Raw genomic sequence first — 72,089 nt, 5'->3', positions numbered from 1 at the left:
GGAATGTGAAGCGATCCCGCCGCCGTTCCACGCGCAGCGAGGCTCGAGTGACAGCGCGGCGGGTGGAGGCGGACGGTATGCTCGCGCCGCGAGGATGTCCCCTTGGATGCGCTTTGCTTCGGTGGCGAGCTCGTCTAAGTCTCGGTACCTACATCCCCTGAAGTAGGCCGCGAAAGTCGGGTGCGCTTGCCGTGTGACGCGCTCGACTTTATCGGCGTCGGTGGCGAGAGGACTTGCGAGACGATAAAGTTCGTCCATCGCTCGAACATACTCCAGCAGGGACTCGTCCGGATGCTGGGTACGCAACTCCAACTCTCTCCTCAAACGCCACTCGTAGTTGGCCGAAGAAATTCCTCGCGGAAGTTCGCGCGGAACTCTTCTACTGTGCGGGCTCTGTGTCCGGCCAGTCGGAACCAACGAGCCGCCTGTTCAGTCAGTGAAGCAGGGACCACGCGCGCGAGAAGTTCGGCGTCTGAAAGCCCTGTTGCTTGCTGATAATACTGCAGACGGCCGAGGTACTCGTTTGCACTAGTGCGATCGTGGTACCCACTATAGGTAGGCATGTCTACCTTAATTCGTGGTCGCTCGCTCTGCGACGGGGCCCGCATGGTGTTCTGCTGCAGCGCCCGGCTAAGCCCTGCATGACTTGCAGCGCATTCTGCAGCATTATTTCGCTTGACGGAATACTACCGCCCGAAGGTTCGGACGCATCCGCAGCTTGCGTCGAACTATTTAGAGGCATAGGTGGCTCTGAGTCCGCGGGACGACGCGGCGAGGTGTTAGGCGTGTTAGGCCTACTCTCAGGCCTAAACCCTGCCAACGTGGCGTTTCCGCGATCCCGACTGTTCCGCGTGAAACACTCAAAATCAAAGCTACCGGTTTGTTCGGAAGCTGCCGCCGCGTTAGCACTAGGCCTCTGATTATCTGCCGCGACCTCCGACAACATGAACAAATCTGGAAAGTCAGACAGCCCGTCGCCATTGTTTACTGCAACTTCATAGTCCCAGCTCCAAAAAACAGAAAAGAAAACTCGCCGTGTTGCCGAATTCGAACCACGTTGGTAGCGCCAAATGTGGGGGTCTTCCCAACCCGTAGCGCGTGTAATCGCAGCTACGTAGGGTTCGGGCGAATAAGGCAACCAGCGAGTCAACTCAACAACGTTTATTGCTGTCAGCAATAAAACACACTTGTAGAGGGAAGTCCGCTCTGTATAAAACTAATAAAATAGGCTTGCCTCGTCGCGTGTGGTAGTCACGCGAACGAGGTCACTCACGGCTTTCAGCAGGTAAAAATCCGTCCAGGCAGAAGGTCAAGCGAGGTCAGAGAGAGCGGGGTCTCTCGGTCGCGCTCTTTTATGCCTTTTTGCCTTTCCGCGAGGGGAGTGTCCTCCTCGCCAGCCGGATACTTTCCCTCTTCCCGCGCGGCACGCGCGTCGCGAGCGAGAACCGGGAGAGGGCAAAGTGCATTTCCCCGTGTTCGCCCGGCTCCCGCAGCGCGCGGTGTGCGCGCGCGAGATGTCCACCCGGCTGCTGTCGCGGGCGCTCCGTGCGCCGGCGACGGGCGAGCGCCCGCGGGAGAAGGTGGCAGCGTGTGCTCCCCACAATGGTCACGTGGGAGCAGCACATTGCGATGTTACGACACTCATTCCAGCTCATTCGGTCATCCGCTATACTCTTAATTGGCCTTCACGAGTAGCAGCACACGAGTCAACCGAGCTAGCTGGAGGCCCCAAGAGCATGTCACAACATTTGAAATGTCCGGCTCCCATGTGACCACATACTGTGTTATGACATCACGACACAGTGTCTTTCTAGAAAACAAAACCGAAACCGGCTCCAGAAAAGCTATTATAGTAAATTACTTACGGCACTCCGAGGCTTGTCATTTCTTCTAGAGCTTTCACAAAACAACAAAGAATAGTTCAAAAATCATGCCAGTACCTCGTTAATAGGAACTTTGCAGAAGATGTCCTACCTTAAATGTATTGGTGCTTTGAATATGCATGTATAGTCTCAGGAAGTGTTGTAAATGCCAAACAAAAGTGGAAGAGGGATAGCCCCGGGACACAGTTTTGTTGGTAAAGTACTTTATTTGAAAATCTGAGGGAGCTAAGTAACATTTTCTCGGTGCAAATATTAGCTTACATAGCTGTAAATGGCAGAGGAGTTGTTGAAGCTTGAAGCAGCATCGACTCTGTCATGGGCACTCAAGCAGTAGGCCTTCCTTCTCTGGACAAAGACCTAGAGGGGTAACTATTGTCACTGTCCAGCATGAACGAAAGGATCATACTATACATTATGCACAAACATATGGCACCTGTAAACAATAAATTTGCACACCATCATGACATACAGAAATGCCTGCTGGTGCATACATACATGGCTGCCTTATCTATATGATACTTATCACATAAGCGCATGGAACCACCTGAAATACACTCTGCAGCCATCTGGCCTTGCTGAGGTATGCACTATTGCAACAGCAATGCACATGTTGGCAAACTGTATGACAAAATCTAAGCAAATAAAAGGGGAGGCTATTGCTTTTTGTCAAAATAACCTGACTTGGTGCAACGCCAGTGGAATTTATATCTTGGTGTTTCAACCCAAAATACACCCCGTTTACACACTGCACTTCTGCCCACATTAACTATCACACTACTGCACTAAACATTTTTTCCCCCCATTGTTGGGTCACCTAATTAACAACCTTTTTGCAAAGCCAAAACTGCACACGTTCAGCTTATCCAAGCCACACATCCCGATTTGCTCACGAGGAACAAATTTTGTTCCACTTATTTCAGGCTTTAAGGTCGAGATTGCACAGTTATGCAATTTTGGAGCTGTTTATAATGGTTTGAGTAATGTGCGGTTAGGCAGTTTTATTTTAACCTTGTGTTAAAAGGAAATCCTTCTTTTTTTGGCACAAAATATAATTTTCACTCTTTTCTTGCATTCATGGGTGGGTGGGTGGGTAAACTTACTGATTCATGAGAGAATCATGTGAGGGGGGAGGGGAGAAATGGAAGCAGGACGACGATGGGCTCCTCGGGCCACTTTATATGACCGGGCACATTTGTGCTTTGGCGACCCCTCTGGCCCAGCCCAGTGTCCGAAGCTGTAACTCCGGATTGCGAGCTGCGCAGAGCAGGCTCCCATCGCTCCTGGTGTTCTGACCCTCGCCACAGGGGCTTGGGCTTGTTCGGGCAATTTAGAAAGATGTGGTCAAAGTGCTAGGACACAAGTGGCAGTGAGGAGAGGTTTCACCGTGGGTAATAATGGACAGAAGAAAAGGGGTCGTAACTGTGGCCGTTTGAAGTCTGCGCCACAAAGCCTGGTCACTTCTGGGAAGAGATTTATGCGGTGGGGGGTAGATTAGGCGGGAATTTCTGTAAAACAGGGTGAGGTCATGGTAGCTGAGGAGTTGATCTCTGGCACTGCGAGACGAAGGCGGGTCGCTCTCAGCCCGGTTGACGAGTGCTCGGGCCTGGGTGTGAGCGGCCATGCTGCCTGGGTGTTCGCTGTGCGCAGGGACCCCAAGGAGGGTGATAAGGCAATTTGGAGGGGGAGTTGATTCGAGTTGCGTTCAGGGGGTTTGAGTTATTTCCCGCAATATTTCTGCATTCGAGTGCATGATTCTGCCTTTCCAAGCTGCCAGGTGACTTCGCTTCATCCTTGTGCCCTTCTTGACGCATTCGGTATGATGTCTGTCCGTTTGATCGCACACTAAAATGCACACTCTCCTTTGACTTTATCATTCTGCTTCTGGTGGCTGATCCTGAATGCTGCACCTTATCTCAAACAATCCTTGTCTCGTTTTTCCACGAACTTCATTTTTTCCACCTTCGTTTCGCTTTTTTGTCTTCGTGACACATGTGTAACACCTCTTTAGCAGTGGTGTCCGATAGATGGATTATCAGTCCCAGTTAAAGGACAGCTGTGGGTGTCTTCAGGGCAGAGACAGTACCCACTGATCGACACGGCACAGCAGACCAACTGACAGAGAACAAATTCCACGTTGTAAAAGGGCTCTTGTAGCACAATTATTCAGATTTGTCTCTGGATTTCAGGGCTTTTGGAGCTAGGACTGTTGCCTCTGCCATGCATGTTTGCTGTGACAATATCACTACTCAAGTAAGAATTTCTTGCAGCGTTTTTTAGACTGAGTTTCTTAGCTTCGTCATTATCAATGGGCATCCACTCATCATGTGAATAAACCCTGCTCAGTGACCTACTTATTAAAGTCCCTGTTGGCATAGCACATATATACAGTGCTTCTTGTCTAATTTGGCCAATCAAACCTCAAGCTTCGCTTAAGCGCAGCAGATGTCCAATTCAAGGTATTCACAAGCCTCTACGTCACTCTAGTTGACTAAATAAATAGTGTTATGAATCTGGTGGTCTAGTTCGTTCAACTCCTGTCGCATTAATTCCATATGTAAGCCAACTCATTTAAACTTACCAACAATTAGTGACATAGATGAAAGTTCTTTATCACTTTTCTTCGTGACTTCTTTGATGTCAGCATGCAAGAACATTCACATAACTCTCAGCTGCTCAATGTCCTGCATTTCAGCCTTTTCTGTCCCTAGGGCACCCGTGAGTCCACAGCCAAGGATGCTACATAGTTCATTTGCAAAAATCAGTAATCGTCATGGTTCCTCTCATCTGTAATACTGCTGTGACAGCACTGGCTGCTCAAAGGGCAAAGCTTCCGAAATTCAGATGGGAACACCTCAGCGCAGCGTTCTAGCCTCGCAAACCTTGGAGTGGCCATCAGGCTGAAGGACTAGAATATCGGCAGGCACACAGACGGTGATTTCAAGGGCTAGGCCTACACGATCAGGCTTCGGACAAGACTCACTATCCCTGCCTTGCAAGCTATGGAGCAGTCATCATTGTGATGGCAAGATAAGTCTGCATTATATGTGCTGTTCACTTTGAAGGCTAGGCCAACAGGATGGATGTCAATGAAGGAATTCATCGTCCAAGCCTTGCAAGCTTCGAAGTGGTCATTGCAGTTGTCCTTCACATCGATAGGCAGGCCATCAGGGCTGGGCCGACAGGTTGTGTCATTCATCTCCGGGGCATCCCAGCCTTGCGAGCTCGTCATGCTGAAGGGCAAGGTCAGACAGTAGCTGAAGCAAGCAGAATGTGCTCCCGCCTCCTCGAACCTGAGGATGACGCCTGCCGCTGTAGTAGGAGTCCTGGGTATTACGGCACCAAATGTAAGGAACCAAGACAGATGCTATGGCTATCCCAATCTTCCTCCTTTAATGGAACTCTAATGAGAACCATGATGATAGGCGAGAGATGTTACCTTCTTCTTTTGCAACAGGCACAAGGGCATGCAAGGCAAGAAAACAGGAAAATTAAGGAACCTAGCTATTATGTACCTTTTAAGTAAGGGACCTATCACTGTGGACCATTGACCTCAGAAGAGACTGATCGCTGGGGACCACGAAGTCCCGGAAAAGATTAAGGGGACAGTTGGAACATGGAGGAAAGCCACGTAGGAAGGAGGTCGCCCAGCGACATGTGCTGAAGACATTTCGTCAGTTTTTGGAACCAAGCTGCCGAGACTTCACTGGACCATGGCAACCAGTCAAGGCCTGGCCAACACATAGCTACAAGAGTACGCTTTGAAACTTCACCAGGCCACAGAGTTCTAACACAATGCCTGTAAGCACCTGTTTCTGTGGCCAGAACACAAGCTAGCTTAGGGTCTGAACTTACAGACAGCTGCCGGGCCAGGACACCTCCTCCGGGTGTTCCTGTTTAAGGTTCCAGATATGGCCCCCATTTCTTTGGCCAAGTGTGGACATTACATTTGTGATGTCTTGGACCCTTCGGTCAAGCCTGTAGCTGCTGGGTTGAGCACATCGCTGCTTTCCTCATCTCACCTTGCCAGTCATGCAACGGTGAACTACTTTCTTTGGCTGAACTATGTTTTTCTAATTTGCTTTGTCTTGTACCACCACTTTATTTGTTGTAGTCTGCTGTTAATTTACGTCAAGATGCCATCTTACTCTCAGCTGCTTAAGTCTATACTATGTACTTTCCCTTCCATGTGTGCATTAAATGTTTTGTTGGACGTATGCAAATGGCTTTATGTTGTTTTGGGTGCTCTGAGGTTTTGCTTAAGTAACCCATTCCAAATATAAAGAACCTGCATCACAGCTACTGATTATGGGTAGCCATGTGAAAAGCAGATAAAAGCAGTGAACATGTGCTTGGTTAAAAAATCCCTCCACATGGTTAGATGGTCTGTTGAGATTTTTAGGCCTGCCAACCTTTAAATTAAGAAAACACGACAGTGGAAGCTAAAAAATACTTAAATTTAGTGAAAATACTATACATTATTCGATTACTCAATATGCTCACTGTTTATTAAGTAAGACTTGCAGATTTTGTTCTGTAATGGTGCTGTGAACAGCCATGCAGCCCAATATTGTCGCAGCAGCAATGGGTCTCTGCCGTAGACAGGCAGAAATGTTGAAGTTTATTAATGAAATATTCGTGTAACATTCGTCAAGGACTCCGTTGCCATATACAATGGTTCTATCAGCTGATGTCGCAGCAGTGCGGGAAGGTCCGCATAATCAATGGGTTAAAAAAATTGGGTTATAAAAAATCACTTAGCGACTCTTGCGCTCTTGTCTTCTTTAAAATTGATTTTGTCCGAACAACACACGAATGAAAAATCATCAAATATTTCTGTCAATATGACAAACATAAGTGAAAGGCAAAGTGACAAGACGATGAGGAGATAACAAAGCAAGAAAGCGATTGCGCTTGGTTCAAAACCTGACAGCAGCTTCAAAGCATAACCAGAAGGTTGGCCCAGGAAGCAAGACAGTAGATGTATGTTGGAAAGAGTTTGAGGGCATTGTGGTCAGCTCCATGCTTGATGTATAATCCTATCTGCAATGTGTGTGCCAACAATTGGCCTCCTGAAAGCCGTTTCCTGTGTAAGCATGGTTGTATATGTTGCAGCTCAAGAACTGAAGTTTTAGTTAACCGCTTCTGTGCCTGACTTGACAGATGAGCACGCTTATGTATTCGTACAAGTAAATCAGGATGTGTCGATAGTGTACTGAGTAGGTGTATGTTAACAGGCTAGGATTTTCTTTGTTTTCAGTTATTATTCAATTCTTTATTTTACTTGTTGCACAATGTAGACCAATAAAAGGACAAGCACAAAAGGTGAAAACGTAAATGCATACATGACTGTTTTTCATCACAAAATTAATGTTTTCTGCTTTGATGTCATAATACTGTTACGCGCTGTGCCGAGCATCGAAGAATGCGCCAGAAAGACGGTGAAGACGACGATCTGGGCAGTGCTCGTGTTCTGCCATCTTGCCTGCAGCCGTCTCTCTCAGTATATATCTTGTAAATATAATTTCCCTATCCCTTTTTGCTACTCTCATCCCCGTGGCAATACATACCTGCCAAATTTTGCAATTTATTACAAAATGTCAGATTTATAGCGGTTGCTTACGATTGTTGTATTGACACCAATAATTTGAGGATTTTTTCATTGCATCCTATTAAGGGCAAAACTGATCTCAATAGAATGCAAATATAGTCATTGGGCAATTTTTAGAGCTGGACTATCCAGACCTTCTCAGTTATTTGGACTTACTGGCAGCAGTGCAACGGCTGGGGAAATTTTGGCTGACGTTACATGAATATTTTGCGAATAAATACCACAAACGTTTGTTTTTCTGTGACACAGCTTATGTTTGCTGCGAACATAGAGCAGCATGCCTTTTCATAGTGCCTCTAGACTGAATTCAGGTAAGCGTCCAAAAAGCATTGCATAATTCGGTTTCCTAAAGTCAGCTTCACTGCAATACAGTTGTGTTAAACTGTGAAGCATATTAAGAGTGGAAAGGGGCCACTGTCACACGACATATAATAGGTGTTCCTTAATTATGCACGCGCACACCCACCGTCACCTGCCAGTAAAAGCACCAGGACACCTATTAGTGTAGTAGCAGGCCTTCTGAGCTACTTCGGACGTGGCTGTGGCAATTTGAGCATTTGTTTCGACCACCTTGCAAGGATGTAGCTAATATTCTAGAAATAATTAACACATCAAAAAACATGAACAGCATGAACTTCAGCTTGATAAACAAAATATTACTTTCTTATAGCTAGGGCCTCACTTTTCACCCCCAGAACATGGAACTTAAATCGTCACAAAGACAGCTTTGAATGGCTGCCAGTACAGTTATTACATGTCTCGATATTCGTAATGCGACAGGAGATGGCAGGTGCGCGCGTGTAAGGAACACACACATCCTGTGACAAAGGCCCCTTTTCACTTTTCATATGCTTCACCGCGTAACACGACTGTAGCGTGGGGAAACTGACTTTAGTGAACAGAACTATGCAATACTTCTTAGAGCCTTGCCCAAAGCCAACCAATTGTTTTTAAATAAACAATGCAAGTCTTGCGCAAGAAACAATTTTCAGTATTTCTTACCAAATTTTAGTGTTTTCTGTCTTCAACAGTAGTATTTTATTGCATTTTAAGGTTGAAAATCTGTAATACACATAGTTGTATGGATTTGTGTGTAAATGTCCACTGGGGTATCTTAAGTGCCAAGTAGAACAAAAAAGCAAGAAGACATACAACATTAAAAACTGAAATTTGGGCTAGTCAGCACTAACTAGCACGAACTTTACTTCTTGTGTAAATATATTTTGACCACGAGTTGAAAATCCCGGTGTACCTAATGTTGAAGATAAAACCTACAAGAAAAAATATTGACGAAGCTTTATAGAATGAGAAATGGACAGGATAAGCTAATCAGAAAGTATGTGCTTTGTCGTTTTTATTTGAACATACTGCTAGCCTCACATTTGAGGCTGTTGCAGGAAAGGGGCAGGATACATATTTAAGAGAACACAGTTCAAGTAGGCGCGGCCATAGATAAGTTTAGGTGAACAAGGCAGTACATATGCACTGTATATTCCTTATACAAATGCTATAAAAGGAGGGCGGAAAAGTAGTAAACGCCATGTTGGAAGGTTTAGCACACAAAAGAAGAACAAAGAAAGAAAATGTAAATATATTGGATGTTCATTGAGCAAGAGACAAGAATCAGCAGGAACTGGGGAAGTCATAAGCAGCAATATATATATATATATATATATATATATATATATATATCAGGGCAGAAAACAAGACACTGCGAAGTGACTCAGAATGCCATTGTACGACACAGCGCAACTACATGCAGATCGTCGCTACAAAGCATTGTTTGATAACTTGGCGATAAAAGTTCCGAGTGATGTGCAGGTGACGTCATCAGGCAACATGTTCCATTCAAGGATTGCATGTGGAAAAAATGACTACCTGAATATGTCGTTGTGAAATCTGTATTCTGTTAAGTGCTTGGTGTGTTTTGTTCGAGAACTACGTGTATCTGTCTGTAGTAAGAAGTCACTCGCATTGATTTTCATACTGCCATTAAGAAGGAAAAGAAACTTAAGACGAAGTAGTCGGGCTCGATTTTGTATAGGGGGAAGTTCAGCTTGCCTTATTAGTTCTGTAGGGGAGTCAAGACGGCGATACTTATTAAAAATAAATCTAATCGCTTTTCTTTGTACGCTCTCCAATTTTGCTATGTACTGTTTACTGAAGGGTTCGGGTTCCGCGCAAGAGTTTAAATGTGGTTTGTAATGAGAGCCAATCCTGAATGCTGATAATCATAACAATGCTATCACATTACAGGCACTCAATGTGGATCTAGCTTTACTTCTTCCTCTGAGTTTAACGTCGGTGTCTCATCAAGTAGACGCAGCGGGGGTTCTCTCATGCAGCTGTACAACGAACAGGGAAAACATGAGCATTTACAGGACAAAGGACTCCTGCCAGATAGACTTAGCGGAAGGTCTCTGCACTTGCGTGATGGGGGTATTTAATAGCTCATGCAATTCAGAGATGTTCAAGCATTAAACACGTTTAATACTTCTTTGTACATACGCCTCTGCTCATAATGCTTCTGTCACAAAACATTGCATTAGCCTGCAAGTCATTATTGCAGCCACGTGATTTACCATGAAGCCTTGTGAATGTGCATTTAAGCAGAAAGGTTAAACAATTATACAAGTTGGAAATCAAAATGAAGCAGCTCCCATGCATTGTTATGGTTAACGTGAAGCGTTACCAGGCGGACCAACATGTTTGTGTACGATGAACAACAATGTGTGTAACGACAGCGACAAGACGGCAGTGACCACTATCGTGTGACACTGATGGCATGATTCGACGTGAGCTTACGACATGCTGATGGTTTGGTTCTACACATGTACTGGACGAGCATACGCAAGAGAAGCCTCGATTGTGAAGTCCTCAGTGACTGTGTGTTACACAATCGTATGTACCTATGGCTTCATGGGTTTCTCAGCTAAGAGCAGTTCTTCAGAAACGCATATGGGTTTCTCGGAAAGAAAGCTTCGTAGTAGAAAAAAAATTTCTCCTGGTCTGGGGATCGAACCTGGGACATTGTGCTAAAGTCAGGTTGATGACAATATTCCTTTTGTGAACGCTCCTTCACCTTGCGGGCTTCCACAGAAATGATTTGCCAATACCTGAGCTTAGGACCAGGCAAATGGTAGACAGCCCTGACTTTGACAGCCTCGATGCAGTGGGATAGGGTACAAGAGTTTATTAAGACGAAAGCCTTATATGTCTCATGATGAGGTCTCCGTTTCAAGGCAGTTTCAAAACCATGTAATCGACACGAAATGGTCCTCTTAGGATAAGAGGCGATAATGCGCACAAAACCGCGATTAAGGCTAGAAGAATTAATAAGCAAGTGAACTGAAGTGATAATGGGTATACAGAGGGGTGAATTAAAGGCGTTTAGTCGGGTGATAGGAGTCAAAGGAAAGGTGATGATGAGGTAAAGGGGGCTAAGATAATGAAGAGTAAATGAGAGTTAATTCAGAGTGAATGAAGGTGACTCAAGTGGTGATAGCGTGAATCAAGGGTGATGAAAATAGGAAATGTGGAGTAATAGAGCAAACCAAGTGTGATGGAAGTAAAACCGAGATGACAGAATGAATGAAAGTGAACCAAGCAGTGATAGGGTGAATCAAAAGAATGAATCAAGCGTGAGTTAAGAGTGAATCAAGCGGTTATGAAGTGGGGGAGTGACTTGCAAAAAGATATATGAGATATTATGGTGCAAGTGAGAGTGACTCAGCAAGAAAAGTGCCGAGTCGCGGTTCGAGTTTGGTGAATCATAGGAAGGGTGACTTGCAAAAAAATATTACTTGCATGAATGATGATAAATTGTGGTTTCAGAGTGATGATATCTCAGCGAAAAAAGTTCTGAGTCACGGTCCGAGTTTGCTGAATAAAGGATGACTTGCAAAAATGACTGCAAAATATAGGTTCAGAGTGACGATGACTCGGCAAAAAAAAAAAAGAAGTGCCGAGTCACAGTTTCAGTTTGGTGAAATAAGGACTTCAGTTAGCGGCGCAAGGGCTTTTGCCTTCAAGTCGTCTTAGTTGTAGCAGAAGGGACCCCTAGTAATTTTGGGCAACTTGACTGCTTCTAAGGCCACATGCTATTAAAATGAAATAAAATCTGGGTTTTACATGCCAAAACCACAATCGGATTATGGGGCATGCAGTAGAGCATTTTTACATTTCACCCCCATCGAAATGCGGCTGGGATTATCCTTGCAGTTAAAAGGATGTTTCACATTTGCCAACATGGCTGTAAGCAGTCCTGGTTAACACTCCCAGGGCTAATCTTGTACACATATGCAAATATACAAGAAAGTTGACAGGACGGTTGCTAAGGTAGCTTAATGGTAAAGCACATGCACGCACAATGTGGAAGATGTGGGTCCGACTCCAAGCTGTGGCACTTCAATTTTACTTATTATTTATACATTAAAATTAAACACAATTACTTTCTCCTATGCTCTCTGGCTTCATTGTCCATTTTCTTTTCATGCGGTTGTAACTAATAAAGAATTGAGCTCGATGGATCCCCTTATTGTTCTCGCTTCTTTTGACTAGCATGGAAAGGGGCACAGTACCCTACTGCTCACAATATCAGAAATGTTACACATTGTTTTGGGGCACAAACACAAACATACAAAGCATGGACACATACAAAGTGTCAACTACCAACTGACTTGTTGATTCAAAGGATGGAACATAGGGAGCAAATTTTGTGCACATGCAAGACACTGATATTGTGACAGTGCTAGTTTGTCTCGTAATGCTACAAATTGGCCTTAAACAAGTGCGCCTCTGTGAAATATAGGGTAATTAAAGTATTACTAACACGTGTAGTATCTTTCTGATAAAATATGCCTCCGTGAGCTCACGCACTGCCCAAGATCATAACACACAAGAAGCACGGTTCACATTAGCAGGCCTTGCAAAGTGTGCTAAGACCTGCACCATCAAATTAATTTGATTTGTTTGAGGGCTCCCCTAATATGGCCTTTCAAACACTAGTCCCTCTGACACACATAGGACTTGCCACAGCTGAAAGGTATCACGTAGGTAACCTCCACAGCACAACACACAAAGTGCTTGGCATGGTTCTTCGTGCATCCTTGTCTCTCAGTACTTGTGGTACAAAGACACAATGAGGCTAATCTGTTGGGTGTGGGAGAAATGACTGGAGCGCCATATCTAGCAGCCAAGTTCTTCAATTTGTGGCTAATTCTGTGCACACATGGCACAAACTCAGGTCTAGTGATGTATGTTCCTTTCACGTCTGAATGGCGAGTCCTAGTCAAGCTGCTCTTCACCTTTCAAAGAACGGATTTGGTCACAGCATGCATGAAAAATTGAGTGAAGCTGACTTTTAAATGCCTAATCATTTGATGAAATCACATCATTACCCCCAACAAGGAAAATGGCCAATAAACCATTGTATGCTATTTTAGGGTATCAAGGCAGCTGAAGTTGGGGCCCTCGAGCAGTTGCCTGCTCATGTTTTACATGACACCTGCAGTTAAAAGAATCTTCTACGTCTACTGCCATGGCTGTGAGTGGTACTGGCTAACTCCCAGGGCTGCTATTCTACACACAAATACTTAAAGCGAGGGCCACAGCAGCTGAATTGGTAAAGCACCCCATGCCTAAAGATGTGGATTCAGCTCCCACCTACAGGAAGTTGTGTTTTTGTCCACTTTCATTTCCTTTTTTCGTATTATTTATAAATTCCAAATAATCACAATTAATTTACCCTATGCTTTCTCCGAGTTAATTGTCTGTTTTAATCATCTGGTCAAAAGAATGATGGCTCAGCTTGATACAGGCTACTTCAGCTTGGAAGATAAGAACGGCTGAGGAGGCCGAAGGAAGTGACCTGCTGGACAATTTATTTATTTATGAGTACCTTACAGCGCCCTCGTGGGACATTGTGTAAGGGGGGCAATACAGCATGTACATAAGAGAAATACACATAGGTGAAATATTGATTATTACAAATGTAAGTGAACACACGAACAGAGAAACGCAAAATATACTAAAACAGCAAAGTGTAGTGTCTGAAGGCGTTACACAAAAGATAATATAAAGCAACTATTTAAACACCAACAGTTTAACAAGATATGATAACTGCCGAAAAAGTATTACGCAAATAACTGTACACAGACGATAAAATAAAAACAGGTGAAAAAAGCATCGCCAAAACTATAAAAGCAAAAAAAGAAAAAAAAAAAAACATACCGGTAACAGCATTGTAGGCACGGGTGAACGCGAAAACGGCATACATCAAATTTCGGTGCATAAATATTTTTTTAGGTTGCTTAAGAACTTTGCATGATCCCGCTCTGATGCGAGATCATCTGGTAGGTCATTCCACAAACGAATCGCTCGTGGAAGGGCCGAAAGGTTGAAAGCGTCGGTTTCACCGTACATGCGTGATAAGCTAAAGTTGTTATTTAGTCGGCGTGAAGTTCGATGAGCTAGATTAAGGTGAACAGATGGCATCATGCTGGTGTGGATGAGTTTGTGGAAAAGTGATAAAAGGGAAATGTCACGGCGAATTTTTAGTGGCTCGAGTGCAAGGCCTTGTTTAATCTGTGTTATGCTAGATGGGTAGCTGTAATTACGCGTAATGAATCGACTGGCTCTGTTCTGGATAGATTCTAACTTGTTAATTAGGTATTTTTGGTGCGGTGACCAAATGGAGGGGGCGAACTCGAGTTACGGACGGATTAAAGCAAGATACGCGAGTTTACGTACATCGGAAGGAGAATTGTATAAATTACGGCGTAGAAAACCTAATGATTTTGATGCGTTAGCACAGATAGAAGTGATATGTGTGGACCAGGAAAGATTAGGAGTTAGGTTTATGCCTAGGTACTTATAATGCTGAGCGCGTTCCACAATGCTGTTACCAATTTTGTATAGGCCACTAAAGTTATGATGTTTTCGACTAAAAGTGATTAGTTTGCACTTGGAAACGTTTAATGTCATCTGCCAGGTATTGCACCACTCATCAATACGCTCTAGGTCTTGTTGAAGGGCAAGATGATCAGTACTGCTGCGGATGGGACGGTAAATAATGCTGTCATCAGCGAATATGCGCATACAAGATGATAAATTGTCCGGCAGGTCATTAATGTAGATGAGGAAAAGTAAGGGGCCGAGAACACTTCCTTGCGGAACACTAGATGAAACGTAACAAAGTGATGAAGAGTAATTGTTTGCGATAGTAAATTGCTGCCGGTTCGTTAGGAAGTTACGGAGCCATGTTAGTGTAAGCGAATCTAGTTTTAGCGATGCTAGTTTTAAAATCAAGCGGCCGTGAGCAACACGATCGAAGGCCTTTGCAAAGTCAAGGAATATGCAGTCTGTCTGTAGATTACTATTCATGTTAGAATGCAAGTCGGTAGTAAATTCGAAAAGTTGAGTCTCACAAGAAAGACCCTTTCGAAACCCATGCTGGTTAGAAAAGAAGAATTTGTTAGATTCTAAATGAGTGTAAATGTTAGAAGCTAAGATATGCTCAAGCATCTTACAAGAGATGCATGTTAAGGAAATGGGGCGATAATTCCCAGGTGAACTTTTATTCCCACTTTTATGGACTGGCACTACTTTCGCTATCTTGCAGTCAGTAGGCAACAATCCCGTATTTAGTGACTGCCGAAAAATGTGGAATAGGATTTTACTAGAGGAAGATATAGTGTTCTTTAAAATTTTAGAATTTATATCGTCAATACCAGAAGACGAAGACATTTTCAGATTTTGTATGATTTTAGAAATGCCTTCAATTGTGATATCGATGGGTGCCATGTATGAGTAATCTCGTTCGAGAATTTCGGGAAGATGGTCGTTTTCACTAGTAAAGACAGATGGAAAGAATGAGTTAAAAACATATGGACAATCAGTGTCGGCAAAAGGAGTGTCATTTTCATCATGCAAGGAAATGAAGTTATCGTCGTAATCAGGGCTTATTACTTTCCAGAACTTCTTCGGATTAGATTTAAGGAGTGATGGTAAGTCCTGGGAATAGTATTTATTTTTGGCAGTTGCAATTTCGTGGCAATATGTTTTTAGGCATTCCTCATACGTTTCCCAAGAAGACTGTGAACATGAATTTTTCGCTGACCTATAGAGCCGCTTCTTTCTGTTTCTGAGTCTGCGCAGAGACTTGTTGAACCATGGGTTCGTTTTATCGTTAGTAATCGTTATCAAAGGCATGTGTTTTCCTATTAGTGCCGAAATCTTATTTTTGAAAAGAACCCAGTTTTCTTCTACTGAGCGACTGTAAAAAGAAGGTAGTAACACGTTGTCAGAAAAGGAAGTAAGTTCCGTGTTAATGGCATGGTAGTTGGCTTTATTATAATCCCTAATTTTCTTAGATTCAGTTCCTGCAAATGGCGGCTGGATAGCAAGAGCTACTTGTAGCACTTTGTGGTCACTAAATCCATTCAAATAGTCTATGTGGTTAATTGTTTCAGGTGCAGTTGTCAGAATGAGGTCTAGCGTATTCGAACCGCGTGTTGGGTGAGTAATAACCTGAGCAAAATTAAAGTCTAAAGTTAAGTTAATGAAGTCAGCTGAGTGTTTACAAGAGGACGACAGCTCCTCCCAGTCAATAAAGGGTAGATTAAAATCGCCGAAGAGATACACAGTGCGAGCCTGGCAGACTTCAATGGCAGCACTAATGCTGCTGCGCAACTCATCTAAGAAGGAATGATGACAATCAGGAGCCCGATAACAGCTGCCGAGCAACACTTTTCTGGAATGAATTGTGCAACCTACCCAGACAATTTCAATCTTAGAATTTGAAGTGATGGCGTATGACGTGATGGATCTTTTAATGGCCAGAAGAACACCACCACCCCTTCTGTCTATACGATCACATCGATAGATGTTGTAGCTGTTGGCACAAGAAAAAATTTCGCTGTCATTGATGTCAGCGTTCAGCCACGTCTCGGTGAAGACAAGAATATCAGAAAGGCTATCATCGATGTAAGATGAGACCATGTCACGTTTGGAAAGGATACTTCTAATATTAGTGAATGATACTGTTAGTGATAGAGGAGTGCAAGGCTGATGCAGCTTTTGCTGGCTAGATGTTCGTGTGTTTACTTCTAGCTATCTGCGTGAACGTACAACGGTCTTAGTGATGGCATCGTAGACGTAGCTTACGTTTTCGATGCGCAGCTTGTCTACTAGAAGCTTAAATGGCTTATTTTGAGTTTTTGCGAATTCTATTAGCTTCCTGCGAATCTGTCGCGTTGCTAATGAAAAATCCTCGCGTATTGAAAACGCTGTTCCCTTCAGGTTACGTGCACGTGACAAGATTTGCTCCTTATCTTTAAAAAGGGTCAGTTTGGCAATGATCGGTCGACACTTTTCTTTATCATGTCTACCCAACCTGTGAACCAGTTCAAACTGTGTACCTGTTAGTGTAAGCTGTAACTTTTCAGAACAGAACTTAATAATTTTCTCTTCGGAAGCTGCCCAATCCTCATTAGCATGGTCTTCTAAACCGAAGAACAGGAGGTTGGATCGACGCATCCTGTTTTCCGCTTCATCACATCGCGAAGATATGGACATCTGCTGATCTGTCACTCCGCGCAGTGTGTCTGCAGGTGCGGCCGGAGCAGTGGCAGCTGCCGAAGCCCCTGCCTGCTCAAGTGACACCACCTTTGCATTTAAGCGCTTAATTTCATGTTCAGCAGATTTCAGTTGTTCAGACATATCGCGAAAAGCAGGTACTGCGCTGTCCCCGGCCGTAAGCCGGGCGGCATGATCCTTCTCCAACGCGTCGACCTTTAGCCTAAGTTGCTTCATTTCGTCGAGGACTGCATTATGCTGAGTTACTAAAGCAGCGTATCCATCTTTGAGCTCACGTACACTTTCCAGAGCCTGCGCAAATGTGTCAGCCTCAGACTTCGACATAGGCCCAGGGTTTAATTCAACGTCGCCAGCAAGCAATAACAAAAGGTCGAACAAAGTACAACATGCACTAGACAGGCAAGATGACATTGTGATGATTGTGCATGAGAGATGACAGATGACAGATGATGATTGTGCATACTGTTCAGAATCAGTTAAAAAAAATAGAAAGTTTTCAGCTAAATGCATAGCACAGACACTTGATTTGTTGTAAAGGTACCTAGGGTAAATACTCACTAGTGCACTAAACATGAACGTTATAGCTAAGTGTGCCCCAATTGCTGAAAATAATTGCAAGTATACATTCATGACATGTCGCAGCAGAAGCGCAACTATGGGACAGATGGCAAATAGGCACCCTGTCGGACAGCGCAGTTCACGGCTTTGAAAACAGTCGGGGCACAGCATGGTATTGGAGTGTTCAATAAAAGAATGAATCTTTTTGAAAGATGGGCGCTGACGCTTATGCTTCCCATTCTGCGTTGTGGTTCTTGTTAAGTCGTCGGTCCTCAAATCGACGGCGAGTATGTTTTCGGTGCCCGCATGTTCGCATTCCTAATGACATCGCTGGTCATTTGTGTTGTAGTCATTCGCGACATCCACGCGACGCTATAACTGGCACGCGTTTAAATGGCTAGTTTATAGCGCCACTCTTGAACACCATGTTATGCACCTGAAAGGCAAGTCTGTTGTCTCGTGAGAGAATAAAAAAGTTTAGTCTTTGTTTGGAACTCATTGCTCTTCACCCGCACTAGCAATCAACAGTGGTGACCCAACATGAAAACGCACAGCGACACAGGCGCGCCTACCGTGTCTGCAGTCGAATTGAAGCTGCCCCCTTTTGGCCACTGACTCCGAGCTCTGGTTTATTCAAGTCGAGGCGCAATTCGCCACCCGGCGCATCACAGCCGACCTCATGCGCTACCATCACAGCGTGAGTAGCTTGCCACCAGCTACAGCCAGCGAGGTCCGCGATTTGCTTCTCGCCCCACCTGCAGAGAACACCTACCAAACTTTGAAGGCGACACTCATTCGACGCCTCACACTATCCGAACCCGAACATTTACGGCAGCTCCTGAACGACACGATCCTTGGCGACCGCACACCATCTCAACTACTGCGCCACATGCAGCGTCTTGTGGGAAGCGTTATAGATCTTAACAGCACGTCGCTGTGCAAGATATTTCTTCAGAGTCTCCCCGGCAACGTGTGCGTGGTGCTTGCTACGGTGGCTGAAAAGGATCTCGGCAAGATGGCCACCATCGCTGACACCATCATGGCAGCGGCAAACCCCTCCGCCTCCGTCGCTAACGTGCAAGTGGCGAGTGCTTCCGCCCCCTCTTCCAACAAATTCCTCGAGCTTCGCGAAGAGATCGTGCGCCTCACCGAAACAGTGGCAGCTTTGCAGGCACGCACCTCGCGCCCTTTGGAGCAGCGCAGTGTACTGCCGCAGCAGCTGCGACTCCGTTGGTGCTGGTACCAGAGGAAACATAGCGATGCTGCACGCTGCCCTGTCACGCTGCCCTGTCAGATGCCCTGTCACGAAGTCATGTCAACGCCTTTAGCCTTTCCAAGGGAACTGATTTGACTCGGCTGGTGGCAGCTCAGCAAGCAGATCAAGAACTCGGTCAGTTGCTGACAACAACAACCGCGCTGAAGTTGAAATGGCTACATGTGTCCAGCTCAAAAGACCGAGTGTGCTGTGACTTAACAAGGGACAACCCTTGTCCTTTTGTTCCTTCTGGCCTTCGTCGTACCGTCTTCCAGTCGCTGCACAAGCTGGCGCATCCGGGTGTTCGGGCGACAGAAAAGCTAGTGACGGCAAGGTATGTCTGGCCATATATAAATCTAGATGTCTGGCAGTGGACACGAGAGTGCATCGCCTGCCAGCGCTCCAATGTCCAGTGCCACACCATGACACCATTGGCGAGGTTCCCAGTGCCAGATGAACGATTTGAGCATGTACACTGGGACATTGTCGGAACGCTACCACTTTTATTACTCACTTGCGTGGACAGATTTACACGCTGGGTTGAAGCTGTGCCTATCGCAGACATCACCGCTGACACAACTGCCCATGCTTTTTTTGTACCACTGGGTGGCTCACTTCGGCGCGCCGTCCACAGTTACGACTGACCGTGGCAGGCAGTTCGAGTCGGCTCTTTCGCCAGCATAACACGGCTGATCGGCACCTCTCGCATCTGAACTACTGCCTACCATCCTCAGAGCAACGGTATGGTAGAGCACTTCCACCACCAGTTGAAAGCGGCTCTCATGGCGACGGAAGGGCACAGTTGGACCGAAGCACTACCGCTCGTCCTTCTTAGTATCCGCACTACGCTGAAAGCCAACATTGGCTTTCATTGGTGCCGAGCTGGTGTATGGAACAGCACTGCGATTGCCTGGCGAATTTTTTACATGCTGTGGAGATGAAAGCCCTGTAGCTACTGGCGACTACGCCAGCCGGCTGCGCAACAACATGGGGAAGCTTCGCGCCACACCATGTTGTTGCGCAGCCGGCTGGCGTAGTCGCCAGTAGCTACAGGGCTTTCATCTCCATGGAAGGGTCGCGTCAGCCAGCGCCGCGACCCTTCCACATGCACCCAGAACTGTGATCCTGCTCCCATGTGTTTGTGCGGCATGACGCAGTGCAGCGACCTCTTCAACCACCGTACGACGGCCCTTTCAAAGTCCTCCATCGTACAAACAAGCAATTTACTGTGGACATTCGTGGTCGACGTGAGGTAGTCTCTACTGACCGTGTGAAACCGGCTCATATGAAGAACTCTGAAGGTCCCGCGGCTGTCGCGACTCTTGTCAGAGCAACGAAAGAACCAACTGCAACTTCCTCCCGAACAACAGTGCAGCACAAACGCAGTGGGATGCGAGCCACTGTTCCCGTTGTACTGGACCTGTAACGTTCGGCAGCTCACTGGGGAGGAAGTGGTGTAGTGAACTCCATCTGCCGCGCCGCTATAATTGGCGCGCGTTTAAATGGCTAGTTTATAGCACCACTCTTGAACACCATGTTGTGCACCTGAAAGGCAAGTCTGTTGGTGCACGCGCCTCCCAGTGTCTCGTGAGAGAATAAAAAAGTTTAGTCTTTGTTTGGAACTCATCGCTCACGGTCTCATTGCTCTTCGCCCGCGCTAGCAACCAACAGTGTCATTCTTCTGCCTGTCCATATAGAGGCTTGGTTAAGATGTCCTCTTCGTCATGCTAGGTCGAAAAAATTGTGTAATAAATTGAGATTAACATGAAATACATGTCTTCTTTAGATAGTTGCTCCGTCCGATTTGATGCCTCGCTCGATTCCCCTGCCGATGCTTCATAGGCTTCATTGCCTCTCTGCTCTCACACTGGTGGCCAGGGCAGGCTCCTGTTATTTCAGCATCCGGTGAAGGTATACGCCTCGGCGGTGTCTGGATAATTAGACTCATTCACTCTGATTTGGAACTCGAGACGAGTTAATTCCATTTGTATTTTTCAATTACGTTTGGATAGCGCGATTCCTGTCATGAACTTGCGATAGCGCTGCAATGCATAATACTAATGCACCAGAAGTCCACCGTGAGGCGGCCCTATCACAAAAATCTGGATTTATGTCTACCCTAACGCGCCCCTAAATCTTAGTTCTCCATTTCGCTTTTTTCAAACTGTGGCCGCAATAGCAGATCCAGCTTCATCATCACTGTGTGCATTAGCTCGAGAAGCGGCTAATCACTTTGAGCATGCTAATGTTAGCGAAAATTGAAGGCGCGCTAAAGCGTCAAAGCAGTGCCACGAATGAGCGAGCTACTCGAACACCAAGCTGAGTCATGCTAGCAGACTATTGAATTGCTATGTCAAAGCATAACTTCATGTGCGGTGTGGCAACATCCTAAAAAAAAAAACTTTTTGAGTGTTTCCATTGCTTCGAATGTGGCATTGTTCAGCAAAAAAGAAAAAAAAGAGACCTCTTCTTTCATGCTGAGAACGTGTGCAGCGGCATACAACATTTGTCATACGTGAAAGCGAATAATTTTGCTATTGGCTTTTCGCTCCATTTCTGTTCCTATAAGCAAGAGCATGCATGCAGGTTCAATGCTAGCACAATGCTGGCAGAACAGTTCGTCCATGCCAGTGTTGACTCAACTTGCTGCGCGAGGCACTGATAGTTCTTGCTCCGACACGCTGCCCCGGCAGTGTCAGGAACGTATATGCTATTATGAAGGCAAATTATTTTTGTGGGCTACTCTTAATGAATTGACACACGCTTATTTTTGTACAATGTCAAAACTAAGAAAAGTGAAGACATTTGTTCCCTCGGCCTAAGAAAATCCAAATTTCTGTAGGTAAAGTGACCAAAAAGGGATCACCTTGAACTATCTGTAGTAAGTGGGTGCTACAGTAACAGATGTCAATTTATCACTGATGAACAAAATGAGGCAGATCAGATGGACAGCCTTTTAAAAGCAGGTTTACCCTATAGATCATGCATGCCATGGCCGGATCCATTCATTGAAAGCTGCAGAGCAGCTTGACAAGGACTTGCCAATCAGATGTAACAGGTACAGACGCCACAAGACCTGAGGTTGCCATATTGCCACCAGCAGTAGTGGGTACAGTGCTAAAAGGCAGGCATGGACAAGAAGTGCGCGTGCTTCTCCGCCCGCTCGATAGCCAGCTCCCAGCACCGTGTTTTTCAGGAGCTGCTACCCTCAATAAACGTCACGTCGCCCGTTCTCTCACAAGGCACGTGACAATATGTACACAAATTTAGCCACAGATTTAAGGTCGTGTCTGCTAGGTACGATGTCCCAGTTGTTTTTTTATGCCCGTCAAATTAGCCCAAATGTGTTCTCGTACCACGAGACAAGGGTGTATGAAAAATCATGCCAACCATTTCGTGCACTGTGCTGTGGTCTATGAGATACCTCTCAGCTGTGGCAAGTTCTATGTGGGCTAAACGGGCCAATGCTTAAATGACTATCTGAGGGAGCATTCATTCAAACAATTTATTTGAAATAAACTGGGTGGTGCCACGTACGTTGCAAGGCCTGCTCACGTGAGCCGTGCTTTCGCACATTATGATCCTGGGCACAAGCAGCACCAAACCAGCACATGAGCTCATGAAGGCATACGTTATCAGAAAGATCCTGCACATGTTAGTAACACTTCAATTACCTTATATTCCCCAGAGATGCACTTGTTTAAGGCCGCTTTGTAGCATTACGAGACAAACTAGCACTGTCACAACATTCATGTCTTGTGTGTGCACAAAATTTGCACCGTATGTTCCATCCTTTGAATCATTAAATCAGTTGGTAGTTCGCACTTTCGTGTGCATGTGTTCTTCCTGTGTAAATATATTTTTGCACACAAGAACATTGTTTAGCAGACTTCACCAACTTGCCCAAGAGGAAGTCCTATCGAGTCTCAAAATTTTTCTTCACGGGCTTTTCTTTTCCGAGAGAAATTCTGTCACTGCACGGCACTCTGAACAAAGTCACGAGTGGTTGACAACTTTACTGATAAATATGGGAGAAAAGAAAGGTTATAGAGGCAAAAATTGTCACATTGTCACTCAGATAGATGTCCTAATGCGATGCCTAAAATGTTTTTGTTAGACAAGAGGATCAGGGTAAGGCTCAAGACTTATCAGCATTCTATTGTACAGATCAAGGCAATAACCAAACAAGCCCTGTGAAGTGCAGCAAAGTGCAGGAAGATTCATACAATGGAAACTTGCCATTTGCTTGAGAGTGACATGGGCCTGCAAACCTACACCGGTCATATTTGCATGCATATTACATCTACAACATAGTGCAGGTTCCTGCAATAAACCTACGCCGTGTTTGCATACAAGATGCGAGGTATATTTCTACAGGCATAGTACCTCGCATAGCACCAAAAGAAGTAATGCTAGATAGCAGCTTAGCAAGCTAGCTGGAATAAATCTAAGAAAATTTCTTGGTTTTCAAGGCAGCTAAACTTTACAGCAAAATTGGGCCCGAGTAGAACTATCAGCGGCTGGGCCACGTTCCCCAACATTTGTCTTTATCGCTTATATTCGGGTTACTCAATATGTGCTTTTTGAACTGTGGCGAGACTTGCTCAAGCAAGTCGTGATTCGCTAGCAAGCAAAATCCGAGATAAACAGGGAAACAGAACATGCAAGGCAAGCAACAGTAGAGGTAAATGCTACATCGAGTGCCATAAAGAAGTATGCAACAGCTCACTTACTCGCGCATTATCTGCAACGTACAAGTCTCACGAAGGAGGAAACGAAATTGTTTCCCGATCGATGCCAACCTAAGCGGCAACGGCAGCAACAAGCGTTTAAAACGAGTTTAAACCTTTACACCATCAGACAAAAAAGTGCTGCCTAGCTGGGAGCACACATGCGCCTAATTCACAACAGCAAATTCAACAAACAAGAGCAACAGTACTGAAAAACGGAATGCACAAGACCACGCGATACCAACCATAAACGCACTGCAAGGCGTAAAGAAACGAGCGGCTCCAGGGTTGCGCCCTTGTGTCGCTCGTGATCGCAAGCTCGGACACGATCCAGCTCTTCCAACGCAACTAGACAGAAGAATATTCTAGCACACATTACACTAAGAAACCATAAAATTGAAGCAGCTCCAGCAGCATGCACTGCATCGCGCGTAAAATTATAAACCGGAACACGCCATACTTGTTTAAACAACGTCACGATCACGTGGCCACAACTCTGACGTCACTTCCGTGCGTGGCAGCAGCGCTCTCCACTTGGACTTCGCTGGTGCCACGCGCGGGTCAGCAGCTATTGCCACGGCAAAACGCCGTGCAGCGCCAATGGTGGTAGGAATGTGAAACACAGACAGCTGCTCCGAGCCCCGCGGCAGCGACTAAACGTGTTTCAACGCGCGCGTGACGTTCAAAATGTTGTGTGTGTTGTTTTGCGGCCTTAAGCCGATAAGCTGTATTGAAAATTACTTTCGTGCGCCTATACTCGACAAAGGAGACAAGCTGTATGTGGCGGGCCACGTTTACGACGTGAAGGAGACCGACGGCGCCGACTTGAGGGCGCCGTCGGTCACTCTCAGTAAGGGAAACAAGTGTATGACGTTTCCTTGCAGGTAGGGAGAACATGCATGCATTTTATTGCGATAGCAATTATATGGACACTTCAACTGGATTTCTGCCGTCGGCGTCGCCGTAGCCGTCGGCGTCGCCGTGAGGTTCCGTATAGATAAAATCTTCACCGCGCGCCGTATGCCCGAGCTTCCGGGAAGCGTGCGGGGACGCGCGCTATCACGGAGAGCGAACGCACTCAATCTCCCTCGCGCAAGCAACGAAGCGGGAAGCCAGCGCCGGAGGGAGCGGGGGGAGGGGGGGGGGATTTCTACTCTGCCAACAAACGCGCTCGTCGCTCGACCGCGCCGTCTCTTATCTCTCCCACGCGCAAGCAAGGAAGCAGGAAGCCAGCGCCGGAGGGAGTGGGGGGCACTTATACTCTGCCAACAACCGCGCTCGCCGCTCGCCGCACCGTCTCTTATCTCCACACGGCTCTGGCCTTTATGCACTGTGCATTCGCCGCTCAGTTTCTGTTAAAGAGATAGACCGCACGTACCTTCGCCCGCTGCAGCGTACGGGCTTGCTGCCTGCGTTTTGTCAGTCGTCTGCAGTCATTCAGTGTGATCTATTCATGTTTGTTTGTGGGCGCTCACACCACGCTTGTTCATTCAGTTAGTAATAGTCGGGCCACATTTTCCAACGCACGCTACACATGTAATGCTGCCCGGATCGGCAGTGCAGTGCTACAGGTGTGTCCCTTCGCACGCGCGCTGCCCACGGGAAGCGCTTCTCATCAACACCACCGTTTCACACGCGCCTTTTCGTGGTCATCGAGTCTATCTTCATGTCGGTCTACTTGCGCCGCAGCACACCTGCTTACTTAATCAGCTCATGTTTACTACAATTCATATTGCAACCAAAGCCGCTCACCTTACTTCGTATGACATTGCTGTGTTGCTATCGCATTCATTGCTTCGCCCTTAGGGCGAAACTGTGACATTCTTTTATATCAGCAAGTGGTTTTGACGCATAAGCGTAAGCGCACGCGCTACCACGACTTATTGGAGGAAAATCTGCGGTGCTAGTCAAAAAGGCGAAGAACACACAAACGGGACGGGAGCTTGCGGCGCATTGCAACTAGCTCAAACCAAGATTATGCTACCGCGACGTTTTTTGAATGAGAACAGTCCCAAATCGACATTCGGTGATTACACGTCGTTTTTGCTACGTTGCCGGTGCGTGGTCACAGAAATGTCTAACTGCAGCTCTGCTATTTACAGTATTTCGTTCATTTCGTGGCCGACGTGCGCACAAACGCATTCTTGCAAATCTATAAATGAAGCGTTTCTAGGTGTTGATTTTTCCTTTATTGGCTACTCCGCCGTTCACGAAGTGTTTGGAGCAGATCCTGCTCGGTCTGCTTCGGCACCCACGGCGAGCCGTCATTCTCGCTGAACAAAAGAAAAGGAGCATGATTGCGAATACTACGCGCAATTCATACTGACGACACAGTGCCCTATGCATGCGGCCGCAAGCAAGAGCGCACATGCAGTAACCGAATGACTTCTTCACGAGACGGTAAACGAGGCAAACACGCCACAATGCGCTGACGAGAGAGAGCCGTCTCACGGCGGGCGCCACTTGGTGAAGGCATTTGAAGTTTAGATGTTACACGCATCATCACTGGCCCCAAAATCAACGCAAACCGAGTTTACTTTCTTCGCTGAAAGTATCACAGAAAAACCGGACTGCAAGCATGCAAGCAAATCAACAAAGATTCGCATGCAGCCTACAAGAGCATTTGAGGCGCAAATTCGCGCGTAAGCTTGCTGTGCAAAACGTGCTCCATAAACTTCCAACCGCGCTAAACACACAAATACAGTTGCAGAACCTCAAGCAGCTAGACCTGGCTAGACCTTAAAGCATATAGTCACATTGACACTAGGAAAACGCTGTTTTCAGAATTACTTAACTCTTCGAACAGCAACAATCCATCTTTTTCGTCGGTCTTGCTCCCACGGGCGACCAGGAAAGCGGTACAATTTCACGCCAGGCTGGCCTTCGTGGCTGTGGCAGTTTTTTACGCAGCAGTACTGGCACTTGTTCCTCTTCCTTTTCCGTACGCTTTCAGTCGATGGATTCGAATTAGTCGAGCTGAAGGATAACATTGTCTCAACGCCAGAAAAGACCGAACAGCACCATCGACGCCGCGCCTACGAATACCCCCGCGCGCTTGGCGCAGCAATCGCAGCAAACTTCACTGTACGGAGCCTATAGGGGGAGTATCATCGTGCAGTGCGCTCAAAGCGGATGTGCGCACCTGTTAATGGTGACGACTAGACAGCATGTACTATACATTCATGTATGCTTCGGCCATGCGCTCCACCGTTCGCGTTTCATTTGACGCCGATATTGCATACCATAGATCACTGCTGGACTTCATTGAACAAAACAAATTATACATGTGTTGCTCATAACATGCTTGGCTCAATATACGTCGCAAGGCAAACTTTAGAAAAAAGAATTAAGTGGGAGTACGGTTGATGGTACGCTCGAAGACAAAGACGAAGATGACTCGACCTCGTTCTTGGCAGCGCCTCGATCAGAATCATCGCAGGTGAGCACGGTCACTTCCTCATTTTAGCATCAGAGAGGCCCTAAGGGAATGACTCGACGATACAGGCTTCCTGTAGGCACTAAATGATGATTGCATTAACCGACGCGTCGTGCCCTGTAAGCGCTGCCATAGCAAGGAGATCCTCCGCGCAGGCAACCTTCCGAGGCCGTGGGGCTAACTGCAATGCTGGCGTGGGTTCAAGGCAGATATAGCGAAAAACTGGGCCAGATATCACAGACATTCACTGGCTACCCTTGCGTTTGCGTTACTCTGTGCCATTCTGCTATGTCTGGTACTTATTTTGACTGCTCGGGCATGCTGAAGTAGTCTGAATAACGTGTTTCAATGACTATGGAAAGCTTTAGTTAAGCTAATTACGGTCAGTAGCATGAAAAAAATGAATCGTAAATGCGAAAGTACCTAGGGCCAAATGTGCAACGTTTGAAGAAGTCTGCACCTACATCTCTGAGGAACCAGGTGGTGTAGCGTGTTTAAAAATTGTAAGGTATGTGACCGAGTTTTAACTATGTGTTATTTCATTTATTGTTTGGAGCAGTTTATTGAAATGAGCTTTTTGTTGCCCGACATTGCCCTTGTTCAGAGGGGTGGGTGTTGTTGTAGTGACAGCTTTGCTACAAATTGAGCTTTGGTTCACCGAAGTCGCGTAAGGCAGCTTCACAACAGAACAACAGCTTCATTCGCTGTTTCCCGTGATACTGAAATTGCGAATACAGTGCGGCTGTATACTGGAAGCGAACTGCTTCAACGTAGAAGCGAGGAGATGGTGGGTGAAGCTTTCTCCGCTTCGTCTGATATCGCTGCGCCGTGCTGACTTCACCCGCACATCTGGATTCATGAGGCGTCCGCTACTAGCCGGCGATGGAATGCCTTGGACATTCGCTACGTTCAGTCAGATACATAGCTTATTGTGTGGCGGTCCATTTAAGATCTGCGCAGTGTACTTGTCCACTAAACAACAAAGCTGGGTGCAGCCATATTTTGTTTTCATGGAAATATTTACTGAATAATGCCCGCACTTCTTACCGCAACAAATTGATACGAATTTAGCGGGTGCGATCATCACGTGGGCAATGTTTTCCCATCGTAATTAGAAAACTTTTTCAAGTTTTGATGCCTAATATGGGGAGTGCCAACATTAGGCGAGCGCGAGCATTCTGCGAGTAATTACGGTAGTACAGAACAGAGGGCAGCCCCATTGCAGCTACATTTACTTTTCATCGCTTTCTCAGCATTATCGGTGCTGATGGGTGCATGATCGGTGAAGAAGGCAGTACGTCCTTTTCATTAGGAACCTTTGTTTTGCTGTGGAAAATCTACCACCAGCCTAATTATTGCGCGCTTGGTAAATACGTTTGTCTGTCGTTTATTCTGCGTTGCCCATGTCGCACTCGACCCATGGCGCGGCAACTGAGCGGTTAGTGTGTCAAACACTTACACATGTTATATATTAGCCGAACACGGAGTCGGCGACAGCAACGCAAGCAAGGAATGCAGCGCAAACGTGCACAAACCCAGTTTCATAATATCACACGTTCACACTGCCATATCACAATGCGTGTCTATTGGTTTAAAGCAGCTTACGAAGAGCTCTTTTTATTTGCAGGTAGCGCTTCTTGGCCAAGTTCGTCATGCCAGTCGATTCACTAATTGTTCTCAGGTATGATTGGATTCCACAGTAGAGCACGCGAGTGCCGCGTTTTTTATGTGTACGCCGTGAAATTTAGCGGCTACTCAGTTTCAAGGTGTTTATTTAAGTTTATGCAAGTTATAACACATTTCTGTTACAAAACCTATATAGTACAGATGGAGGTTTCAAAGCAAAAACTTTCTCGGGGACGTCCTGCTAAGACATTATAAAATATAGAACACACCGTTAGCAACACATGTTTAAAACGGCGAAAAATACAAGGCAACATACTGGATGTAAATAAAAAAAAAATGTCACAGTTTCGCCCTAAGGGCGAAGCAATGAATGCGATAGCAACACAGCAATGTCATACGAAGTAAGGTGAGCGGCCTTGGTAGCAATATGAATTGTAGTAAACATGAGCTGATTAAGTAAGCAGGTGTGCTGCGGCGTAAGTAGACCGACATGAAGAGAGACTCGATGACCACGAGAAGGCGCGTGTGAAACGGTGGTGTTGATGAGAAGCGCTTACCGTGGGCAGCGCGTGCGAAGGGACACACCTGTAGTGCTGCACTGCCGATCTGGGCAGCATTGCATGTGTAGCGTGCGTTGGAAAATGTGGCCCGACTATTACTAACTGAATGAACAAGCGTGGTGTGAGCGCGCACAAACAAACATGAATAGATCACACTGAATGACTGCAGCCAACGACTGTCAAAACGCTGGCAGCGCAACGTACCTTCGCCCGCGCAGCGGGCGAAGGTACATACGTGCGGTCTATCAACGGAAACTGAGCGGCATAAAGGTCAGAGCCGTGTGGAGATAAGAGACGGTGCGGTCGAACGAACGACGAGCGCGGTTGTTGAAAGCGTAGAAGTGCGCCCCCCCCCCCCCCCCCCCATGCTTTCTCCGGCGCTGGCTTCCCGCTTCCTGGCTTGCGCGTGGGAGAGATAAGAGACTGTGCGGACGAGCGACGAGCGCGGTTGTTGGCAGAGAAGTGCCCCCCCCCCCTGCTCCCTCCGGCGCTGGCTTTCCGCTTCCTTGCTTGCGCGTGGGAGATTGAGTGCGTTCGCTCTCCGTGACAGCGCGCGTCCCCCCACGCTTCCGCTGGGGCATACGGCGCGCGGCGAAGATTTTATCTATACGGAACGTCACGGCGACGACGACGCCGACGGCAGAAATCCGGTTGAAGTGTCCATATAATTGCTATCGCAATAAAAAGTCGCAGCTTCACCTGAAAGGCGAAGCATCAATTGCGATAGCAAATTTGTAGAGAGCTATACGGAGTAATGATATTAGCTTTATCAGCTGTATAAACTTGGACATGCAGCAGCACCGGCCACACGCAGAACTGTTGTCGACGCCGTCGGCGTTTTGCCCGCGTTCGCTCAAAATGCGTGCGGCGTTGGTGACTTGCCGGAGCCTCTGATATAAATAGGCACTTGGTGCCGCAGCTAAACGTCGCCTCCCTTCCCTCCCCCACGGCCTCTCGCGCGTCGGAAGAAGGCGCGTTTGCTCTACATATATGGTGATTGTAAAGGAGGAAAGAGACGCCTACTTCTGCAGCCCTTAAGCGAGCACGGCGCAGAACGCGCGTTTGTTCTCCGCCGTGCGTTCACTCCCCGTGAAAGCGCGCGCCCCTCGCGCCCTTTCACTCGCACATACAGCGTTCGGCGCGCGGCGACGATTTCATCTCCATTGACGTCATACGGAACCTCACGGCGACGCCGACGGCAGAAATCTGCTTTTGACTGTCCATATAATTGCTATCGCAATAAAAATCAGGTAGTTCAAGGTAATACGCAGACAGGAGCAAAAATAATTTCATTTGTGAATGGTCAAGTAAGGTCAATTAGTAACTGCTGTAGCGCGGGTAACAACGACAGACGCAGTAGGTGCCAGCAATGGAATAGCGTTTACTGAAGATAGCGTGGCTGCTTTTATTCTCTGTGCATCAGCACGAGCATGCGCACTTCGGGTTGCGATAAACGGGCTTGCGTTGTCGCGATACGGCACTTCCTCCCCCTTAGAAGCCTAGCCTGTCGGGAGGCCTCCTTGTGCGCGTAGAACGCCTCGGAAGTTCTAAGCCCGCCGGTACACTGGAGGTTACTTCACTGGAAATCTGGGGTGTACCAAGTGATCCGTCTGAAGATGGTTCAGCGTCGTCCACTGCAGAGGGTTGATCACTCTCTGTGACTTGGTTGTCTCCGGGCCGTGTTGCGTCGAATTCTTGCTTTACGTCATCCGCAGCTAGTCGTGGCCGCACTTGGTCCACGTGACGGCGCTGCACCCCTCCTGTGGTGTCCACCGTGACCATACGCCTACCTCTTGTTGACGTCACCGTGCCGGGTAACCATCTCTGGCCAGCGTGATTATACTGCCGTGACCAAACAGGCGCTCCCGGTGAAAAGACTTGTGACAACGGTGCCGGGGGTCTGCTCACCGTGGGATCCCGTGCCACCTCTTCCTCTGGAAAATGTGCGCTTAGGCGGGTCCTGGGTTGAAAACCCAGCAACATCTCGGCGGGTGACTTGCCATCTCGAGTCGGTGTTGCCCTGTAGCGTAGCAAGAACTTGGAAATACGATTGAGCAGACTTCCATCCTTATTTTTCTTGATACCTTCCTTAATGGTGCGCACTGCCCGCTCCGCCAATCCATTTGACTGCGGATAGTATGGGGCGGAGGTTCACATGACACACATGGTTATCTTTGAAAAATCTTTCAGTCACTGAACTGTTAAATTGTGGCCCATTGTCGGAAACGACTGTATGGGGCAGACCAAAACGCGCGAAGATCCCTCGCAATACTTCGACTGTAGTTTCTGCACTTGCTGTTTTAAGGGGTACTGCCTCTATCCATTTCGTTTCCGCATCTACCACCACCAAGATCATGTGACCTTCCACAGGCCCTGCATAGTCGATATGCAGGCGAGACCATCGTTTGTTGGTTTTCGGCCAGCTTGAAGGGACCTGTTCCGCTGGCCTGGGCCAACATTGCACGCATTGCTGGCAGCTTTCTACCAGCTTCTCTATGTCGTGGTCCAATCCGGGGTACCAAAACATCGTACGGGCCAGGCGCTTCATTGCAGTCATGCCTGGGTGGGTGTCGTGAAGTTCTCTCAGAATAGGTACCCGCTCGGTCTCGGGCAGCACCACACGATGACCCCAGTATATTAGACCTTTACTCACAGTGAGTTCGTATCTGCGGGTGAAGTACGGCTGAAGGCACTGTTGCTCCGGCCCCAGCTGGTTTGGCCAACCACGAAGAATCCACGTCTTCACCTGTCGGAGAAGCATGTCCTCGCTCGTGCTGTCTGCCAACTGCTGTGCGCCAAGAGAAAAATCTGTCAAAGCTTGCGCATGTAGCACATATTCGACGGGATCATCTTTACCAGGGTGCCCTTGCTCCGGCAGCGGCAAACGGCTCAAAGCGTCGGCATTCGCGTTCAATGACCCTTTCCGGAATTCTATGTCATACTGATACGCTGATAAAAGGAGCGCCCAACGCTGTATCCTGGCCGCTGCCATCTGTGGAATTGGTTTCTCGGGATGGAACAGCCCTGTCAACGGTTTATGATCCGTTATCAAACAAAATTTATTACCGAAAAGATAGTCTCTGAACCTTGTCACACCGAAAACTAGGGCAAGTGCTTCCTTTTCTAGTTGCGAGTAATTGCGCTCCACCGGCGTCAAGGTTCTAGAGCGAAAAGCTATGGGATAGTCTTCGCCCTTGATGTGGTGGGACAGCACTGCGCCCAAACCGACCGATGATGCATCGCATTCCAGTCGAAGGGGTTTTCGCGGGTCATAGTGGACAAGAAATTTAGCCTTGCCTAAGGCACCCTTTGCTTCTTGAAATGCGCTGTCCTGCGATGGCCCCCATTGCCATAACACCCCCTTTGCCAGCAAGCAATATAAGGGAGCCAGCGTCGTTGACAAGTTGGGCAAGAATTTAGCATAATAAGTAACCAAGCCCAAGAAAGATTTCAGCTGGCTTACCGATGTTGGCTTAGGCGCGGCCAGTACCGCCTCGAGGTTATCTTGCAGAGGATGCAGACCTTTGGCATCAATGCGGTGCCCCAGAAACGACACTTGTGCTTCCCTAAACCGGCACTTGGCTTTGTTCAACTTCAAGTTGTGTTCACGAAGCCGCTGAAACACCTGCCGCAGTACAGATGTGTCGTTTTCCTTCTCCGCCACAATGATGTCGTCGAGGTACACTTGAACATTCGGCAAACCTTGCAAAATCGATTCCATGCGTCGCTGGAACAAGGCGGGGGCTGAAGCAATTCCAAATGCTAGGCGATTGTAGCAGTAAAGGCCCCGGTGTGTGTTGAGTACCGCGATCTTTCTAGCTTCGTCGTCCAGCGGCAGCTGATTGTACGCGTTGCGCAGGTCCAGAGTGCTGAAGACTTCGCCTCCAGAAAGCGCCGCAAATATGTCTTCAACTTTGGGCAGGGGATACTGTTCCAAGTGCGACGCCGGGTTGACTGTCAATTTGAAATCGCCGCACAATCGTATATCGCCGTTCTTTTTTGCTACCGGCACTACCGGTGTTGCCCAATCTGAAATGCTTATCGACGAAAGCACTCCGTCTTGTACAAGACGGTCGATCTCGGCTGAAACCTTGGAGCGCATGGCATAAGGCACTGTACGTGCCTTACAGAAACGTGGGCGGACTCCTTCTTTAAGGTGTAATTGAACAGGGGGGCCCTTGCAACAGCCAAGCTTGTTCTCGAAAAGATCGGAAAATTCATCGAGCAGAGGCGCCATCCTGTTATCACGAACAACATTTACACTCGAGGTGGTTCCAGTGTCCCAGAAGGACACACCCGCCTTACGGAAGGACTCTATCGTGTTCCGGCCGCAGAGCAGTGGTCCGTTACATGCCACCACCATTAGCGTGCTGGTCACAACCGTCGATCCAGACTGAACCCTCATGGTTATCTGGCCGACAACTGGCAATGGCCCGAGGAAGCATGTCAAGCGCAGCGATGTTTTTTTGCAGTGACGGCCACCATCTGCGATGTTTCTTAAATATGTTCTTCGGTATGACGCTGACCGGAGAACCCGTGTCCAGAATCATTCGCAATTTCCGGCCCTGCCATGTCAACTCCTCCTCGAGAGGCTTCAACGTAGCTCTGTCGGCGGAGCTGTGAGCGACAAGAGCCAGCAACATTTCTTCTCCGCTCTCACCTTCCATTTCCTCGACGGCAAAGGCACCACGTTCCCGAGAGCGGCCACTGCTGCAAACCATTGCCAGATGACCTTTCCTGCCGCAAAGGTGACACTTGGTGTTTCGATGGCGGCACGTGTGTGTCGCGTGGGGACCGCCACAACGCTCACATGAATGGTTGTTCTTTGCAGTGTTCCACTTCGTCCAGGGTCGTCGTCCTCGCTGCGACTGTACCACATTGATGCTGGTTCCCGTGGTCACTGGGTCTGCTTCTCGCATGTCACGGACGTCGCCTAGCGCCTTCTCTGAAGCTATGGCAAATTCTTCTGCCTCCTCAAAAGTTAGCTTCTTCCGTGTTAATAGGCAGCGTCGTGCGTCGTCGTCCCTGATTCCGCATACTATGCGGTCTCGCAGCATACGGTGCAGCGAGTTGCCGAAGTTGCAACTTTCCGCCAGTCTCCGAAGGTCGGCAATGTATTCCCGAACGCTCTCTCCATCCCGTTGCTTACGCATGAAGAATGAAAAACTCGCCGCAATTTCATTAACTTGAGGATTGTAGTGTTCCTCGAGGTATTCAACGACTTCATCGTAGGTCTGGCTGTTAACCGACACGGTTGAAAGGCGCCCTTGCAACATGCGCACGACATTATCGCTCAATGAAGACACCAGCAGAGCTCGGCATTTGGCCGCGTCAGTAATTCCATTGCCTTCAAAATAAGCTTCCAGCCGTATCCTGTACGTGCTCCAGCTGCTCACCGTCTCGTCGAAAACCGGTGGGCGAGATGCCATCATTTGATCCTGTCAGTCGCAGACCACGCTCACATGAAATCCCATCCTCGTCGCCACTGCTGTAGCGCGGGTAACAACGACAGACGCAGTAGGTGCCAGCAATGGAATAGCGTTTACTGAAGATAGCGTGGCTGCTTTTATTCTCTGTGCATCAGCACGAGCATGCGCACTTCGGGTTGCGATAAACGGGCTTGCGTTGTCGCGATACGGCAGTAACAGTAATTATTTCTTAGAAAGTTTTAGAATAGTGGCCCCGAACGTTTTGGGACCCCCGAAAATTAGCCTCGAAGTCACTGCGCATGCGCGATTCGCTAATTGCGTTTGGGTTTTGCGTCGGGCACGCTATTTCACAGCGAAGCCCCAAAAGCTTTGCGTCAACAAACATGGCAGCGCCCATCGAAGAGATGGCTCTAACCTATAGCACCAAACTGGGTTCGATTCATGGTAACGCTTGAAGTTCGTAAGCTAGGAGAAGTGACTGCGGTTATCACTTTCTGTCAGCTAACGTGCGTAATGAAGATTGGTTCATTAGACGCCGCTGATTCCGAATTCGATTGTCGATTTCATGGGTCGTAGGCCTAACACGGATTAACTTGGCGGGTTAAAGCACGTAAAGTTGGTTACTCAAAACGATGCGCAACAAATTGTTTGCTGCTAATAGAATAACCTCTAAATTGTAAATAAACGCGATAACACGAAAGTGAAGATAACTCTTATCATAAAATGATATATTTTACTTGAATATTTATAATAGCTTTTCTTTCATACCGTAGTGGCGCTGCAAGCGCAAGACGCTATCCGCAAACTGAAAGCCCTATTCTTAACTCTACACACCTCCATGCCTCAACGCTAACACCCGCAAAGCTCATTGGGGCCCCAAACTTCTGGGGCCCCTATTATAAAACTCTATATTAACATAATTGTTCTATAAAATCAAGAGTATACAAAAAAGCAATATAGAAAACCTTTATTGGCAAATAAACATTTATGAACCATAATTGCAAAAAACAAGGAAACACTATTGCGATAGGGATGATTTAATGTTTGATAGCAGAAAATTCCGAAGTTAAATGGCTGAAAAAAAGCCTGCGATATCGTAGTAGTTTGTGTTGACGCTTAGTAAAACGTTTTGTTGTGAAAAACGCTTTTTTTTCTTCTCGCATCTTAAATTGTTATAAAAGCTATTACGGAAGAGTAGAGAACCTGTAACAGACAGTTTGACTGCTTTTACGTTAGCTAAGGTACCGCTGGATCTGTACTCGTCAATAATGCTCTTCCGCCGTGCCGATTGCCCCGCGGCCATCAGGAAAAGCAAGGACACTTCACTCATCTCGGTGATCACTCATTACGGTGGCCCATAGAAATCCCCTGCCGGCAGCTTCGCCTAGTAATGGTGCGATACGTGTGTGCAGGCACCGTGGCTTCCACCACGACGCGCCGGCGCCCCAGCGCTGGTCGTGGGACATCATCGCCGCCGGTCTGCTCTCGGTGATGTTGCTCAGCCTGCTGCTCTACCACCTCGTCTCCGGCGGTGAGTATAGACCTTTTCACAAACCGACGTTTGAGTAGCGCCATTGCCCGATACGGGCGACGTCTAGCGTCAGATTATGCTATGCCGCCATTTTGGACTGTGGGCCTTGCGAGAGCAGGCTGGCCGCACTTCGGTTGTGTGATCTTCGCCGAGCATCATTTCGATTGTTTTCTTTCACTTCGCTTGTCTTCTGCTGCTTGACTTGTTACATGTTTCACGTGCTCGCGCTCAGTGTGAAGTGCAATGGCAATAGAAAGCCCAGCCAGTGTGCGACGTATGTGGAGTTTCGTCGGCGGTAGCCGCCGCAGCCGCGTCTGCTTCGTCGAGACCTGGCGTGCTAATCAGTGGTATTTTAAGGGCGAAACACGTTAGGGGCCCAGGGCTGTCGGCGTCCGTTGCGCGTAATGACGCCCGGGCTGTCGTCGTCGGCATCCGTCGCGCGTTTGAGTGCGAAGCACATCAGGGGCCCGGTCTGTGGGCGTCCGTCGCGCGTGATCACGTCCGGGCTCTAGCGCTACTTCAGCACCGGTGCATCACTGCTTCGCACTTTCCCAGGTTTCACGTCAGTGGAGCTGTATTCCTTACCCCGCTTTTTGCTGCTCTCGAATGTAATATATATTTTTGTAATTGTTATAGCTGGGCACACGTGACTGTAGTCTTCGATTGAATCTGATCACCATTACTTTTCGCGGTTGAAAGTTACCTCATTTAACGAAATCAGGCGCGTACGTAGCTGTCCGGCAATGCTTAGAATCAGGCGCCGGCGGCCAGCCGACGCGTGTCAGCGGTCGGTAGATATGCGGTGGTTACTCCATACGCTTCCGACGCTACTCAACGGCTCAGTCATGCAAAATTTATTGAATCTGGTGCAGCGCAGGGTGCTTCTAACCAAATGTCAAAGCAGAAGCGTAGCGCTCGAACTGTGCAGTACCTGCGGCGAACTGATACAGCCCAGGTGCTAGATTTCGAAATTACCTTTATGTGCAGGGCCGCGCGGGGAGCTTGTGAACGCAGAGACAATGTTTTTGCGGACACAGGGGCTGCATGCATGTTCCATAGGGCACGATTTTTTCTGATCGTTGCGAAGTGTATTTACCGACTAGTTCTCTTGCAGAATGCTTGAATTTGTCTTATACCGGTGTCACCCGGCCACTTTTGATCCCAATCTGGATCGGAATGTTCGACCACAATTGGCTCCCTTCTGCCGATTGAGCAAAGAAGCCAATCGCGCCCGAGAAATTCGATCCAGTTCGGTCTCGATCACGATCCAAAGTGCGCCGTCTGACCCCCGTATTAGGCACTGGAATGAAGTCGTGTTTAAAAGAATAACAAATGTAGCCTCTGCCACTACATACGAGAAATCGAAGAGCTGACAATTCTCGCAACCTATTGGGAAATATGCCGAGAAGGGTTTACCAAAATGCATTATTTTACTGATGTGTGCATTGGTTCACATTATACTGAAATGCCAAGTCCTCAGGTGATGCAGGAAACCGGTGAAGCGTCAGTTAACATACCACATCGGCAGTGGTCTCGCGGAGTGCTGTGTTGTGGACACACATAGTCCCCAAAATCGTTATATTCAGCTGGTTGTTCGTGCACCCATAAACTGCACAGTGCTGACCTGTAGCCTTTTGATGAATATATATGCCATTATTTACGAGCGTAAGTCATTCGTGACAAAAATAAACGGAAACATCGAAGGAAAGCTACCACTCCGCAATGCAAGCGCAAGGCAAGCTCACAGTCCAGACCTAACAGGCAACACTGACACATACTCTCCACGCCAGACCGTCGGAAGCGCCCTCGTGAAAACGTCTATATCGGTGCAGCGCGCCTCGTTAAATGTCTGCGGCATGTCGAAGGTTAGAGGCGATGCCATCCTTTGGCGCATCGTCATCGCAGGCTGACGAGAAAACGGTGCACGGTCATCGCACTAAAGGAGTGCTTGGGTTGTGGTCGAGGCAAGACATGCGAGCATAGCAGCAACGGAAAAAAAAGAAAAAAAAGGGAAAAATGCGAAACTGTAGCATGTTGCGCTGATTTTTGATGGCATACTTTTCACAATCTTAAACTATATCTTGTTGGTCGGGCTGTAATATATATCCTGTCGCTGCAACAGTAAAATGGGATGTTGGCAGCGCCGTGCGTCTGTTTCTTTGTTCCTTTCCATTTCTGTGGCGGTGCTTTTTATGATGTGCACACAACTATCACACTCGTGCATGCTTCTAAACAGGAAATATCATTGCGTGATTGCCACGTTGCTCATGCCAGTACCGGAATCTTCTATACAGCGTAAATTGATTTTCCTCGTCTCTGTTTTTCAGACACAAAGCGGCCGCCCAGTAAGTGGAAACGTGTAATGGACACTTAGCTATAGGGCGAGACGTCGCCTATACACAGCGCACTAGCTGGCATGGATCCTCCCTAAACGCATCACGAGAAGCATTATTCTAGGATTGTTGTATCGCGAAAGGTTGAGAAATGTCTTGCGATATGACTACAAACATCATAACTTGAAGTACACTTGGCGTTTAGCGTCAATTATGCCGTATTCAGCTTTAGCAGACGCAGTGCTGTCGAAGCAAACGATCACAGGGTAGGATTTATGGTATCTGATGCGGAGTAATGGCGGTCATACATGTAGCTAATGTTCCATTGCCAACTATTCTGTCCCTATCTACAGCCAGTCCTGGCAAGTGAAAGCCTGTCGTCTAAAAAAAAAAATGTTCGCTACGAAAATTGATTCGAAATATCAGGTTCGCATTGGCCGTCACAAAACAGGGTCATATTTTGTTGCCTGAGAGAGGCAAAGAAAAAGTGAGCTTTTAATCTGGATTTTTTAAAAGCGTAGAGCATAGGATCAAATAGGCTCAAGGACAGGTTTCTCGGTTAATTGGCAATATGAGCCCTTTTGCGTTTGCAGTGGTAGAATGTGGCACAATTGCTTGCACGTGCCCTACGTACTTTGTATTTTTACGCGAGCTTCAAGTGTGATCACGCAAGCGTTAAGGCACAAGACATCGGATAGTGCTGCAGAGTTTTCGTAATTTAATTGGTGAAAGTATATCTAAGTTGTCGACATAATTATAGCTGGTAAGCGTGTAATGTTATGATGATGCTGTACACGTATATTGGGCCAGAACTTAATCAAGTTTGACGTATAATATGGCGGGAGTAGAGTTCCTGTGCCTTGTTTACCGTCAGTAATAGGGACAATGTGGGCTGTTTCTTTCTTTCTGAAGCAGTCGAAACATGTTCTGTACATACCCGGGTCCGAAAAACAGTCCGTACCGTAAATATTATTGCAAGATATTCCATTGCGTTTCTATTCTCTTTCAGGCATTCCTATCCCTGAGACCTCTAGTAAGTATATACGGAAATTTTAACACAGTTACGCGACAAAGTGTACATTCTTCAAAAGCTGCTACTGAACACTTGCAAGTGTCGTTGTTCGCAGTTAACAAAGTGACTTTGAGGCGCGCAGTAGAAACAGTGAAAGCATGTATACAAAGTCGCATGTGAATAACTACGGAAAAAGTTATTCACAAAATTTCTGGGGTTTTTACAGGCCAAAAAACCACGATACGACTAAGACAGACAGTAGTCGGGGTCTCTGGGTTAACTTTGACCACCGAGGGTTCTTTAAAATGCACCAAAGTATAAGTAGAGGAAATGCGGCTGCTACGGCCGGGATATAACATGCCACTTCTAGCTCATTAATGCAGCGCTATAGTCATTATAGCCACCACGGTGGGTAATTTACATACATGTACGTTAAAGATTCACACGTAACTTCTGCTCGGTGGCCGAATTTCATTGGGGGCGAAGTGGGAAAACGCCCGTGTACTTTCTTTTCGGTGCACGTTAAAGGACCCCAAGTGGTCCAAATTATCCGGGAGTCCCCCACTACGGCATGCCTCATAATCAGATAGTGGTTCTGGCACGTAAAACCCCATAATTTAATTTGAAATTTTAAACGTAACTTGAGGTCAACGTGAGTGCATATACTTACATTTCGGGAGGGTAGGTGTTTAATTTGCATATAGTAACTATTTATTGAGCTGTTCAGAAATCACAGTGCGTGATTATTTGTTGAGCGTTTAACTGACAAAATAGGTAACATAGAAGGTTCTCCAATTTGTGTGCTCAATTTATGAAAGCGCCAACAGAGCGGACGATACTTAAAACAAAATTGGAGGTTGCGAAAATTGGTCTGTGCTCCTTTGCACTGGTGTTCATTGTCAGTTAGAATACGAACTATCGTAGAAACTTGCGACACTACCCCGTTGGCTGACGACAGTCGCTATAGCTCTGACTCTTGTTTTGGAGAAAGAAAAAAAAAAACTTCAATCCACGCTGTGAAGATGGTTGGCCAGCGAATATGTGTCATCACCTGCCTACTTGTCTGCTCCTTGTCTCCAACCACCGCACCGCGTCGCGCACCACACATATCACTCTCTCCTACCACCGCACCGTGTCGCGCACTACATATCACATAAGCCCCTTTTTGGGAAAAGTTTTTCCAGGGGAAAAACTGCTGGTCAGTGCGCGGCACTTTTTTTCACATACGCTCTAAACACCACACACATCGTGCGTTCACGATATTGCACTGTCAAGTGGCAGGCAAAGTTCACTGAGCATATCACGCATAACACTCACAAAAAAAACCACTTCAAATAATTCAAAGTTGCAGACCAAGTCCTGTATTCACAACAAATACGTTTCTGCCCAAGGTCGAAATCCTGAGAGGGAAACCGGCTATTCATCTTCTTAAGTTATCGCGTCCCAGATGAGACGAACCGCGCGTCTCTTCTGCGTTCGTGAGAACCGCACCGGGGTCACTTTCTTTCAGAACCCGTAAATGACCTGACTTAGGTGCTGAACTGATTGGGAAGTCATAAGCTGGGTCTCATTGGCACTAAACGAAATGTGCTCTGTATACGTGCAATCGGGCACAAATCTTGTAGGGAACACTTTAGCCACGCCGACATGTAGCTGGGACCCATCGCACAAACATGCACACGGCACCTCAGCGGAAATGCTTTTCGTTTCTGCTGATATCAGAGACGACTGACTGGTTTCCCCATTACATAAACAGGAATGCACAGGCACTATGTTAACATACAGGAGATCACTCTGTGAGATGACCCCATTGTGTTCCGCAGTGCAACGACACTGTGCTGTCTTAATATTTCTGATCATGCATTGCCCTACACCTTGCCTGCAGACGTTATCGCTAAGTGCTGACGCGATTGGTGACTCGGTGCGCAAGTCACGAGTCGCATTTCTTGAGTCTTCATTGGACTCTTTGCCAAGGTGTTCTGTATTGCTCTCCTTGTCGAGCAGCTCTGTACTAATATCCATTTTACATTGGCCTATGTGGCCTTCGGGGTTGCAGGCAGGTGAACTTATCCTCACTTGAGGTGAGCTATTCGAGTGGTCCTCAAACCTATTGAGGCCACTTATCACCACCGCAATTGGTACACCGGAAGACTGGGGGAGCATTTCATCGCTCGCCTCGCACTCTTCGAGGCCATTGGCTTTGCGAACCTTTGCCCAATCAGTCGGGCTTTCTAGATATCTCTGTGCCTCTTTATTTGATGTGCTTTTTTCTCCACCGGTTCGCAAGCGTACCTCTTTGCTGGTGGTGACCTCTCCGAGGCCACTGCCAATGCGCACCATTGCCCAGTCCGTCGGGCTTTCTGAAGGCATTTGTGCCGCTTTATCCAAGGTGCTTTAACTATCACAGCTGCGCATGCGTGCTTCGATTTCATTAGGCGCTGCCTGCTGCCTGCTCCCCGCGCTATCCTCAGCCTCCTTGAGGTTCACGTCGGGACCTACACTGGTCCGTTTCCTGCCTATTTCTCTTGTTCAGTGCCTTTTTCTAACAAACACCCGTGACGGTGTTCGAGGCAATCAATAGTCAAAGATTTTGAACTGCTGAGTCTGGAGCCCGCGTCAAACGCTTGCTCAATAGAGCTTGCATACGACTCCAGCTCGCGAATCTCTCTCAGTGAGCGTGCCCTTTCAACCTCTGCGACCCTGAGACGCAACTGCAACACACGTGCCTCGCGCTCAAGCCGATCTCTTTTCGCTTCTCGTTCTGCAGCCCTCCCTTCTCGCTCCGCAGCTCGTTCTTCTCGAGCTCGCGCATGCCGCTCTTCTAACCACTCCTTTAACTCCGCTCCCTGCAGCCCCGAACGCTCAGCTAAAGCTAACATCTCCTGTGTGCTAGCCATCATTTTAAGCTGTTAGTATTAGCAAACGAATCCAAACAAACGGCTTTGTCCTGTCGCGCGGACGCCAATTTGTGATGCAGCGTGACTTTTCTCTTTAACTTTGAAGACGGTTCCTCAATTGGGGAACAAAGCCCAATTGGGGACAAAGCCGTTTGTTGAAAAACACACAAACTTTTAATAAAACTGAAACGAAAATGAACCCATAAGAAGAAACACTTAAAATGACTATCACGGCACAAAACGTTCGGGCAGCAGTACACGATCGGGCAGAGTGGCGACGCCCAGGAACGGGTTGGCAGGAGGCCCCGGCCGGGTGAAGTCCTTGTGGCTCGGGTCCGGAACCCGACGGCCGTCTTCAACCCCCGGTCCGGTGGCCGACCTTCTCCTGGTGCCGCTTCTGGAACTCTTCCCTCTATTGCCAGCGCGGCTCGCTTTTCTGCCGCTCTGGCCGATTTGTGATTTGTTCATTGGCTGCTTGAAGCTCCGTGGTCTTTTGCGATTGGATGCCTTTTTTCTTTTTGTTTCTTGCGCCGCGTGTTCACGCGCCGGACGGTCTTCGGCGTCGTCGTTTTCCATCAGCATGGAATTCGCCTTGGCGCGCGCACTACTTGTCTGCTCCTTGTCTCCAACCACCACACCACGTCGCGCACCACACATATCACTCTCTCCTACCACCGCACCGTGTCGCGCACTACACATCACAGTCCGATAGTCTAATGTTTGACGTAGCCTTGACCGATTTAGCAATGCATTTAATGATATACAGAAAGACAATTAAATACATCTTACCTAACTAAAAGGTACAGTATAAAAGGCGTGCCAAATTTGCGTGGCTTTCTTTGGGTAGGAACCGCTGCGTGCTGCCTAGCCTGAGCACGACGCCATTGTGCATATAGACGTTGCTGTGCCCGCCGCCGTTCATCACTGTTCACGCTGAACTCCGGGAGTCCTAACTACGCCTGTCCTTTCCGTAGCGCTATCACAACACAAATGAAATCAGTTGCTAGGCGGATTCGTCTTTTACATATGAAATTTTAGTGAAGTCACTCCTTGCTTCGAATGCTATAGAGTTGCACTTCCCGCCAATTGCAGCTTATGCAACCGTAATCTTTACCGCGAAACGCATGTAGCGAACGCAACGTGCTTCACATTGTTCGAACACGCCTTATCATCAATGGTATGGTTCTGACACTTGTTTTGTGCTTTTCCTCGTTGAAACGAATACTGGGGTGTGTCTTGCATGCGTAATTACAAAGGAGATAGGCACTTCTCGCTTCCATTCGTGGAATGGTTTTCTGTTTACTGTTCTTTCGATGGAGACGAAGAAATCCCGGGATCCGTGTCATATGAAGCTTCGCCGTAAAACTTCAAGTTGGTTCTCGCGGCCGTACGGAAGTGCCCCCCCCCCCCCTCACTGAAATAAAATAAACGTTTGCGCTTGCAACGAGGACAAGAAAGAAAGGGAACTAGGCTAATTGGAGCTTATCATGCTTCAGAGTTTTATGGTGGGGCCATACCGCGGTTGTGGTTGTGCTCTCTTCGTGTCAATGGCCAAGAAAGTGCCTGATTCCCCTATTTTTAGATATCCAGCTGCAGTCCGTCAGATTTGCAGTCCGTCAGTACGCACGCACATGTGCGTGCGCACGCACGCACATTTACGTGCTTCAAACATTGTCGAAACTCCTATCACATTTCCCCCCAAATTCAAGAAGTCGAGGAGGGTTCTAGCACGGCGGAGTATCGAAAGTCACTCACTTCAGGCTATAACATTTACATGCTTCGCGGAATTAAGGTATCGCAGTGGTTGGTCGTCCGACTGCAGGATGAACGGGTGACCGTAAAGGTACACATGGAATTTCTGTGATGATGATGATGTTGTGGGCCCAGGCCTCACACACACAGAAATGGCACAATGAACACAGAGAATCTTTAATGACATGGGGTTGGTACTAGGACAACGTACACGATAACACACACACAATTCACTTGTTAGTTGTCTGTCGCTTACATACAGCGTCACTGTCGGATGAAGTCTAATAGCCTGTCGGTATCACACACTCACGGCACGAGGAGTCGCAGTGATGAATCTAGCAGCGGATGGCGCAGGGGATGGAGGCCGGGGCGGAGGCCCGGCACACGACGAGCCACTCATGTGATAGCTGGGTCGGGACGTCAGCCCACCACGGCTGCACCGGAACACGCCTCGGTTGCACCGGAACACGCCGGCGTCATATGCTCACACAGAAGTGGAGCAGGCCGGATCAGGCACCGGGAAAGTCAGACCTGTTTTCCCAGCTCACCGAGGAACACCGGCCTAGGGTATAGATGGACAGTTCTGCTCGTGAGGCACGAAGGCTCAGACCAGGCACAGGGACAGCCCGGCCCGCTCTCCTAGCTCACCCAGGAACACCGGCCTTGGGTAGATGCACTGCTTGGCTCGTTCGGGACGAAAGCCCAAACCGGGCAGCTCAGACTGGGGACATGGCTGCCCCTTCAGCGCCTGGCACCGGCTTTTCATCTTCCTCGTCCCTCGCGCACCACAACAGTCACGCACATTCGGCCGCGCAATTCAAACACTGTCTAAACTCCTATCACATTTCCCCCCAAATTCAAGAAGTCGAGGAGGGTTCTAGCACGGCGGAGTATCGAAAGTCACTCACTTCACGCTATAACATTTACGTGCTTCGCGGAATTAAGGTATCGCAGTGGTTGGTCGTCCGACTGCAGGACGAACGGGTGACCGTAAAGGTACACATGGAATTTCTGTACCGCCCACACAATGACGAAGCACTCGCACTCTCTCTCACTTGCGGAATAGGCAACCTCACGCGGGAGAAGCTGCCGGCTAGCGCAGGACACGGGGAGCAGACTTCCGTCGTGTTCTTGCGAAATAACGGCTCCGAGACTTCTCGAAGAGGCGTCCGTGCGCAACAAAAAGCGTTTGCTTAAGTCTGGAGCCTTTAGTGCAGGCTGCTGTAACAGCTCCTTTAGGCGCATACATGTCTCTTCGTGCGGTGTCTGCCAATTCAGCTGGTTCGGACAGCCTTTCATCTTTGTCACTTACATGCATTGTCGCTAGTGGAGCGCGTCCGCCTAAATGGCATGGCACCGTTTGTTGACAGACGTCGCACGATTTAAAAAACCGTTTTGTCTCCGACGGGACCCCTGGCCAGTAATATTCAGCAACTATGCGATCCACCGTTGTCGTCACACCCTGGTGACCGGCTAGGATCCCTTCATGCGCCGACTTCATCATGGTTGCGCGAAGATCTTTTTGGCACCACTAGTTGATCGAGTATTTTCCCACCTGTTACTTTGTGCTTCCTGTACAAAATGTCATCATTTAAGTAATATTCGCTTGCGCGGCCATCCGCGATCATCATCTTGCCGACCTTTTCGAAGCAACGCCTAAGAGAGCCATCGTCTTTCTGTAAGGCTTTTAATTTGCTTTGCTCTATTTCAGTGGCTGCGGTTTGCATAACAGGCAGTGTGGGAAGGGACCGTGTCTTCGTTTCCCTTGATAGGGCTACGAGGTCGGCACCAGATTGTTCGTCGTCTTCTGTTTCTCTCGAGGAGGTGGCTGTGTTTTTAGCTTGGGACAGCGTGTGGTCCTCTGTGGCTCGTAGCTCTGACTGAGTGGTGAATGACGTCCTCATGGCAGGGTAAGTCTTCTTCTCGCTGTAACGTTTCTGTGGAGACCATGAACTGGCCGGGTCATTAGGCGAAAGGGCACCTTCAATGTTTCCCAGTACCACGTCATACTTTTCAGTCTCGCATACATTTAACTCCTGCGACGCCTGTAAAGAATGGCGTGTCTAAATTTACTATTGCTTCCGGTAAGTAGTGAATCATGCGGTCAAGCAAGAACACAGCGCTTCTTGTTCCTGTCATTTTGTCTTCAGGTACCAAAGACAGTCGCACTATATTGAAGCCAGTGTCTCGTAAAACAGACACCGGTTGTGATTCGAGGAAGCCTCTTTCCACTGGCAGATTTCAACTGTCACATTTGGGCCCTGATCGCCTTAATGTCATGTTGACTATTGGGACCGTTAAGCCATCTTGAAGTACGACGTATCCGCCACCCTCTTCTGTCGGTTTTTCGGCTTGCGACGGAGCCAGCATACACGAAGCTTGGCCTTGATGTATCCTCTTAGAGGGTTCACCTCCTTGTTCCTTTCTAACGGACCAACCGTGGCCTTTAGGGTTCTCTTTAGTCCGCGACCAGCCCTCCGCAACTCGATGTCCTTCTTTATCACAAAGGAAACATTGATTAGTTGTCCGCGGCGCCGCCGTTGGAGGTGCAGCCTTGCGAGCAGAGTCTAACGTGAACTAATTGGAGAGCTTCTCTCCACCTAGGTTGATCAGGTTATGTGCCTCTATAAAACAATCGGCATTCTTCGACAACGTGGCGAGGGTCTTACAATTTTTTTATTCAGGAACACTCGTAGCGACACAGAACATCGTAGCGACACAGAACAGCGAGTCGAAGGTCCTCTCAATGTGGGAAATTTCAACCCAGCGGTTGGAGTAGCCGAATATTCTTCCTGCATATTGCAGGCCAGTCTCGTGGTCTTCGGGCCTTGCGGTTCGAAACTTTTCTCGGTGTCCCTCTGCGGTGCACCGAAAGCGTCGGAAGAGAGTAGCCTTCAGCTGGTCGTAGTCTACGGCTGCATTCGAATCAAGCCGCCCTATGACCGTCAACGCTCGTCCTGTCAGGCAAAGGCTGAGGGAGAGTGCCCCTTTTGACGGGGGCCATTGTTGACTTGTAGCCACTCGTTCAAAACGTTGAAAGTAGACGCCTAAATCATCTCGGTCTTTGTTAAGCGGGGGGGGATCATCTTATGAGGATTGAATACCTCAGAAGCCGCCCTGGTAACCTACTGGTGCGTAGCTGGGTCACTCAACGCGCCTTGTGCGCCAGCAGTCTTTTCCTGGAGCTCGATCTAGAGCTTTAGCACTCGTTCTTCCGCTTCCAATCGTAGGCGCTCTTGTTCTGCCTGCGCTTTTGCGTCTTCGCATTGTTGGGCGCGCTGGTCCCGTTCCCTTGCGATTTCTGCGTCAACCCAGTGCTTTAGCTTCGCTCCTGTCATTCCTAACTCCTTCCCCATGACGTACAAGCTCTCAATCTCCCTCGTCCCTCCTGTGCGCTTGAGAATCCTGGCAGGCTCGCCAATATTGTGATGATGATGTTGTGGGCCCAGGCCTGAAACACGCAGAGATCGCACAATGAACACAGAGAGGCTTTAATGACATGGGGATGGGACTAGGACAACGTACACGATAACACACACAATCCACTTGTCTGTCCTAGTTCCGTCCCCGTGTCATTAAAGCCTCTTTGTGTTCATTGTTCATTGTTCTGTGTTCACGAAAAGTAGAAAGTTACCTATCAACAAAGGGGTCAGTCAAGGAGACGCAATCTCCCTAATGCTATTCACTGCATGCTTAGAAGAAGTATTCAAGCTCTTAGACTGGGAAGACTTAGGAGTGAGAATCAACGGCGAATATCTCAGCAACCTTCGGTTTGCAGATGACATTGCCCTATTCAGCAACAACGGGGACGAATTACAGCAAATGATTGTGGACCTTACGATAGAAAGTGTAAGGGTGGGGTTGAAGATTAATATGCAGAAGACAAAGATAACGTTCAATAGCCTGGCAAGGGAACAAGAATTCAGGATCGCCAGTAAGCCTCTAGAGCCTACAAAGGAGTATGTTTGCCTAGGTCAATTACTCACGGGGGACCCTGATCATAAGAAAGAAATTTATAGAAGAATAAAATTGGGCTGGAGTGCATACGGCAGACATTACCAAATCCTGACTGGGAAATTACCACTGTCGTTGAAAAGAAAAGTGTACAATCATTGCGTACCCGCCGGGGTGGCTCAGTAATCTAAGGCGTTGCGCTGCTGAGCACGAGGTAGCGGGATCAAATCCCGGCCGCGGCGGCTGCATTCCGATGGAGGCGAAATGCAAAAACGCCCGTGTGCTTGCGTTGTAGTGCACGTTAAAGAACCCCAGGTGGTCAAAATTAATCAGGAGCCCTCGACTACGGCGTGCCTCATAATCAGATTTGGTTTTGGCACGTAAAACGCCAGAAAGAAGAAGAACAATCATTGCATTCTACCGGTGCTAACATATGGGGCAAGTTAAGTTTGTGCTTTGTCCTTGAAGTCAATGAAAGTCTCTTCAAGGTGATTATCGGCGTTGATGAAGCAGGAGGTAGGTTGGAGGTAACAAAACTTGAAGATATATTGCAACGAAAATATTTACACAGTCAAATGCAGAGTTAGCAAAAGAACAATCATGCAAAACACACAACAGTGCCTTACTCTTCTACTATTTCTTAAGTTAGAGCCTAGGACAACTGTCAGACGGAGTCTCACTGTTCTACCACCAAGTGGTTACGGCCCAGACTAGCGTTGCATCGTACGGAGTCTTACTGATCTATCAGGTTTAGTGATTACAGCCTAGACTGAGGAACAAGCACCTCGTTTCGATTGTTATAGGTGAAAGAGACAAAGAAAAACCGTTGGCCACAGAAGCAGCTGCCAATGAGAGTTGCCACTTTGTTGAGCCACAACCCAAAGGAATGGGCTTACTCTTAAAAGTAAATGTATTGGAAAACAACTCTGTTTTCCTTCTTCCCACAACTTCGTTTCCCTCTGCTATTTCCACGTGGTCAGTGACGGCCTCAGCAAACACGCCAGGCACGCACGATTTATTGGGGCCATCTCGAACTTTAGCGGCGTTTCTAGCCAGCAGGGGGCTCGGGCGCTGGTGTCACAACACCGCGTACCATAGTCCCCCCTCAAGGTTTTTCCGCGTGGACAAATAATGACCATTGGCGGCATCCGGTGTTCTCAAGACGACGTTCTCCGAACGCGATCTTCGAATGCGCACCGCGCCTCTACGGCGCGCACTGCAAGTTGTCACTGGACGCCACGCGGGCTTTTCTCAGCGCTCAAAACAAGATACACGTGGTTGCCGCCCGGACGCATAGGGGAGTGTACCCCCACTCCGTACGCGCAACACGTGGTCAACATTGCTAGGCCCCTCTAAATTTCGGCGGCGTCTCTAACCAGCAGGGGGCTCTGGAGCCGGCGCCACAACACCACATACAGCCGTCCCACTCGAGGTTTCTCTGCGTGGACCTATTATGACCATCGACGGAATGCCAACACAGTGCGCGCAAGACCGCGTTCTCCCTATCCGCACCGCCCCCCCCCCCTCCCCCGGCGCGCCCCGCGGCTCGAGTCACCCGACACCACGCGGGCCGTCCGACCGCTCAAAAACAGAAACGGTTGCTGCCCGGACGCGCTGGGTAGTGGACGCCTCCCTATTCATAAAACACGTCGGCAACTCGCGGCACTGCCAAAGTATATACAGAACAATCGTGCAGCGTAGACCCATTCTGCATGTTCAAGAGATGAGCGGCCTAACAGGTCAGAAACTTGAAGGTTAATGAAGAAGCTCGAGAACAAGTTACGAACCGCTCAAAGAGCGATGGAACGAAAAATGGAACGATGGAACGAACAGGAAGAGAGCGGTGTGGATCAGAGAACAAACATGGATGGCCGATATTCTAGTTGACATTAAGCCGAAAAAGTGGAGCTGGATAGGCCATGTAATGCGTAGGAGGGATAACCGGTTGACCATTAGAGTTAGAATGGATACCGAGAGAAGGGAAGCGCAGTCGAGTGCGGCAGAAAACTAATTGGAGTGATGAAGTTAGGAAATTTGCAGGCGCAAGTTGAAATCAGCTAGCGCAAGACAGGGTAATTGAGATCGCAGGGCCTTCGTCCTGCAGTGGACATAAATTAGGTAAATGATGATGATGATGATGTGTTCATTGTGCCATCTCTGTGTGTTTGACGCCTGGGCCCACATCATCATCACAACACACCCACAAATACCCAATAAAGTGGACGGTGTAGGATGGCAACCGCAGTAGATTACTTGGTGGTAAAGCGCTGCACGCGTAATGTGCTAGATGCGGTTACGGCTTTCCACCTGAGGCAAGTTGTCCTTTTGTCCACTTTCAATTCCGTTTACCTTATTATCTCTACGTTTTCTATGAAGCACACCAGTTTACTTCACCCAGGCTTTCTGAGGCTTCATTTGTCTGTTTCTTAGCGCGGTTGTGATTAACAGAATACCGAGTTCCTCGGATCATCTTCTGGCACCGTCGATGTGACTCACCGCGGTAGCCTAGCGTGGGTGGCGTTGCGCTGCGGAGCTCGATGCGTCGCGCGTTCGATTGCTGCCGCGGTGGCCGCATTCCTAGGGGAGTAGAATGCAAGAACGCGTTGTATTTAAGCGAAGCTTTATAGGTTCAAGTTTCGGCGGCGGCGGTGGTGGTGGTGTCACGCTGAAAAGTGGGCCGATCCTGGTGACAGTACAGAAAGGGTCCAAGCTCAATGGCACATACCCCTGTGGGCTCGTGGACCTGTAACGCGCCCTTGAACTACCCTTGTCACACGTGGAACCTAAAGAGACAAAATCACCAGCCCTTCCCCTGTCGAGTAAATGAGGGTAAGCGAAGCTTGTCCGATTCTGGCACGAAGGCTTCCGAAGCCCAGACGACACGTCAGCGAAGAGCGGCGGGCCCCGAGTTGCGGGAGCGCGATGTTGAGGCCAAACGTCAGCGAAGAACCGCCGACCCTGAGTTAAGGGCAAACGAAGCGGAACGCCTGCGACAGCGTCGTCTTGCCACAAGCTTCGCTTACCGCCATTTTTGTTTATTTATTACATATTACAGACCCTTGGGTTCAAGCAGGTGGGCAGTTTCAAAGTGACAGGAATAATACAAAAAGCGACAACGGAAACTGTTTCGAGATTAGTGCAATAACAAAGAAAAGAACACAAAACAACGATGGAATCTGTTTCAAGATAAGTGTAATAAGACGTAATACAATACAAATGAATACAAAACAACCACGGTATCTGTTTCTAGACCAGTGCAACAATAGCGCTACAGTAACAGAGATGAGAAATGGTGCAACAGTTCTACTGTGGTGTAATAGGAGAGAATAAGAAGATGTCTGGAGTAATTCGTTCCAATCTAAGACTGTGCGTGGAAAACAGGAATACTTATGTGTCAGTTCTAGTAAAATAAGGTGTTAGATAGTAAGCCTGATGGTGCCTTGTGGATCTCGTTAGTAAGGGTGGTAGATACGGTGATGGATATATCGCAAGTTCGTGGTTAAGAAGCACCTAAAGGAAGTCAATTCCAAACTGTTTACAACGAGTTAAAAGGGGAATGTCATTGGCTTTCATTATTTCCGACAGAGAGTCAGTTCGTGAGAATTTGTTGTAAATAAACCGGACTGCTTTCCCCTCCTTTCTTTGGGCGCACACACACGCATTGGGCGCACGGTAGAAAATACAGGTGGCCAAAATCTCGAGTCCTACACTACGACGTTAGTCATAATCAGATCGCGTTTTTCGCTCGCAACAGCGAATAATTTAGTTTGATTCGTCGACCGTATAATGTACATAAGCACTCACTTCTCTTATCATCCATTCCAGTACTTGCACTCCTTCTTCACCGGTGCATAGTAGCAGACTAGAGCGGCGCACTGGCTCAGGTTGACCTGTCTTTCCTATAAATAAAATCATCTGTTTAATTCGTCGATGCGTGTGTTTCAGTATGCAGCCGACCTCGTTGGATAAATGACTATGGCCTTCTTGTGCTGAACACATGGTGGCCGGAAGTTAATACGAAGCTTTATTGCGTGCTAAATAGAATCTGCAAAGATGCGGTGACGTGTGCCTGTCTTATTTGTTGTAACCAGGGGCACCTGACTCGACTGCACAGTTGTTGTCTCGTGGGCCCTCCCGTTGCTCCATTTCGTTCGTGCTTCCGGCCTGAATGCAAATTAGGTGGCGCGGACAACAAATTAAAGCGGCGGGGTCGGGCGTTTGTGTCGCGTAGGCATGTGCGACTTCTAATTGCCGGAATGTTCGTCAACGAATTGATCAACGTGCAAGAAACTAGCCAATAACTTAGCACCGCGATCGCATACTTACAATGTGATGTCTCGACAGCTGAGCGCGCACACGCGTGTCGTGGATGACGTTGCAAGCTCTCATTTATCAAAGTTACCTTTCTATACCTCGTATTTCTTTTGTAATTTTGTGCGCACTGTGACGCAATTGCGTACGCTCAACACACCTCTAGGTACATCTGAAGTGGGAAGTCCGCCTATAATGCTATAAATAAATGCGTGAACAATGGTGGAATCGAACCACTGTCTTCCAGCGGTGGGGACGCTCGGCTCTCTTGCTCCCCCTTATGTTATCCCCACATGGCTCTCGCATTTCCTGTAACACGGCTTCGCCGACTACCTAAGCGCCGCCGGTGTTCGGTGTAGATAAAATATAGTACGAGAGATGGCGTGATGAATTGATGCAAGGATGGATGCTATGAGCGTCCCCTTTGAAACGGGGTTGGGGTAGCGCCACCAAGCTCTTGTTCTTGCCTAATATTGAACCTGTCATCATAAAAGAAAAGTCAGAGCCCTTCCACCCTGTGAAGAGGGAAGTCCAGCGAAGCTGGCGCTCTAGTGCGATTTGCTATGTTGGGGTTTAGCTATATCGCGGATTTGTTATGTTGAATTTGGCTACAAAACGCTAAACTGATCCCTTCGCTACGTACTCGGAAAAGAGGCTTGGTGCCCGCTCCGAGTAGCACAATGGGGTATTTTAAAACTTGGACGTTGGCTGTACAATGCCCGGCTCTGAAAGAACTTGTTCGGCGTCCACGTGCGACGGCGTTCCTAGCACGTTGAGGGGTATGGGACGCGTCGGTCTCCACGAGCGACGGCGTTCATAGCGCGTTCCTCACGCTTTTATACGACGTTCCCAGACAAGAGTCCTTGACCAAAGCTTCGTATATACAACCAACGTTAACGCGAACTCCCCTCAAACCCCTCTCCTCCGTTGACCTACTTTTTTCGTACGCTGCCATTGGTTGGTGCGCTTCACGCTCTCCCCCTCCAACGCGAGTATTAGACAGTGCAACTTACGTCAGTCCTCCTACCCGTTCTCATTTTCATCTGCACCCTCTCACAGCCTCTCACAGCCTTACCTGTCAAAATATGCACTGAATAAGTTCATGTCGCGTGACTACCACTCAATCATTCACTTCAATGCTAGAAGTCTCCGAAAGCATTTCGATGATTATCAGAACCTTTTTTCAACACTTACCAACAGCTTTTCAATAATATGTGTGTCTGAAACCTGGCTAAGTCATGATGACAAGGACCTATTCTGCTTTAGCTCATACGTTTCTGAGTATTCTCACAGAGAGACGAGTAACCACGGAGGTGCAGCTATATTTGTCTGATCTAATATTCCATACAAACGCCGGCATGACTTGGAGTTAAATATTACTAACTGTGAATCACTATTTGTGGAATTTGACTCACCCGTCTTCGGTAAAGACAACAGGAACTTAGTGTTTGGCTGCATTTATCGCTCACCCTCTTCTTTAGTTACTGATTTCTGTAGTGCTCTCGATCGAACCATGGAAAAGATATCGTGCGCTAACTGCAACGGCCTAATCATGGGCGATATAAACATTAACCTCTTGGATACCACTTCATCTAATTCTTCTAAATATTCAAGAAACTTTCATAGTTTTGGGTATGAATGTTTAATTACTCTCCCTACTCGCTGTCCTAACAATGTCGATGGCACCTTGATTGATCACGCATTATCGAACTTAACAGACCCACCGGAAGCAGGCATCGTTAACGCAGACTTTACCGATCGGGCTTTACCCTATCGTTCTACGCTTTCGCAATCGCCCAACCTTTGGTAACACTTCATATTACAGAATTGTACTTGACAAAGAAATCTTCCTTACTAGTCTAACTAAAACTGACTGGTCAGACGTTGTATCAACTAATGACCCCCAAACAGCTTTTTCACAGTTTCTGTCGACACTTTCATCGCTTTTCAACTCCCATTCCCATAAACAAAAATGCAGAAGAAAGGTAGTATCACCGCAAAACCCATAGCTTACAGATAGCCTTCTGAAAGCAATGCGGTCTCGCGAAAATTAGTAAAAAAAAAAAAACCTTTTAATACTAAACTACTTGCCCGTTACAAAAAAATTCTAACTCACTTTGTGCTCAGCTGAGAATTGCGAAGAGGAATTATAACGAACATAAAATTGCAGAATGTGGTAATAACACTAGGAAAAAGTGGGAAATTGTTAACGCTTTTTTTAAATCGTAACACCCAGAACGTCATTTCGAGGATCATTCACAAAAACAGGGAATACAGTAATCCGCTTGATATTGCTAATGCCTTTTGTGATGCTTTTTTCAATACTACTTCTGATTCCGCTTCATGCTGTAATATGTGATTTAACCGCCTACCTCATTCATTTTTCCTTTTTCCAACTACGCCTGATGATGTCATTTCAATAATTAGGACCCTTAAAGCCACTAGCGCTGGCCTCGATAATATTAACGCTTACCATATTAAAATGATTGCACAACACATTGCTAACGTTCTCTCTGCTATCATTAACCTCATATTTAAAACCGGTGTCTTCCCACGTGAACTTAAACGCGGTCGAGTCATTCCTGTTTTCAAAAAAGGTGATCGCACGCTCATGCAGAATTATAGACCTATTTGTGTTCTTCCATTTTTTAATAAGGTTATTGAAAAAATTATCGAAAAGCGTCTAACAAAGTATTTAAATAAACTTAGTATTCTTTCGACCCATCAATTTGGCTTTCGTTCTGGTTTTTCAAATAATCTAGCACTTATAGCTCTTACTGATTACCTTAAAAAAGCAATTGATGAAGGTAAATTTGCAGCCTCCATATTTGTTGACCTTTCTAAGGCCTTCGACTCTATTGATCACGCAATCCTTTGCGCTAAGCTCGAAGCCATTGGAATAACAGGTCCGCCGCTACTTCTAATCCGCAGTTACTTACAAGATAGAAAACAAGTCGTTAACATTTCTGGGTACTACTTTAAAGAAGCTACTACTAATATAGGTGTACCGCAGGGGTACATATTAGGTCCCCTACTTTTTCTAATTTATATTAATGATCTGCCTAGTTGCCTCTCCTCATCGAAGTGTCACTGCAGTTCATCATTGCTCCTATTTTGGTGTGGAATTCGATCGCCACCTTAAATTTCACCTTCACATTGCTAACGTAAAAAAGAAAATGGCATATGGAATACGTGCTCTAATTAACGCACGACCTTATTTCTCATTGCAAGTCATTGCAATGTCATTGCAAGTCATTCAAAATCGAGCTATTCGTCTAATAACATTTTCATCTCGTAGCATTAACGCTAGTGAGTTATTACATGCTCATAACATTTTGAATGTGACTGATCTTGTTAAATACAACCTCGCCATTTTTATTTTTAGGGCAATAAACAATAATCTTCCAGCAATCATCATACCAACGACGTCTCTTATTAATATAAATAATACTAGATTTGCAGAGAATATGAACTTTATTTTACCCAGCGTTCGCACCAACTACGGCAAGCAGTCATTACACTTTTCAGCTTTATCCCTCTGGAACACATTACCATTTCCTTTAAAATTGTTGAAATCTCACAGGTTTCATACAGAACTTAAGCGCTTTCTTTTAACTTTATCAGACTCCCATTTTTGAGTGTAGTATGTTTTCTTTCTTTTTTTTTAAACTTTAACTGTGTTTCTATATTTATTTCCTGCATTCTTTTCATCGCCTTGGAAAAGCACCCTTTGTAGTTCTCCCTATTATTGAGTGATCTTCAACCTTGTTCTTATGCATTAACTGCTGCATGTTTTATTTATGCCTTGTCTTTTAAAAAACCTGTATTATCGTAAACTTTACATGTTGCCATTGTTTGTTTGTTATAATAATTCTTGTCATCATGCATAGGAGGTCCCATTTCAGTTTTCAAGTACGGGACCTCCTTCTGTATATACTTACTATGTAATTTTATATACTTACTATGTAACCCCGTTTTTTGCATTGAATAAACTGATTCTGATTCTGAAGTGCTCTGTCCAGCTGAGATCGGACGAAATTGTAACACCAAGATATTTGTGCTGGCTTACGTTACGGAGCGTGGTGTTGTTAATACCGCAATAAAACGTTCTCACAGGGTTGAGCTCTTCTTTTCCTATCCTCTCTCACTGGGTCACGTGGCTTTTTTACACGTGGACACGTTTTTCTGGAAGCTAGTCCTTAACATCTTCGCTGTAAAAAAACGAAGAATTTCTATCATGAATCTTTCTAAACGTCTCCATCGTTTGTCGTCTCCCTACTTCCACCAATCTTCCAATCGCGCGTAATCTCTATAGTGGACATGTTTACTTTCCCCCTGCTCTCGCTGAACCCCAGGGCTTCAAGGAGCCCAGAGGTCCCTGAATCCACCACTGGGCAAATATCTTCACATTCCAATAAAACATGCTCCATCGGTTCCCTAGCTTTAACACAGCAGGCACATGTTTCTTCTCCCTTGTACATCGCTTTGTAAGTGCACGTTCTAAGTCACCTCGATGTTGCTTCGAAAAGTAAAGAGCTTCCTTTCGAGGTATCATAAATTGTTTCTTTCCCGATTTCGTTTTTCTCTCTTAGGTAGTTACTCCATAACAGGTTTCTTTACCACTGCCCCCCGCCCTCCCCCCGAGATTGTCTCTGCCTCTCTGACTTTGCGTTTGACGTTCTTCGTTGCCATGTTAGTCATACCGGCCGCATACTTGCTGGTAAGCTTGCTACTTCTTTTCCTCCACTGTGAGTCAATGTTTTTCCTGCACAAGTATCTCAACGCCTCTCGCAGCCCATTAGTTTTCTTCCATATTCCTGAGTCGTTCTTCGAAATCAATACTGCTCTGAGCTTTCCTCCCTTCAAAACTTGTCCAGCCCATATCACCCTGCTCAACTTCATTTCTAGTCTTCCCTTGAGCGCCTAATCCGAGGCGTCCCACTGACCTTTGGCTGCCATCGCGTCCGGATTGTACTCCTCACTGCAAGCAAACAAACTAATGTCCCAAATGTAAGTCCTGGAACCACTTCACCTTTCCACATAGCCCTGGGCACCTCGGAACTATAGTATCCCTATAGGGTTCTGTGTTTCATTATGGCCGCATTTCTCTTCCCCTTTGTTGGTTTCATGTTTTTTCATGTGTTCTCATATATATATATATATATATATATATATATATATATATTGCTTTCGTTTATCGATATACTAAGCTAGTTGTATTCTTTTCCCCGACATATTTCCTGGCCCTGTATTGACACTGTCTCTTCACTGTTTTCATTAAATACCATAACACCTGATTCTAATACTAAATTTCAGACCTAAATTTCCGCTTTCCTGTTCACAGATATTAGCAAGACGTTCCATATCACTTTGGTTGTTAGCTAGCAACACAATGTCGCCCGCATAAAACAAACCTGGAAGCGGCTCCTCCACTATTGTACCTGCCTGTTTGTATGAGAGATTAAACTCGATATTGCTTCCCTCTAGCGCCGTTTCCACCCTTATCATGTACATCATAAACTGAACGGGGATAGAGGGCACCCCTGTCTTAGTTCGTTGTTGATATCAACTTTACCCTCACTCCTCATCCCTTCCCATTCAACGCAAACGGTATTTTCTAAGTAAATCTCCCTCGAAAGCTATATACACTCGTTGCCTAAGCCTTCCCCTTCCAGAATATGCCAGAATATTTTGCAGTTTATGTTGTCATACGCTCCAGTAATGTCTAAAAAAGCCACATATAGCGGTCTCCTTTCTTCTCTGGATATTTCAATACACTGAGGAAGAACAAATAATTGATCATCCAGACGCCTACCGATTCTTTAGCCATTGTGAAGTTCTCCCAATATGACATTATTCTCTGTCCATGCTTGCAGCTTTAATTCAATCGCCTGCAATGCTAACCAGTATACTACCGATGTAATGGCTAACGGCTTATATGGGTAAATTCTGTCTTTTTCTCCCGTTACCTTCATCAATTCAATTCATTCTACTTTGTCGCCAATTGTCTCGTATTCGTCTATACTTTACGGTTTTTTTTGTAGTGCTTTCAACAGAGCTTCCTTACTTTTTGGTCCTAGTTCATTAATCAGCATAACGGGAACCTCGTCTAGCCCTGTGGCTGTGCGCTTACAAATTTTCTTTTCGGCCAACTCGTCATTGCCTTGGAATGATTCGACTATTATCTTTTGGATGTAATTTAATGCCGCGTCCCCTTCCAGTTTGGACCCCTCTTCGTCTAAAGTATAATATGTTGTGGTGTAGTTCCAGACCTCCTGCGTAATAAGTTTGTGTGGTTCCAAATTATTCTAGGTGCGGCCTTCTTTTGCTCACGTATTTCTGGCAACCAATGTTTCAGTTTCACCTTTTTTCTTTGCTTAAACCATATTTAAACCATACATTTTTTCTGGTATATTTCCCATTTCCTGTCTACTTCATCCTTCGGCAACTGAGCTTTTTGTTTGCCTGCCTATGCACTCGCGATGCTTTCAGTCGTTCGTCGGTCGCTTCTCGTACGCCCCTGTACCACCAGCATTTCGGTTTCCTTTTATTGCGATAGCAATTATATGGACACTTCAACCTCATTTCTGCCGTCGTCGTTGCCGTCGTCGTGAGGTTGCGTATAGATTCCAAGGGCGATAAAACCGTCGCCGCGCGCCGTATGCGCGAGTGAAAGCGCGCGGGGGACGCGCGCTATCACGGAGAGCGAACGCATGGCGGAAAGCAAACGCGACCGTCGCGCGAAAGGCCGTGCGGGTATGGGAGGGAGGGATGGAGGCGGGGTGACGTTGTGCTGCTTCACCAAATGCTTACCTTGCAACCGGGCGCAAGGGGGACTGGTCACTTAATCTCCCACGCGAAAGTAAGAAAGCGGGAAGGCAGCGCGGGAGGGAGGGCGGGAGGGCAGCTTTTTCTCTGCCAACAACTTCTCCTCTGCACTTTGCCCGGCGCTGGCGGTCGCCCGCACCGTCTCTTATCTCCACACGGCTCTGACCTTTGTATGCGCTGTGCATTCGCCGCTCAGTTTCCGTTGAAGCGATTTACCGCGCGAACAATTCGCCCGCTGCGGCGGCTGCGCTTGCTGCCAGCGTTTTGACAGTCGTTCTCTGCGGTCATTCGGTGTGATCTAGTCTTGTTTGCTTGTGCGCGCTGACACCATGCTTGTTAATTCAGTTAGTCCAAATGTGTCCAAGTTTATGCAGCCGATAAAACTACTATTCCTACTCCGAATAGCTCTCTACTAATTTGCTATCGCAATTGATGCTTCACCTTCTGGCAAAACTGCGACATTTTCTGCAGTGACTTCTTGTGGTAACATATACGATGTTTCGCACATCACTGCTTAGCGTCACTGAGAGATAGAAATTTTTATTGCGATAGCAATTATATGGACACTCAAAAGCAGATTTCTGCCGTCGGCGTCGCCGTCGCCGTCGGCGTCGCCGTCGCCGTCGCCGTGAGGTTCCGTATGACGTCATTTGGAGATGAAATCGTCGCCGCGCGCCGAACGCTGTATGTGCGAGTGAAAGGGCGCGAGGGGCGCGTCTTTCACGGGGAGTGAACGCACGGCGGAGAACAAACGCGCGTTCTGCGCCGTGCTCGCTTAAGGGCTGCAGAAGTAGGCGTCTCTTTTCTCCTTTACAATCAACATATATGTAGAGCAAACGCGCCTTCTTCGGACGCGCGAGAGGCCGTGGGGGAGGGGGAGGGAAGGGAGGCGACGTTTAGCTGCGGCACCAAGTGCCTATTTATATCAGAGGCTCCAGCAACAGTCACCAACGCCGCACGCATTTTGAGCTAACGCGGGCAAAACGCCGATGGCGTCGACAACAGTTCTGCGTGTTGTTGCTACCAAAGCCGCTCACCTTACTTCGTATGACATTGCTGTGTTGCTATCGCATTCATTGCTTCGCCCTTAGGGCGAAACTGTGACATTTTTTCTTCACAACAAGCATGATGCTTCGCTTTCGGTATTTATGGCGTCATTACACTTAGAAGCTCACTATATTCCCACTCTTTGGTTGCCCATATGCCAAGTCCTTTCTCCTCTCGTCACTATATTTGTTCTTTGTTCAGCGTTCAAATTTGGACTGGCCATTCTTCGCTCCTTGCTGTCTTTCCCAATTACATATGCCATTTTTAAAAATGATGCGTTTATGGTGGTCACTCCTTTTGCTGCTATACCCTTCCTCGTCAATGACCATTTCTTTTCACTTATAAATTTCTGTCGTCATACAGTAATCAATGGTCGATTGCCTGTTTCCGACTTCCCATGTGGTCTGCCGCTCACACTTAGGCCCTGTGTTCACTATAACGAGTTTATGTTGCTCATATAGATCTAGCATTGACTGTCCGTTGTTGTCGGTAAAACTATATAAATCCTGTATGTGGGCATTCATGTCACCTACTAGGATAATTTCGTCCTCATTCCCGAAATTCTTAATGTCCGCACTTCAGCATTTCACTAGCACTTCATTGTTCGCTTTGCAGTTATTTCCAGTGCACAAGTACGTAACGCCCAGCCACGTTTTCTTTCCCCTCATTGTGCCAGATAGCCAAAGATACTCTTGACATTTTGAATTTACTCTTTCCCATGTGGCTCCCTGATGTATGAGCATTCCAACTCCCCCTCTCTTTCTTTCCGATTTGGTTCTGTTGTAGCCATCCCGAACAATTATCAGTCACTGGCGGCTCTTTCGAGTCTATAAGGTGCGTTTCTGTAACTCCGTACATCGATTTGTTCTCTTTTTAACTGCTCCCCAATCTTTAACCACTTTTCCTTTCTTCTGCCACCCTACATGTTTATGTAGCCTATTGCATGATCAGCTCTCTCTTGTCTTCCTCGTTTTTTTTTTCGATTATTGATGGCGATGCCAGTCTGAGGTTCCCATAGGGGACCTTCTTCATTATACTAGCTACCCTTGCCTCCTGAGCGCCAGTGGGCCCACCCAAGAAGCAACTGCGCGACCAGCAAGTTGCCAGTCCACTTCTAGTCCGAGCCTGCGATTGAAGTGGATCTCATCTCGTTGAAAACGACCATACCTTCTCCCTTCCCTGTTGACCTCTACAACCTCGAAACCTTTCTCTCGGCTCACTCTCCATATAGCCTCATTTGCAGCCGCAGCCGCTCTTTGAACGTTACTGTCATGTAAAGGTACCTCCGGCACCGTACACAACACAATCTGCACCCGAGCGGACGTCCCGTGAAAGTCGGCGACACCCATCGCCAAACGCTGAGCCAGTCCTGCCCCTTTTCTGTTCAGCACGTCATTTAGTCGACCCGCTACTACTACAAGGTTGCGGCCGTGTGCATTTTCTGCGAGGTTTTGTTTTGCTTGCTCAATGACGGAACCTAATGTCCGCCCTGGAAAAGCCCCTACATCCATTCTTTTGTCGCCTTTCACCCACTCCACAATAGCCTCTGAGCACCTAGCCAGGCTTCAGTTGCCGGCGATAATCGCCCTTTCACTCTCTGCTACTACCGAGGCCGCTTCCTGCTTCCCTTTGTTATTATTTTTCGCGTGAGTCTGATTTGACGCCAGAAGAAAGGGAACCGAGGGCCCGATAAACCTGGAAGAAGCTCAGTCGATCATCAGCTCCGCTGTTTACTCCAGCCTTGCACCATTAGTGCAAGCTCCCTGTCCACTTTTTTAATAATCGTATCATTACGGATATAGAACATCCATTTTGCTACACGCGTCACGAGCACGCGATCTTTTTGGGGGAAGGCAACTGGTCAATAAACCCACACTTGCTACCTGAAGGCATCAATGTTGCCGGATTCGAGACCCTCGTTATGTAATGAACGAGAAGAAAGGGAACCGAGAGGCCCTATTTCTATTTATTATATCACAAGAATGCCAACAAACAAGGACACCAAGGACAGCATAGGGGAAATTACTTGTACTTACTAATTCAATTCAAGAAATGATAAATTACTGGGAATGAAAGTGAAAAAAAACTTGCCGCAAGTGCGGAACGATCCCATGTCTTCGCATTACGCGAAGACGTGGATTTGACACCTAGAATTGACCCTTTCTTTCCCCATTTTCCTGAGTGGTTGCTTCAAGGTAGGTGTGCTTGTTTCCAACTGCCCCACCAGCACGTTCCACGTGTTCCGCGCATTCTACGCGCATTGTTGGCACTTCGGGTCCTGTCACGCCGGAAGACGCCGTCCATCATCACGACCATACTCGACCGTCACGTCACGGTGGCCCTGTTCATTATTTTCTCGGCTGCTCAAAGCCTTTCTTCTATCCCATTCAGTGCATCAACTTCTATACTGAGTTCATTTTTTAGCTTTTCCACCCGTATCACAAGCTCATCCTGGAAATCCTCCATTTTCTTTAGTTTAGCATTCACATCACAGTGTCTGCCGATCGACTCAATTTTCTCTCCATTCTCATCCTTTCCCTCGTCTACCTTGAGGGACTCCCCACACACTGCACGCTTTACAGTCTTCCTTGCCATGTGTCGCACTTAGCTCCTTCTAACGCAAACACCGAATCTTTCAAAGTACGTACTACAAGCAAAGGCCGGTAGTCATAGAACCCAAATCCTTAAAATCCCGCGAACTTAATTAACACCAATATTTTGAAATCAACAAATTCCGCACATTCTTAAGGTATGACACATTTTCGCACGTGTTGAAATACTTGGTCACGCTTTGAATGTCCTGCCAAAGCAGTATTCCCGGTGCAGATACACACACATACTAAAACACCTAATGGCTAATAGCCTTGGCCCTTCTAAACTCCCATTTAAGGGCTAAAAAGACTTAATGTCCCACACGGCTGCACTTCTTGAAACATGTGGCACTAAAGGACGCACTGACGATCCTACAAAACCAAATATGCACGAAACAAACACATGCACACGAAAAAAAGGGGAGGGGAACAAAACTATCAAATAGACTTGTCGCTTCCACTTACAATTAGAAAGCTAAAAAAATCTGCAAATCTAAAAATGTCGTAGTTTTGCCCGAAAGTCGAAGTATCAATTGCGATAGCAAATTAGTACAGCGCTATTCGGAGTAGGGATAGTAGTTTTATCGGCTGCATAAACTTGGACACGTCCGCTTACTAACTGAATTAACGAGCGTGGTGTCAGCGCGCACAAGCAAACATGAATAGATCACACTGAATGACCGCAGACAACGACTGTCAAAACGCTGGCCGCAATCGCAGCCGCCGCAGCGGGCAAGGATCGTGCGGTCTATCGCTTCAAAGGAAACTGAGTGGCGGACGCACAGCGCATACAAAAGTCAGAGCCGTGTGGAGATAAGAGACCGTGCGAGCGACGGCCACAGCCGGGCAAAGTACGAACGGAGTTGTTGGCAGAGTAGAAGCTGCGCCCCCCCTCCCTCCCGCGCTGCCTTCCCGCTTTCTTGCTTTCGCGTGGGAGATTGAGTGGCCCGTACGCCCGATTGCAAGATACGCCTTTGGTGCAGGAGCACAGCGTCGCCCCGCCTCGCTCCCTCCCATACCCCCACGGCCTTTCGCGCGACGGTCGCATTTGCTTTCAGCTGTGCGTTCGCTCTCCGTGATAGCGCGCTCGTCCCCCGCGTGCTTTCGCTCGCGTATACGGCGCGCGGCGACGATATTATCGCCCTTGGAATCTATACGGAACCTCACGGCGACGGCGACGGCAGAAATCCGGCTGAAGTGTCCATATAATTGCTATCGCAATAAAACAGATGCAAGTTCAAAGCATGTACAACGAACTTGTGTTCGTCCCCGCCACGGAAGTTGGAACCCGTCCGTCCGCCACAAGCGTCACCACTGTGTTGAGCTGCTAACGCCATCTGACGGCAGCGTTACTCTGGCGTAGAAGGGAGTAGCCTGTTCGTCTCCTTGGCGCTGGGTCGGCTGGGTGCGCGGTCGTTTCGAGCGCCCCCCGGTACGCTTCGTGGGACCGTCCGGCGAAAGGATTCAGAGCGGGACACCGGGATGGACGAACACGATCTTTCGAATGCGTCACCGTTCACGTGATTGTACACGCGAACGGTGTCCGCGATTGTACGCGTGGGCGTCCTGCATGGAGGCGAACATATTCGCTCGATATCCTGTCGCGGTGAGTCGGCTTCCCCGATTCGTCCATCGACATGTTCTAGTGGTAGTAATTCGGCTAGCTGGCATTGGTGTATGAAAGGTGCAATAAATAGCCTCGTGTTTGTTTGCACTACCGCACTATCGTTCCTTTGTCCCAAGAACACGTTGGTGACCCTACACAGCACAGCAGCTTAGCACTGTGACCATGATGCCACAATTGCTTGCAGACTGCCAAAGTGGCTCGTTAAAGAAGTGTGGCGTGTGCTTCGTGTGCTAGTTTCTCGCAGTCTTCCCTCGTGACAGCTAGCGCTTTGAGATGCTGTGGCCGACTGCACTAACTTCGGGATCGGCCCACATTTTTAGTCAGACGCGTGCCTACATATTATGTGAGGTCCGCGTAAATGAAACTGCGCGGAAAAAAAGAGAACGACGAGTTGAGATTAGTGAGCAGTATTCACAGGGACGATGACAGCCACGGCATAAGAATGTTAATGTGAGCGGGAAGAAGTGACAGGTCACGAACGCTTTTCCAACGACAGAATGCACAAGCTAGCCCAATTATACTAGACTACAGTAATCGTTGTCGTAAACAACATTGATTAATTTCTTTATGTGCTTCAGTACAGTGTACAGTACAGTGCAACGAGTGGTGGAGGGAAAAGACGTTCAAATCTCGGCCTGAGGGTTCTTTTGTCCTCTTTGTGAACAAATACAGCAGATGAAATACAACAAATATCACAGTGCTCGATTTTCACTCCACATTGTCTTGAAAAATGGTCAAGCCATTAAACGAAAGCACGAAAGCATAGCTGATACAACAAAAAATCCACTGAAATATCCTGCACTTAAATAAAACACTACCTAGCTTATACAAGAAAGAGCCGATAAGTTGCTTTTCTTGAATAAATGAGTGTCTAGGTTCTTTGGAAAAAGAGTCGCTAATTCTGCAACACGCAAATGAGACACAACTATTAATTTGCTGTTGCAATGATATTATATTCGTGGAAGAGTGCACCGAAGCACTTGAAAGCCATAATTACGGGACTTCTGTATTTATTGTTTTATACGTCTTTTTCTTTAAATAGATTCGTAATCTTCATGAAGAGGAAGTTTCAGCGTTTGCAACTAAGACAGCACTCTCGTAATATTCTGTATTGATAGAGGTCGTTGACGGTGATTAATCAACATTTTACAGCAAAGCTGGCTATGGCTAAGATGCCGTGATTGCTTCGTGGCGTAACGTCGACAGAAAACAATGGTGAGGGTAGTGCAGTCAGGGTAGTGCAATCTCGACGGTAGTGCAGGGCAGAGCAATGGCTCATACCTCCTAAGGCAGAGGCTACAGTCACTCAGCAAATTGAAGTGAACAGTGTGTGCATTCTTTGGAATCACGCATACAGCATACAAAACAGCATACGTTTCAATAAACAACAAGCTCAAAACAAGCATCCGAACCGCATAAGTCATGATAAGTCGCTCGTGATAGCAATACGAATCACGTAGTGCTCCATACATACCTGTTCCGGTAAAGATTATTGTTGTGCAAGCTGCCGCGGCGACGGCAGCTTGCGACGTGGGAAGTGACGCCCCTAGCCTTTCGTATATAAAACAACCAGCCTAGCAAATGATCTAAATATTGTACTTCGATTTAGGTGCACGTTAAAGAACCCCAGGTAGTTCAAATGAATCCGGAGTCCCCCACTACGGCGTGCCTCAGAATTAGATGGTGAATTTGCCACGTAAAAGCCAATAATTTAAAATTTCAATGTTGGTACAGCACTGCCATGGGCGGCGGCGTGCTGTCCAAATTACCATTACTACAATTACTCTAAAATAGCATTACTACCAATACTATAAAGCAATAAAGCATTGCATACAGCAGTGGTAGTAGTGGCTTTCAACAGCTTCGCTGGACATCCACTTTCACCGGGCCGGGATGACGAGTCAATTAAAAAAATAATGGGTCTCTAGGTGCTAATAATGATGGGTTGTCTATCAGTCTCATTGCCGTCTTCTGTATTCCAAATAATTTTGTTAAACTTGCTTCCACGTGTGTTCAGATAAGTTCAACCGGGCATGTCCGGTGACTGTTATTGATTTTAATAAAACGAATATATTTCGCTGCCTGAGTGCCAGGAAAAATCTGGCTTCACGAAAAAAAGATATGGAAGCACCAGGTCAGTGAAAAGCAGTTTTTGCGAATATGCCGAATCCGCTTTTTGGTTAGCTCTCTAAAGGTAAAGTGCTGTGGCTACGGTGGCTAGATGGGTAGGTGTGCCGTCCGCTGAGCGTGAAGAGTAGTTCAGCGCTTCTCCGCATCATGACGACAAAATTGGCGCGGCGGTCGGAGGTTTGTCGCAGGCGGCGCGCGCCGTATGCTGCTGCGGCCGTTTTGCAGTGGAACTTCGGCACACTTATCCGTGTATTTAAACTTGAAGCTGTCTTTAAGTGACATCAGAGACAGTTAGGAATTATATCAACGCATGTCAGTTACTTGAATGGCGATCGTATTTGAGTCGTCCGTCGGCTGCCTCTTTCCAGGATCGAGAGGTAAAATATGTAATTGTGTTGACAATTCTAAAGATATTTGACGTAAGACTATTAATGACACCAACTGTGAATTAAAGTAATAGTTTTGCGGAAGTTCTAAATGTGAGAGAGACGAAAATTCATATTTCTAGACAGCATATATTCAGGAGCTCTAGAGTGGCGTGTGGTGGCGTCACTCGCGCACGAATTGTGCTTTCTCGAGACCGCGTTGTACGTTTTAATGAACGTAGAACGGCTGTCGAATAAATGTTAAGACTCAAACAACCATTCTAGTGTAATTTCTTTGCACTGTTGCGCGTTATTGCACGAGGTAGGTATACGAGTGCAATAAAACTCATAGACTAGCTCATGTCATAGTAGACTAGCTGTCAGTTATAGAATGAAAAAAAAGAAGCTTATGCCTCTTGATCATCGTATACACATATTTTATTGTATTACTCATGCTTCGAGCACACACAAGCACCAACAACACTGTGAAAAAATCAATGACAGCAAACAAGGCTTAGAAAGTACAGCACTGCATCGCTGCGGTCACAAGATATGTCGTAATTTCATGTGCTTTTTCTTTGCCCCTGTGCGTCCAGACGCCAAGTTCCTGGTCTTTACAAGAAAGTGAAGGCGAGTTATCGAATAAAATTTGATAATTTTGCTTGTAAGCTCAAATTAGTGTTTGTCACAGGCTACCATTCCCGGAGGCTTCAACTGCCGTGACTCTTTCTTTTTGCTGTCGTTCTTGCCAGCACATATTCAAGCTTCCCACTTACTTTAATTCCTTGAAACGGGACCATTTTCTCAACGTTCGTAAGGAGTACGCTCATTTTCTCAAGTGTGTGCAAAGTCTTGTTAAGTCCCACTGTTCCTTAAACACAGACACTATCGAGAATTTCGCTGCCACAAAACTGTACAAGGACAACCTTTACTCGGGTGATGCTGTGGCCATCCTTTGAGCAAACTGAAAACGCCTCAGTTTCTGGGCTATCCATCGTTCTTTGAGTGCAGCGTCCATTAAAGTACAGGCCGTCACATCAATGTTTTCTTGAGTGGTTACAGCAGGCGGATCACAACAAGCGCTGCTTTCATTGGCAAGTGATTCGGTGGAAATCTGTCAAAGTTCAGGTGCGCTTTCTTTTTTGGCGTAGTTTACCGACCAACATCCCGTCGAAGTCTTGCTTCTTCTCTTTGCGGGAATGGTCTTTGATAGGTAAGCAGGCGCGCCGGCTAGTACTGATGGAACAGCTTCGCTTAGTCGCAGATATGCCCTCGCAATCTGAACAACCTGCCCACGTATCACATGAGTAAGTGACGCTCAACGAACTGGTCCTCAGAGTGGCGCTCGCACACTACCGAATGCGATTGAAGTTATTTGTCAGCGCGGTGAAATGCTCGCTACCGTTTTTTGAACCGTTTTGGGTCACGCGGCCTCGCAAAATGCGATATCTTCTGCCCTTGGCTCGCATATTTGTAGCCGGACTTACAATAGGGCGCAAAGCAAGTGGCGTCCATCTTGTTTTTTTTTCGGCGTAGCGACATTTTCACTCGGTCCTGGACCCTGAGAAGGTTTACACTGACAATTGTTATCCACTGTATTCATTCCACTGCCTAAACATTGAGGTAAATGATAAAAGAACGGTGCAATATCACGGCTGCGAGTGCAACTCAGCGTGCCGTCTACCTTATAGCGGACGACATAATGACCATTTTTGAGGTTGACTGATGAAAACAAGACACATCACACGCTTATAGTGTTTTTCAGCGTAAATTTGCCACTTTATTTCAAGTTTTAGTTAGAAACAACAAAGTATTTCAAAGCTTACAGGCGCGCAATAACAGTAGTCTGAGTAGCAGACGACACGCGTTTCGCGACAGACCTCCGATCGCAGCGCCACTCCTGCTGTCATGACGCGGAGAAGCAGTGAACTACGTCGGTGGGCACACTGTGATGATGTGGATAGTGGGTGCTGTGGAGAGAAGACCAGCTTGGAATGATGAATGTATGGCAGCACCAAGAAGAGGATTGGTGATGATGATAATGGAAGATGACCACGTGCCACGAACGAAGAAGTGGCACGAGAGCACGCAGAGCGTGAGAGCGAGCGGCAGCTTCGAACACAAGCTCGAAAAAACGGCGGCTCCAGGCTCGGGTACCGGCGACCGGGTGTCCAGCTACCGTGCGGACCCGGGCGGAGATCCAGCTCGTGCCCAGGCAGCACATCACATGGGGCCAACTAGGGCCAATGATGGTTTTCAGCCGGCACTGGCTGGGCCGCGAAGGCCCGCCGTTGCCTCCGTAATGCCAGTGCTGGCAAAGCCACTGTAACAGACATCCAGCGATGGCCCTGCTTTGCCGGTGAATGCCCGTTAATGGCTAAGCCGGGCGTCGCAACTGGCTATCCCGGGCCTGCTTTGCCGTAAGAATGCCGTCATTGGCTGTACATCTCTAAACATTGGTTAAGAACTTCCGTTCGATGCTATAGGCATAGCCACATTGTTTAGCAGTTCTGATAGACCCGTAAATATCGGCCTGTCAAACAGAACGGCATTTCAATATTTCCTTTCACGCAGCATTCGCTGGCCATTCCCGATTATATATGTTTACAGCATGCAATTTTTATTTGAATTTTTCACCACGCACGCCAACTGCAACGAGATCACTCTGGTATTTTTTTTGTTTCTTACTAAGTTATTATGTAAGTTCTGCATATTTTTTTCGTTTTATTACAAAGGCTGTTAACTTTCGCGTAATTGTATTTATTGTGTTGAATCATTCGATCGGACATTGTTAACAAGTGGCACAAGGGCACTCCATTATAATGCGTCAACGTGGGAGCGGCCCACTTCGGGCTAGGAATCTAGCGCGACCCAATGGACCAAAATAAAGTTTTTCCATCCATCCATCCAATGCGCGCATGCCGTGTGCATTCTCGATAGGCGCAATAACAAATTCAAGGGGGTATATAATTAAAAAGCATGTGCGCTTACATGTGCGTCGTTTAAGTAGTGTTGCAGGTAGTGAATTGCAAAATACTGCATAACTTTATGGCGCAATCATCTGTACCGCTTGCCAGTAATGCCGTCGCTAGCTCATTTTCTGTAGCGGCTCTAAATTTTATTGCCAGTAAAATACAAGGCATTTTAGATGACTGCTCGCTATATTATTTTTCTGCATAGAGAGCATATCGAACTGTGCAGTAGTGTCTCCTGTGGCCAGCTTCATTATAATCTTAGGTGCCTTTCCCGGAAAACTCTGTCTTGCGTGTTTTTTTTTTTTTTTTGATGCCAGATGACTTTTTTCAGACCAACTGGCACAGTAAGCGTAAATTCCTCCCCGTAGAAAGAACTGGGGACAAAAAGAAATTGCGCCATGTTGAAAAAGAGGTTTCTGCTGGGCTATTGGTGCATATTTCTAAAAAAAAAAAAACAGCCAATAGAGGAGACAAGAATGTGAGACAAGCCCAACGCTAACTTACAATGAAATGCTTATTTTGCACGACGCCAAATATATCTACACTGAAAAGAAAAGGGAAGGCGGGGAACAGAGACAACGCCACAAGAGATATACGGGGGTGGGAGGGGGGGAGTGAAGAGAAAAGGTTTGGTCAGACGACCAAGACGACTACACAAGGCGCTCTCCGTTGGAAGGGAACAGAAAATAAAGAAAAATAAAAAAAGAACAGGGATGTTCGTGGCCCGCCGCGCCATTCCGAACCTTGACGGATGGCTGAAAGAGTTGAAGTTACCGACCTTGGACTGAGAACGAAGAACGAGGCTAAGATTAAGGAGAATACAGGAATATAGAATGAAAAAAAAAGAAGAACGCTACTGGATAAATGTAAGCTACTGAATAAAATTAATTTCTGATAAAAAGTGAAACTAGCATAAAGAAAAAAACTACTAAAATATATATATATATATATATATATATATATATATATATACATTTTTCAAGTAGGTGAACTTTTTTTGTGAGAGCAACACAGATTTGAATAAATTTTTTGCTGACGTTCGCATCTTATATGAGCTAATAAATAAATCTATCGTTGTTTTGACTTTGCAAGGAGGCATACATAAGCTTCCTTATTCCTTATTAAATTCAGGCTCCCACTTGCACCCTCAACGACACACCTCTGGTAACTTCTTCCTCTTGTAGATAAATATCTCGGTATACACATCACACACAACATTTTTGGAATATGTATATTGAGTTTTCAATTTACCAATGCCAACCACCATGTTTGGTTTCTCGTTCCAAAACTTTCTTCATGGGAAGCTTTTATTTTATAAATCTATGGTGGGGTCTCAGATCTTCGAGTACACCAGTTCTGTCTCGAAACTCTCGAAAGTGCCCAAAACCTTGCCGTCCTTGTTTTGTTACATACAATTACTCACGTGTGGCCAATGCGGCTTCTACAAAATCATCGCTTGGTTTACCTTGTCACCGTATGCGATCTCGCTTGTGTTTGTTTATTACGATTTATTTTATTACTCCCGCTGCTTAAAGGACATATTTTTCAACCTCCCACCTACGTTTCTTCTCGCAGCGGCCACGTTTGAAGCTTTCTTGTTTATGAAAAGAAGAAAAAAAAAACTACCCGCTTTTTTTATGTAAAGCCTTCGGGCTTTGACACTATACTAACATAATTAATTAAATTAATATGGCGAACTTGAACGAGATTCTTGTACTCGCTTTTTGGGCTTCACTTATATGTTATGCGCCGCGTAATGTATTGTCGCGATGTTTCTTAGATACGGCTGCCGCTCCTATGTGTCTATTCATTTTTTTTTCCAAGGGGGAGGTTGTATTATTTAACTAGAAGCAAGAAATCCATGGGGGCATGTTAGCAAGTGATGCTGTGCGCCGGACTACCCCTTTGCGCACACGTTGTCTTGCTCTACCGTTCTCCTGGGATAAGCAGTGCCAAAAAATAACAATGAACACATTCATTGATCACTTTGAGTTGTTTTACAGGTTCATTTGTCATGTTTTACATTTCAGCTATAATATATAATAAAATCAGCA

At 47.0% G+C, this 72,089-nt stretch overlaps 3 long non-coding RNA genes across 3 annotated transcripts in view; 2 read left to right on the top strand and 1 right to left on the bottom strand.

Annotated features, from left to right (window-relative positions):
* Positions 1-2,670, top strand: part of LOC125942929 (uncharacterized) — a 4,730-nt gene extending 2,060 nt beyond the window's left edge. The window contains exon 2 of the long non-coding RNA XR_007465426.1: positions 2,464-2,670. This is a non-coding gene — a long non-coding RNA (uncharacterized LOC125942929). The remainder of the gene's footprint in view (positions 1-2,463) is intronic.
* Positions 2,671-22,179: 19,509 nt separating this feature from the next.
* LOC125942927 (uncharacterized) lies at positions 22,180-24,109 on the bottom strand. The gene is made up of 3 exons (XR_007465424.1): positions 24,092-24,109; positions 23,877-23,979; positions 22,180-22,919 (listed from the first exon to the last, which is right to left on the bottom strand). It is a non-coding gene; the product is annotated as an uncharacterized LOC125942927 (long non-coding RNA).
* Positions 24,110-28,690: 4,581 nt separating this feature from the next.
* LOC125942930 (uncharacterized) lies at positions 28,691-39,579 on the top strand. The gene is made up of 4 exons (XR_007465427.1): positions 28,691-28,748; positions 36,095-36,213; positions 38,541-38,558; positions 39,556-39,579. It is a non-coding gene; the product is annotated as an uncharacterized LOC125942930 (long non-coding RNA).
* Positions 39,580-72,089: the final 32,510 nt, after the last annotated feature.

Source organism: Dermacentor silvarum, chromosome 2, assembly GCF_013339745.2.
Source record: "Dermacentor silvarum isolate Dsil-2018 chromosome 2, BIME_Dsil_1.4, whole genome shotgun sequence".
NCBI classification, from domain to species: domain Eukaryota; kingdom Metazoa; phylum Arthropoda; class Arachnida; order Ixodida; family Ixodidae; genus Dermacentor; species Dermacentor silvarum.
This window is presented reverse-complemented; position numbering and strand designations above follow the sequence as displayed.